General features: G+C 47.9%; 6 protein-coding genes and 1 non-coding gene across 7 annotated transcripts; 4 read left to right on the top strand and 3 right to left on the bottom strand.

The window, feature by feature from the left end:
* The first annotated feature begins 9,116 nt into the window (after positions 1 to 9,116).
* On the top strand, positions 9,117 to 10,594 carry LOC101758451 (transcription factor MYB41). The gene is made up of 2 exons (XM_004976601.2): positions 9,117 to 9,459; positions 9,633 to 10,594. Exons 1-2 carry the CDS (start codon positions 9,188 to 9,190, stop codon positions 10,306 to 10,308), a joined length of 948 nt encoding a protein of 315 aa, XP_004976658.1. The 5' UTR covers positions 9,117 to 9,187; the 3' UTR covers positions 10,309 to 10,594.
* Positions 10,595 to 13,954: 3,360 nt separating this feature from the next.
* Positions 13,955 to 19,803, top strand: LOC101758037 (transducin beta-like protein 3). Its single transcript, XM_004976600.3, has 14 exons — positions 13,955 to 14,412; positions 15,318 to 15,500; positions 15,691 to 15,840; positions 16,230 to 16,435; positions 16,516 to 16,801; positions 16,997 to 17,131; positions 17,276 to 17,394; positions 17,481 to 17,637; positions 17,734 to 17,980; positions 18,063 to 18,139; positions 18,229 to 18,348; positions 18,609 to 18,739; positions 18,815 to 18,989; positions 19,095 to 19,803. Exons 1-14 carry the CDS (start codon positions 14,071 to 14,073, stop codon positions 19,416 to 19,418), a joined length of 2,652 nt encoding a protein of 883 aa, XP_004976657.1. The 5' UTR covers positions 13,955 to 14,070; the 3' UTR covers positions 19,419 to 19,803.
* Positions 19,804 to 23,699: 3,896 nt separating this feature from the next.
* Positions 23,700 to 26,134, top strand: LOC101757377 (uncharacterized membrane protein At4g09580). The gene is made up of 4 exons (XM_004976599.2): positions 23,700 to 23,860; positions 24,844 to 25,114; positions 25,281 to 25,451; positions 25,563 to 26,134. The coding sequence occupies exons 1-4, from the start codon at positions 23,700 to 23,702 to the stop codon at positions 25,722 to 25,724; spliced, it is 765 nt and encodes a 254-aa protein (XP_004976656.1). The 3' UTR covers positions 25,725 to 26,134.
* Positions 26,135 to 27,048: 914 nt separating this feature from the next.
* Positions 27,049 to 33,902, top strand: LOC101756976. Its single transcript, XM_012847560.2, has 12 exons — positions 27,049 to 28,091; positions 28,173 to 28,342; positions 28,738 to 28,786; positions 29,078 to 29,197; positions 29,282 to 29,376; positions 29,522 to 29,727; positions 30,023 to 30,211; positions 30,290 to 30,499; positions 32,426 to 32,579; positions 32,706 to 32,769; positions 32,857 to 32,931; positions 33,032 to 33,902. The coding sequence occupies exons 2-12, from the start codon at positions 28,277 to 28,279 to the stop codon at positions 33,109 to 33,111; spliced, it is 1,308 nt and encodes a 435-aa protein (XP_012703014.1). The 5' UTR covers positions 27,049 to 28,091; positions 28,173 to 28,276; the 3' UTR covers positions 33,112 to 33,902.
* A 286-nt stretch (positions 33,903 to 34,188) lies between these two features.
* Positions 34,189 to 37,322, bottom strand: LOC101756559 (WEB family protein At5g16730, chloroplastic). The gene is made up of 3 exons (XM_004976596.4): positions 37,041 to 37,322; positions 36,662 to 36,884; positions 34,189 to 36,575 (listed from the first exon to the last, which is right to left on the bottom strand). The coding sequence occupies exons 1-3, from the start codon at positions 37,058 to 37,060 to the stop codon at positions 34,506 to 34,508; spliced, it is 2,313 nt and encodes a 770-aa protein (XP_004976653.1). The 5' UTR covers positions 37,061 to 37,322; the 3' UTR covers positions 34,189 to 34,505.
* A 2,086-nt stretch (positions 37,323 to 39,408) lies between these two features.
* Positions 39,409 to 39,495, bottom strand: TRNAM-CAU. The gene is given in 2 exon segments: positions 39,409 to 39,444; positions 39,458 to 39,495. It is a non-coding gene; the product is annotated as a tRNA-Met (tRNA).
* An 11,685-nt stretch (positions 39,496 to 51,180) lies between these two features.
* Positions 51,181 to 51,714, bottom strand: LOC101782238. The gene has a single exon (XM_004978144.1). The coding sequence runs from the start codon at positions 51,712 to 51,714 to the stop codon at positions 51,181 to 51,183; it is 534 nt and encodes a 177-aa protein (XP_004978201.1).
* Between the last annotated feature and the right edge of the window lie 7,848 nt (positions 51,715 to 59,562).

The raw sequence follows: 59,562 nt of genomic DNA, 5'->3' as shown, positions 1-59,562 counted from the left end.
AAGTACAATGAATGGGTTGCGAGCGAAGATTCTCAAGAAGGACCGGCAGTTGACTGCAGGCCTTGTTTAGTTCCCTCGCAAAGTACTAACTTTGGCACTATGCAAAAAGAAGATTCCCCATCACATCAAACTTACGGTACATGCATGGAGTACTAAATGTAGACGAAATTAAAAACTAATTGCATAGTTTTATTGTACTTTGCGAGACGAATTTTTTGAGCCTAATTAGTCAATATTTGAATAATAATTCACAAATACAAACGAAATGCTACGGTTGCATATTTATGGAACTAAACAAGACCTGACTGTTCTTACATCCTGTGAGTTAACGCTTTTCGTTACCATGGATTTGGATCGGCGAGCTCGAGACACTGACTGTTCTTACATCCGCATCCCCCAACCCCCATATGTATGCTACAGTGCTGGTCGTATCAATTTCGGCCACCGATGGGTCACTACTCGTCTTCGGTGAGTTATATAGGGCCTGATTGATTCCCTACAGAGGTGAACCAGGCTCGTGAGATGCAGGGAGTGCTAGGCCTTGTTTACTTCCCTCCCAACTCCTAACTTTGGCACTATGCAAAAAGAAGATTCCCCATCACATCAAACTTGCGGTACATGCATGGAGTACTAAACGTAGATGAAATCAAAAACTAATTGCACAGTTTTGTTGTACTTTGCGAGACGAATCTTTTGAGCCTAATTAGACAATATTTGGACAATAATTCACAAATACAAACGAAACGCTACAGTGTTGCTACAGTAATTTGGGTGCACCCAAGTTGGGCAAGTAAACAAGGTCCTAGTTTGGTTGCCTGGTCCAGCCACTGAGCCAAGCTCTCGGCATGCAAAGATGCTCCCGCAACCATGCTCCAGGAAACGTGAGAATCGGCTGTGAGCTTGGCTCGTGTGGTGCAAGAATGAGCCGTTGGGGGAAGCGTGCAGAGAGAAAAAAAGCTGCTGGAGTGCTAGCTTTGCAGCAGACCGAACAATAACTCGGAGCAACTTGTATCCATACGTGCATGCAACCAATCACGTTGCGTTGTATGCAACCGGCCTGACCAGGGGTGGCCTGGCTCACGGATGTGGGGGCAGGTTGGGGAGGCCCAGCCATCCAATCACGTCCATAGGCTTTGTTTGCCGCATCTAGCTCTCCTCCCGTACTCTCACGCCTTGTCACCCCTATTCGACTAACCCCTTGTCCCGCACCACCTCAGCTCCATGGATCCGGCAGGCAGCCATGCCACGCGCTTGAGCTATTCCGGCAACTGTACGGGGGTCGCTCCAGGTAAATTGTCACCCTCTCGCTCTTCCCTTAATTCCCTGTGAACTCTCGTGATGGAGTTGAATGAGTTTCACTGTAATTTTGGGCGCTGCAATGGTTGTTTTAGATGGTTGTGAAATGTAAAGCTAATCCTATTGTTGTCTGGGTGAATTCCAATCATAGCTCATGATTGTGGAAGAGTAGAGCGGCTGTAGGCTAAAGCAACGGTATGTCAAAAAAAGACAAGAAAAAATGTGTTACTATTATTGTGAAAATTTCACGCCTAAAGCAAACAAGGTGCCTTCTCACCATTTGTTTATATTTATATAGATGCATGCCTGTGCAAGTATGGCAGTATGCAGGGCAATAAGTTGAAGCAACATTCGAGACATAGATAGTAACATAGTGGATAAGAAGTAGAAGGGGCTTTGCTCCAACTTGTTTTGCGTTCAATTCAGTTGGATGCTTTGTTCTTCTGAAAGTTGTCCCAGAGCTTGAGATTTCTTCTCCTTGGTATACTTTGTGATGGCCTCAGCAATAGCAGCTAAACCACTGGTACTGGCAACAGGGGGTTGTTTTCATGCCCATGATGAACTTCATACTCTACGGTTGATCTTACTATGGATGTCTTCTCTTCCTTTCCAATAATCTCGATTCGTATCAAATATTTCTGAAACCCACGATCTGGAAAGCCTCCTCCAATTATTAGTGCCTCCTTGATGTAGTTTTCATTGTCTATCTTAATGAGCTTTTCTTTGAAAGTAGAAGACCCGGGAGTTCCTGGCAAAAGGAATTAGTTGGAGCTGAGATCATAATATCATATCATACCTCACGGGAAGCTCATGTGTTCAGGTTATAACCTGGAGAAAAGGAGACGAACAAGACTGTTCCAACGCCACCATCTCCCTCTACAAGTTCAACCTTCGAATACACTTCAGGAGCTAGTTGGGGAACTAACTGCCCAGCAAGAAGGCCTCCATAGACCTCCCACACATCGGCAGCTGGGAGTTCAGTCTCGTACTCATGGCAAAGGCTCCCTTTCATTGCTTTGGTGAGATCTGTAGCCATGCTAGCACCTGTCACATCAGATGTTTGGATATTAATTAGGAGTATTAAATATAGTCTAATTATAAAACTAATTGCACAGATGGAGTCTAATTCGCGAGACGAATCTATTAAAGCTAATTAATCTATCATTAGCACACCACATTGTCAAATCATGGACTAATTACGCTTAATAGATTCGTCTCGCGAATTAAACTCTATCTGTGCAATTAGTTTTGTAATTAGCTCATATTTAGTCCTCCTAATTAGCATCTAAACATCCGATGTGACCCTACTAAAGTTTAGCATCTCGTATCCAAACATCCCTAAGTTACTCCTAATTTGAGTTATCTATACATATAGACTTTCCTTTTGTGGAAGTTGCAAAAAGAAGCAACATGAGATTTTATGACCGAGATCTTCAGGTGTCAGCATCACCCAAGACGAAGACAAAGAGTGTCCGTACAGAACTCTAATTAAAATAAATATATATACAGTAAATGAAAAGGACTTGTATACTACCATATACTACTGTTCAAAAAGGACTTGGATGTAAGGATCCGACACTTAAGATGTAGTATAGGTAGCATGCATGAGTAGCATATGTGGTATAGGGATACGATGGGAAAGATGTGAGAGGGTAGACAAATTCCCTTTCTTCCTCGTCTCTTCGTCTCGCGTACTGGCGGCGGCGGCGGCGACGCAGATGTCCTCGCGTGTGCCACGACCAGCTGTGGGATGGCAGCAGGCCGAATCAAACTGCACGAGGGGCTTCGATAAGATCAGTTCCACGTACTTGTCATCCATCGGCGGACATGCCAGGCCGCGCATGTTGTCGTCGTCGGTGAATGCACTCGGTGTGCTGCTTCGCTCAGGTGACGGCGCCTAGGCGCACGAAGCAGCGTCGGCGCTTTCCGTCTGAGCAGCGCGTGGCGGCGCGGTCCAGGCCGCCGAAGAACTCAAGAACTCGTCGAGGCTGATCTCCGTTACATCGTCGTCGTTCGGCTGGTCTTGGTACTCCGGCGCTGCAGGCTCGCCGCCTCCCGTCAGGTTTTCTGTGTCGAAGTAGCTTAGCAGCTCCAGCTCGTCCTCCAGCATCTGGGTGAACGACATGGCATCGTCATCCTCCTTGTTCGTCTCATATAGCTGGCGCTGCCACGCTCTGGTCGGATCCTCAGGGTGTTCGACAGAGTCCGCCTTCCTCTTGCGGGCTGGCGACGACGCCAAGGCGCAGCGCGGGAAAATGGCATGCGAAAAAAATCCTCGAATAATATATGTTATGCTAATTACAATTTTACCCATAAAAAATGGTCTATACTCTATACTATCACTTGGTACTATTGTGCATCCTAAAAGAGCTCAATGAAAAATATAGCATTTTACTTTCAGTCCAAGCCATATGTTATCCTCTTTTGAATTCATTGGTTCTAGCCTTCTTTTTGGCAGGACATTCTGTAGCAAATATTTAAGCCAGAAAGGCCCCTTCTTATACTCTCATGGAGAAGTCACCCTTCCATTGCATTTGTCGGCTCCGTGGTCATGCTAAGGAACTCACCACGCAAATCCTCTGTGCTAGACTAACCTTCGTGGAAGTTTTGCAGGCAATAGCAAAATGAGATTTACAGTTAACATTGATATATATGTCATTGTCAGCGTAATACAACAAGAGTGCCAATCAGAAATTCTCAGTTCAAAAGCTATCATTTATATGATATACTCCTATCCTAAGATGCCATTCCGCTTTCACTTGGAGTCTGGACATGTATCTTATCCTATTCTGAACTAATTTGTTCCAAAGTTAAACAGACGGGATTTATTCCTGAGGTTTGGGTCATGTGGCCTAAACTAGTGAAATAAGATTGAGCTAATGAACACCGTTCCTTGGATGAAACGTTGACAACTGACACGAAGTTCAAATTTCTCCAATAATTGATTCTGTGTTACAATTATTTTACATTGCTCAGGAACTGCACCTAGTGCAGTTGGCAAAGGCTCCATGGGAGGAGCCAGCCAGGCAAGGCTCGAAATCCTCCACCGTTGCGGTGGCCCCGGTTTTCCGCGCTACTGTGCTGTCCCCACCCGTCCGATAGGGGAACCTCGCGTCGGCCTGCCCCGCTTCCTCAAGCTACACCGCCGCCGGCGTCGGAGATGAAGGCATCAAGCAGGGAGCGCAGGGGTCATCGTAGGTGGGGGAGGCCGGTGAGGGGAAAGGATGGCCCTCGGCGCACCTCGCCGGCGTCGACTGGCGCGGTACGACGCCCAGCTCGGGCTCGTGGAGTTCCTCTTGCCGGCGCTGCACGTGGCGGGGTGTGCCCTCGCCGTTGGTGGCCTGGCGCTGCTGGTCTCCCAGGTACGCGCATGATCGATTCTTTCCGTCATCAGACACGATGATTCCTCCTCTGTTCCTTTGATGAGGTTAAGGGGTTAGTGCTGCGGTGGTAAGCTACGCGATTCATCAAGGCAAGGTACAACTACGGGACGGAGAGAAGCGTGCGGCAAACATGCTGCTCGCCGCGGTGCTGCTGTGGCTGCTGGGCTCGGTGCTCAACTCGTGCCAGGTGTACGAGCGCGTCGACGGTCGGGCGCAGCTGCTGCAGTCGAGCGTGCAGGTGCCTCTGCTGCACGGGAGTGGACGGCGACCGGCCCCGCAGCAGCTGCTCCGCTGGGGTAGACGGCGGCCGCCGCCGCGATCTTTCGCAGGTAGACGGTGATGGCCGCCTAGCTCGGGCTATATATTCGAGGTCAACTAAATATGCACAGCAAAACTTTTGGTAACAAGCTCTAGCTCGGGCTGGGCACAAAAAAATGTGAAGAATTTTACGGCATGGGAAAATAAAATAGAAGAAAGCAGGCTGTAAACAAGGGGCTCCTATATAGCTTATGGAAACTGGTTAAGCTATGTAACTTTGTTCCCCACGCAGCCACGCTAGCCCAACAAGCTCTAAATAGCAGCATACGGTCCAAAAGAAAAGCAATGGGAAATGTGAGTACCAGATTCGGGAGTAGATTCAACATTTCGAGATATTAGATTCAACATTTACAAATTTCGCGTAGAACTGTAGAAAAGTCCAACATTTCCATACGGTAATGTTGAAGTAGTTTAACTGAAATGTTGAAGCAGTATACCTAAGATGTTGAGTTGGTACTTTCGAAACATTAAGAGGGTGTTTGGGAGAGGGGTGCTAAATTTTAGCGCCCCTATTTTAGTCACTTTTAGTCACCGGTGCTTCCAAATACCTAGGCTAAAATGGAGGGGCTAAATTTTAGCCCCCCATAATCCATTAGCCCTCCAAGAGGTGCTAAAATGGACTAAAGGGGCTAAAAGTGGTCCCCCTTGTCCTAAATTTCACCCCTGCCCCCCTCTCTCCTCCCCGCACTCTCTCTCCACTCTCTCTCTCCCCGCACGCCGTCTCTGCTCAGCCCCGCCGCCTCCGTCCAGCCCCGCCGCCTCCGCCGCGACCCGCCGGCCCCGCCATCGCCTCCGCCTCGCCTCGCTGGTCCCGCCCCCGCCGCCTCCCCTCCGCCGAGCCCCGTCGCCTCCACCGGGCTCCCCTCCGCCGGATCTTGCCACCACCATCGGGATCCCCTCCGTCGGGCCCCGCTGCCTCTGCCGAGCTCCCTTCCGCCGGGTCTCGCCGACACCGCCAGGCTCCGCTCCGCCGGCCTCTTCGTCGCCGTGTCCCGCCGCCTCCGCCTCCGCTAGGCTCCCCTCCGCGCCGGCCGACCCCGCGGCGCACGGGCCACCGGCCGACCCTGCCTTGGACTCGGCCTCCTCCACCATCCTCTGAGTTGCCCGATTGGAGTTGAGCAGGAAGATGAGGAGGGGTAAAGGAGAGGAGGCAAATGAGGGTAAAAGAGTCTTTTAGCAACTAAAGTGCTAAAATTTAGCTGCCCACCCAAACACCTTACAGTGCTAAAGTGTAGCCCCTTCCTCCTGCTCAGCGCCCTGACCACCGACCGTATCCATACTTGCTGAAATCGATAGATTCTACTGCCCCCGCCTTTTTGGAAGGTTGCCCCCGCCTTTTTGGGTAATCCATCAGCAAAACGCCCCAACAGCGGCCCAGGCCTCACCCTCCTCCCCGCCGCAGTCATATGGGCTGCTCCGAACTTTCAGCCCGCAGTCCGCTCTCCTACGTACTAGACCTGAGTAACCAACCGATCCGCGGGTCACAAAGCAAGCAAAGCGACGGCGTCGAGCCGTCGACCCCACTACCAAGCTGGACGCGGCCTCTGCGGGAGCCGGGAGGGATCCATCCAAGAGAGCCCCGCGAAACCGGCGAAGCTGAAAGGCTGAACCGCCGGCAAGCCAACTCGCCGCCAGGGCGGGGCATAGTCAAGCTGAACAGGACCGATGGCCCCGGACCGGACGAGCGCCGTGCGGTGGCCGCGCAAAAACATTGCCTTTTGGAAAGCAAAGGCCGGCCAGCGCGGTGGTTTTCCACGGAGTGACGGAGAGCTGGTGCGCGCAGGGACTCGGCCGGCTCGCACCTCGCAGCCAGCAGCAGTCTCAGGGGCAGCGGAGCGCAGTTGGACTGAACCCGGCCGGTGCCGTGCGCCTGGAGTACGGAGAGCATCGGTCAAGCTAGCTAGCGACTCTCACCATTTTTTTTTTTGGCGAGGAATAAGTGAATAACGACTCCCCCTTTTGACATTGTGACCCTGCAATTCCGGACTCCAATTTTCGATCCATATTCAGTGGATCCTTCACCAGATTCCGGGCCAAATCATTTCATGGAACCTCAAGCCCACCTGCTTACCGGATTAGTTACGAAAAAAACACTGCATTTCTGTGGATGTAGGCATGTAGCAGTGCAGATATATACACGCCACGGCCGTGGCCGCGAATGATTTTCCAATTATATATACTTCTTGTCTCGAGAGGCGAAAGCAGCGACGTAATTTGAATAACATAATCATATAATTGACTTACATCCATGCTTGAATACTCTTTTTTTAATTTGATTTGAACCTCATGCTTGCATACTCAACAGTCGGCATCATGGAATGGACACTCGGAACGGAAGGTTCCTCCCTTCCTCGTATTTGGGGCTGCTAATGCACATCCTAGCTGGTGCCAATCATATGGCCTACGTACTAATCCTGTTTCTTTGTGCATGCATTATCTGAGACTCTTTGTCAGCCTATGAATGAAAACGTGAAGCTAGGCAAATAAACTTGTTCTGTATCCTACTACGCCGCGAGCACGCCGTATATATTCAAACGAGTAGGTTTCCTGAAAGGATTAAAAAAAACTGGTGGTTTGACAAGGAAATTTGGCCGCTGATCAATTATCGTATCAGACCTGTCAGTTAATATACAATTTCAGGATATCTCTAGCTCCGGATTGTGGACCGTCTTGAGCTTTGATCACTTAATCAGGCCTAAATACATGAACTTTAGCTACCAATATTTCAAATAAAAACATAGATAACAAAACTTCATGAAATGCTTGCGATTATCTGAGGCAATGTATAAACGGGTCATGTTTTATTGATTTTCTCCCACTTTCCACAAAAAATGATTGTTATGTGTGTGTGGTCATACATGACATAATACATTGTTTCTTCTTTATTTTAGTCTCCAGAGACAACCACATAGTGTGTGAGGGAGGCTTATAATAAATTAACGTTTCCGTGAAAGGACCTCTAACCTAGTGGTTAGAGCGGTAGCCCGGATTCAACTCCCGTGAGAGCGAATTAAACGGATCTAGAATAAAAAAATATACAAAAATTAATGTTTACATGAAGCATTTGAAACAATCCTAGACAACGGCACTTTGGGAGATTTTTGTTAAAATAGCGCGTGCGTGTAGTTTAGAAAAAAGTCTTTGGGTTCTCAATGTTAGGTTTTCTTCATAATTAATGACAAGACGGGTCGTTAGTGATGATTAACCACCATCTTCAAATCAATGGCAGGATGCTTTGACAAAATTCCAAAATTTGATTCATTTTCTAGCCCATCTTTTTATTTTTTATGGCAAGAGATTTGCTGAATTTTTATTAGAAGAGAGAGCAAAACAAAAAAAAGTTACAAAAGCAACTTACAACTCACGACTTAGGAAAACCAACTCCACAGGAGCGCACAACTAGGAAAGGACAAAAGGAAAAAACCCAAACCGAGGAACCCTGAGATCTCGACTAGCGGAGAAAAAGAGAGGAAAATTAGACTTCATGTTGTAAGTTCTGTCTGATGTATTTGTCACCCACTGGTATTGCTTCACTTCTTCCTTAATTAGATCCTACGAAGATGTGGCATACCATTCTCTATTTTTCGATTTCTTTCTTTCCATACGTTCCACCAGAAATATACGACTAGGCCGTAGTCTCCGGAACAGTACTAGTAATATCTACTAGTAATGAGAAAAGACACTTAGACTAGGAATGCACCCCGTACGTATTGTATACGCGCCAGCCACACGGTATACCCTAGTCAGTTGCATGCCTACCACTCGAGACGTGTACAACCGTACAGCAGGCCAAATGTGAACCACAGCATGCTCGAATATATCGATCTTACGTGGTGAGGATCTGTGGAGCAACTACTCTCTTTGACTTCCTAAGATCCACAGACGAAGCAACAACGACGGGCAAATAAAAACAATTTCTTTCATAACCTCCACAAAAGCTCTCTGCTCCGTGTTGCCAACTTGCCATGCACGAACCATCCACCGCAAGCTAAGCTACTACCCCCTCCCTATAAGTACCGTACCGTGTCTACAGGCCAGGATCGCATATACCTTCTCCGATACTGCATCCGGGCCGGCAATCCAAGCTTGCCAGCACACCGTCGAAGAAGAAGCAGTCTTCGTCTACCTCCAGCTCCTACCTCCTAGTAAGCAGCAGAGCGCGTGTGCATCGATCCACGAGGACGAGATCGATGGGGAGGTCGCCGTGCTGCTGCCACGACGCCGGCGTGAAGAAAGGCCCGTGGACGGAGGAGGAGGATCGGGCGCTGGTGGAGCACATCCAGAGGCACGGCGGGCACGTCGGCAGCTGGCGCAACCTGCCCAAGGCCGCCGGGCTGAACCGCTGCGGCAAGAGCTGCCGCCTCCGCTGGACCAACTACCTCCGCCCCGACATCAAGCGCGGCAACTTCACCGACGACGAGGAGCGCCTCATCATCGCCCTCCACGCCGAGCTCGGCAACAAGTACGGACGATTCATTAGCCACTCACCGTTACCGGTCACCATCACCGTGCATGCATAGCCGCCACCTGCTTTAATCCGAAGCAGTTGGCGTGCATGCAATTAAATCTTCGTTCTACGGGGATATGATATGACGATTAACTAACACGCACTCTATCAATTTGTCTTTGGGTTAGGTGGTCGACGATCGCGACGCACCTGGACGGCCGGACGGACAACGAGATCAAGAACTACTGGAACACGCACATCCGGAAGAAGCTGCTGCGCATGGGCGTCGACCCCGTCACGCACCAGCGGCTGCCCCCTGACGACATCCTCGCCTCCGCCGCCGGCGCCCCCGGCCTCTCCGAGGCGCTCCTCTCGGCGGCGGCTAGCCTCGGAGGCCTCAACAACGTCCTGATGCAGGTGCAGGCGCTGCAGCTCCTGCTGCAGACCATCAACGGAGGCGCCGCTGCAGCTGGTCTCATGGCCAATAATAACTTCGGCTCGGCTGCAGACAACAACGCCATGTTTAACGCAAGGAGCATGGTTCCAAACTTCCAGGACCAGATGAACCTCTTGGCTCACGCGAACTACCGGCCGGTTGACGATTATCTCAACAATATAGCAAGTTTTTCAGAGCACGACGCGGTGCAGCAACTGAACGCCGCTTCATCAGCTCCGGCGCCGACTGCGGCGGCATTGGCGGTGCCTGCGTCTTTTCCGCAGGAAGTGGCAGCTGCAGCTGACCGGCCGGTGCAGGGTTTCGCCGATCTTCTATCGGAGGCCAATGAGATGCCGAACATGTGCTCTCTGGAGGATGATCGTTTCTGGAAAGACATGCTAGCAGAGAGCAGCAGCTTGCCACTATGAAACTATACCATGCATGCCCAGCGTCCAGCCTGGTTTAGTTCAGGTGACGCAGGGGGCTACTCTAGCCTCTGACCCCCGATTTTATAAACTATACCATGCATGCGTGAAACAGTCGCAGCCCGTAGGGGTAGTGGTGGTGCGCGTTGTACAAAAATTTGCAGTTCTCTTCATAAGTTAGTTTCGTTTTGTCATTGGGTCTATCGATCTCTTAGTGATCTATCTGTGTTCAGTGGCATGCTTGTAATAGATTTAGCTTTATCCAATGGACTTAGAGTTTGCGCACTCAATCATTTCAATCCCGTTACAATTGACATTTCGGTGAATGGCTTTGTGCATCCCTTTTTAAGGTAACGACTGGGATAATTTTATCCTTTGTGCATCTCTTGGTGCATCCTTTCGGTGAATCAGCACAAGAATTGTTTGAGTAAAGCCTGATGGTAGCAAGAGATCAAAATATGCTCACAAGACAGAAATATTTTTGGAGGGAGTACTTCTTTTCTCCATTATGAAATGAGAAAACCAACTGTTCCTCTCCATGTTTGTGGCGACCTTCATTTCTTGTAGGGTTCAGTATATTCAACGCACTGTTGCTGAACGAAGGGAACAGCTGTGTTGTTTAGCACTTTGTGTTAAACACATTGGCTAAGTATACATGTGCTTCACACTAGTCACCGAAGGACGTTTTCATTTGGGTTAGTAAAAAAAGCTAGTACGGTAACTTAACTAAATATATTCGTAAAAAAAGGTTTTTTCCCCTAAAAATACTTAGAAGACTAGTATTGTCAGATGGCTATACATCAAAAGGTAAATAGATATACTTAACTACCAAATTTCGCTTAGTCTTTTTACTCATTGCTAACAAAAATATGGGCAAACTATCCTTGGGTGTGTGCTATCTTTTTGGGAAAGAAACTATCCATGAATATCCTAAAAGATGTTTTATCAGAAGTATCAAACAGAGTGATTATCATTACATTTTCAACTCATATTATTGTGCACATGAAAAAGCACACATAATTGCTTACATTCGAATATGACGCTAGTAGAAATTGTTTTATCAGTTGGCACATAAAAAGCATGCAGACTTTTGTTAACTACATGTTAAAAAAATAAAAACTTCTTTTCACAGAAAATCCACTTGCTGTAAAATCTCGTATCACTAGTGATGATGATATATTGCTGCGTTATCCATGGCCTATTTCTCACATATAGATATTTTGATTAGGAAACGTTCACATAAGTATTGGATTAGTTGGAGTAGGAAGTTGCTTTGCGAAGACGAAGAAGCGTCGAGGGCGACGGCCTTCTAGACTTGGATGCCCCGCAGACTGCAAGCACACATGATCTCCGAGCACATAACGGCATCGATTACAACTCGAGACCGGTGTACACAGAGGCCATGACCTCACCCCATGACTTCTTGGCGTCCTGATCCCCACATTAGCAACAAAAAGGGTCATCATTGGTTAGGGGTTAGGTCAGTAAAAGAGTTGCCCGAGGTTTGAAGCCATTGACCGTCCGAAAGTGTGTGGGGGACGATGTGAGTGATCAACTGATCATTGAGTCATTCTGATGGTAGACTTTCTGACCTTTCAGAAAGTCTCGTGCCATTTCACAGGATGACGACGGTGAGCATTTTTTTTATGCAGAAGGTAAAACGAACTCGCTTGACCTTTCGCTTGTGGCTGCAAGCTAGCTAGAGAGCTGTGTTATCCGTGTTAGTCGTTTCTTCTCTTGAGATTCCAGAGAGGAAATGGGCTGCCGGGGTCCAACTGTTAAAGCTGTTGTTTCTGAAGCTCTCTCGTGTGAATGATCGCTCCAAAAGCGAGTCTTATTAAGATATATATCTGCTTCGATCAGTTAATGCCGCCGATCAATGAAATGAATAGATGTATAAGCCAAATTCAGGTGAGCGTGCAAGACGTGTGTTGCAAGAAGTTTATAAGTTGAGTCATGAGTTATTCCGGCCCGTTAATGCAATGAGATGTTTTCATCTGCGCTGTCTACATGAAGAAGAAAACTTGTGCATGCGACTGCGTACGTATGCAGTGTCACGTACTAGTCAGTATACAAACAATACGTCAATTCGTTCGTGGAGTGCACGGTTTCACCAGTGATTGCACGACGGCGACGCTTCTCGACGAGACAAAATCACTGAGCTCACCGGTGAAAAAAAAAAATTTCAACCCCTGCCGCTTGCTGACGGGGTTAAATGGTTAATTACTCACCGCGAAGACCATGAACAGATAAATGCTTGTGAACACACGAGCGGTGGGCGAAGATCCTTCCACGAGAAGCAGCTGCTAACCAACAAACAGTAACCGATCGATACGTTCGTGCTTATATATTGAAGGGAACACGAACTCCCTGATTTGACTGCCGTTGTTGGGTCGTTAAAGCAAAGGCAAGGCAAGGGACGACGGCCGTCGCCGCGCTGACGCCGGGCGCAGCAGCTGAAAAACGCCGGTACCGTGACGCACGGCTCGCCGGCGAGCAGAGACGATACATGTCAAGCCGCGTTTACCTAAGCCGATCGCTCGACGCCGACGTGCAAACCAAACCCACTACCGCGAGCTGCCGGTGACGACGACGACGATGTTAGTTTCGGCTGCCCCGGCCGGGGAAGAATGTTCATTAACAAGTGCAGGCGTCCCTGTTGAGCGAGACGGGCGCCGGAATGCGTCGCGCGCGCTGCGACCTCGTTTTCACGGCGCATGATGCCCTTTTTGATTTCGAACCTGCGGAATCTGACAGCCGCTAACTGCCGAAGGGAAAGGCGTCGTCCGGTCCGGAGGTTTTTCAAGGTAAGTAGGGCACGCGAGACCGACGACGACGGTGATAGTCGGAGAGACGCCGGACCCGGGCGCCGGACGTGATTTTCGTCGAAACAGGTGGGTCGTCCGACGAAGCCTGGCGTGGCGGTTAGTTAAGTGCGGGACAGGGACGGCGGCGTCGCTCTGCCTGTCGTCGCGCGTCACGGCCTGGAATTTGGAGGCAGGGTGTCAGACTGGCGCGTCGGTTTCAGGATGATGGATCGCGGTGAAGATTGAGGTTCTGAGTTAACTTTTGAGTTGATAGATCGATCGACCATTTGTGGTAAAGTAATATGGAGGTTAGATCTACCACGTAAAAAGTCGGAGCCTTGGTCGTCTGAGAGGAAACTGAACGGCATGTTGAGTACTCATCAGAGCTGTGAGGTCAGGTGTTTGGCGTTTCCTGTGCTGAACTGCTGATGCCTCTCCGTCAGAACTGATGAAGAGCCTTTTTAAGCCTCCACCTTTTCATATTTCAACAATTTTTTTTTTTTGCCTCGGTCTCACTCCACCAGAGCCCACCACAGTCGCCGTGCCGGGCGGGCTGGGCCCAATACATCTTCAAGGCCGTCAGAATGTAGCCCAGTCAATTGATAGGAGCAGAAGGCCCGTCAAAACAAGGAAAGAAAACTGGCGGCCCAGTCCCCACAGAGCGAAACAACGGGCTAACCCATCATACCAGCCGAGCGGCCCATCACGCTATGCAGCCCACTGTCGTCCTCCCGTTCATCGCGGTCCGCAGCGTACGGGCCAAGATGTTCCACTGCCGACGGGACCCACGCGTCGGCGAATGCCCTTGTGTCTTCTCTTTCCCCACGCCCGCCACCGCCACTTGACCCGCGAGTCCTAAAACCCTCTCCTCCTTCCACCTCTTGCGCCGCCGCCGCCGCCGCCGCAAAACCCTAGCTCCGACGACCCACCGCCGTTGCCGCGGCCGCCGAAATTAGCTATGGCGTCGACGCAGGCGCTTAAGAAGAACTACCGCTGCGACCGCTCGCTGCAGCAGTTCTACACGGGCGGGCCGTTCGCGGTCGGGCGCCCCCCCGCCGGCGAGGGCGAGGGCGAAGGCGGCGCCGAGGCCGATCCGTTCCTCGCGTGCGCATGCGGCGGGGAGGTGCGCGTGGTGTCGGCCGCGGACGCCTCCGCGATAGGGGAGCCCGTCGACGGCGACTCGGAGGCCATCACCGCGCTGACGCTGTCCCCCGACTCCCGCCTCCTCTTTGCTGCGGGGCACAGCAGGCTTATCAGGGTCTGGGACCTCGCCACCCGCACTTGCATACGCAGCTGGAAGGTGAGTTTTGGTTTTTCGTGCGTCCCGTGGTGCTTCGATGTATTCGAAATGTTAGTCCATTGATCAGTGACTTCGACCATAGGAAAGCAATTTTAAGTGAATAGTCGTTGGACCCTGTTCCGGTATCTAGCTAGAGAGTAATCGAGTTTATTCACGACATAGTAAATGTCTATAGTTCTGTGAGTGGTCTACTAGTTTGAAAGCCCTGCACAAATGCAGTTGTGCAGTTGCAACAAGCTTGGAAGCTTGTATTCCTGTGTGAATGTCAGAATGTGTCAACTGAGTCGTCGTGGGCTATTCAGCTCGTCATCCTGGTCCATTATTCTGTTGATAGTTAGCTTATGGAGTATTGTTAAGGACAGATGACTTTATAAACTAGTAACTCTGGGAAAATAGGCAGATTAAAATTTCTGATGATTTGAAAGGGGTTACACTAGATCCATGAGACTCTAGTTTCCTTTCACACTTAATTTATTTTATTGCACACTTTCAGAATACAAGACCTCATGCTCAGCTTTCAGAATCAGCTATTGCGGATGCAAGCTAAATTAAATGTGGATATTGAATTGTAACATTTTCCTTCTTATCCTTTCTTGGTAAATGTGCAAAAAGGAAGGATGCAATTGTTATTTCCTCTGACCAACTTAATATCACACACTCAGACGTACTAATTTCTCGCAACGCACACCAGTGCTTTTCCAATTTTGATTCATTGGATCTTTATCCTGTTATATTAACTTTTGTATTAATACTTAGTTAACTCAGTGACTGAATGGGATTTTACAACTACATGCTAACATCTTTTACAACCTTTTCGTTTCATTATGTTAATACTATGATAGTATACTGTAATTCCTCGTTGCAGCATGTCAAGTAAACTCATGTATTTTCCTAATGTTGTTCAGGGACATGATGGTCCTATTATGGCCATGGCGTGCCATGCTTCTGGTGGGTTGCTTGCAACTGCCGGAGCAGACAAGAAGGTGTGCATATGGGATGTGGATGGTGGATTTTGCACACATTTCTTAAGAGGTCATACAGGCATTGTGACGACCATTATGTTCCACAAAGATCCAAAGCGCCTTCTGGTGAGGATAATTTGCAGACAATCCTGCTTTTTATTTGAATTGGAGCACTCAAAATGTCTTCTGAGCTTGTTAGTTTAAATCACTGTATTATTTTTACCAAGCTGTACTGGTATTATCCCCATCCATGTTGCCAGTGTATTCCTTTTGATGAGCACAGCTGCACATGATAACCTCTGTGTTGGATCTCCAGTTGTTTTCAGGAAGCGAAGATGGCACTGTGCGAGTATGGAACCTTGAAACCAAAAAATGTGTTGCTGTGCTGAAAGAGCATTTTTCAACGGTCACTTCATTGACATTGTCTGATGATGGACAAACATTGCTCAGTGCTGGGAGGGATAAGGTATGATTGTAATGGTCCCATGTCTCATTATGTATTCTAGAGAAGGTCATGCTGTTATCAATACATATGGTTTCAAGTCAAGTTCATTTGTACCAGCATATATCCATATATTCTCAGGGCTCCATTGCTCCTTTCTATAATTTAGAATTAGATAGCTAAAAGTTGAAATTGATTGGAATTATCATAGAGAAGCTTTTCCTCCAATTTTATGTGCACCTTTGTGAAAAAAAGAAGTACTTAGTGTTTATTATTTGTCTGGATTACCCTTTTTTGGTTAAATTCAATATTTCTGATGTAGGAATTTACAATGCAATGCATTTTCTGTCTGGAACTGCTGGCATTGTTTTAGCAAGATACTTGCTATTTTTTAATGTATGGAACATCTGCAGGTTGTTACTGTGTGGGATGTTCGTAAGTACAGCTCGAAGAAGACAATACCAACGTATGAAATGATAGAAGCTGTTTCCTTCATTGGATCAGGAAGTGAGCTACTAGCTTGTTTGGGCATAGAACTGGTAAACATGAAGGGGGGATCGGATGGTTATTTTCTTACAGTAGGTGAACGTGGGGTTGTGCGCATCTGGTGCTTGGAGAGGTACATTAGTTTGCATTTATAATCTCTTTAGTTGCATATTTCTGCGGTACATGCAATCATGATTTTCTGGTCCTTTACAGTGGTCGTTGCGTGTTCGAGCAGCAATCATCTGATGTAACTGTTAACTCAGAGAATGAGGAAACCAGAAGGGGGTTTACTTCTGCTGTTATGTTGCCAAATGATCAAGGATTGCTATGTGTTACTGCTGATCAGCAGTTTTTGTTCTATTGTCCCAAAAAAACTGATGAAGGGACCTTCCAACTGTCCCTATATAGACGTCTAGTAGGTTATAATGATGAGATTCTTGACTTGAAGTTTGTCGGGGATGAGGAACAATATCTTGCTGTAGCTACTAACTTGGAGCAGGTGAGTTATTCATAAATAATCTCTGCAGAGATCTTGTTGCTTAATGCATTTGAAGTTTCTTAAGCTGATACCTCCATATGCAGCTCCTTGTTTATGATGCGTTTGAAATTTCTTAAGCTGATACCTCCATGTACATCTCCTTGTTTATGATGCGTTTGAAATTTCTTAGCTTAAAACTGTTACCTCCATATGCAGGTCCGTGTTTATGATGTTGCATCGATGTCATGTTCTTATGTACTGGCTGGCCACACAGAAATTATTGTTTGCATCGACACCTGTGTCTCTTCTTCTGGGAAGACGCTTGTTGTAACTGGGAGCAAGGACAATACTGTAAGTTGTTTTGTCATGTCCTGAAAATGTTTTTAGTTGCCATAAATTTTCGGCATTTGTTTTATTGTGATAATCCTCAGTACCGGCAAGTGCTTTCTCTTGCTGCTTCTCATGTTTTTTAGTGTGATCTTTTGTATTTCACAGGTGAGGTTATGGGATGCTGAAAGGAGAAGATGTATTGGTACTGGTAAAGGCCATCTGGGAGCTGTTGGTTCTGTTGCATTCTCAAAGAAATCGAAGAACTTTTTTGTTAGTGGCAGCAGGTTTGTTGTTCAGTTTCTCTGTGATATTTGTTTGCCTAAAGATGCCAAAATTGTTATTCTAAAAATGACACTATCTTTTTCATTAGTGATCGAACCATCAAGATTTGGACCTGGGATGATACGCTTGATGATGCTGATGATGAAGTTCCTCTCAGAGCTAAGGCTGTTGTAGCTGCACATGATAAAGATATTAATTCTCTGTCTGTTTCACCTAATGATGGCCTTGTTTGCAGTGGTTCTGAGGTATCATTGTAGCATGCTAGTTTTTTAGAGGTTAAATACCCTTTTATTTGCCTTACATCATTGAATCATTATATTTTATCATCTTTATTTTTGTAGGACCGAACTGCTTGCATATGGAAACTCCCTAACCTGGTGTCCTCTGTTGTCCTTAAGGGGCACAAGAGAGGAATCTGGTCGGTTGAGTTTTCTCTTGTTGAGCAATGTGTCATGACATCCTCTGGTGATAGAACAATCAAAATATGGTCCGTTGCAGATGGCACGTGCTTGAAGACATTTGAGGGTCATACATCAAGTGTCCTGCGAGCTTCTTTCCTTTCACGTGGAACTCAAGTTATTTCTTGCGGTAATAAGATATAAGCCAGTCATCCAAGTTATCACCTTTTTTGGGAGCTGTGTTGACATTCTTGTGTTGTTCCTTAATTTAGGAAGTGATGGTCTAGTGAAGCTATGGACAATCAAAACAAATGAGTGCATTGCTACTTATGATAAGCATGATGGAAAGGTATGATATTATTAACATGCATCATGGAGGTGTCTTTTCTGTATGAATTAGGGAGGGGACTTACAAACTAACTATTATTTGCCCCTCAGGTTTGGGCATTGGCTGTTGGCAGAAAAACTGAAATGCTTGCTACTGGTGGAACTGATTCTATTCTAAACCTGTGGCATGATTGCACCATGGAAGATAAGCAAGAAGATTTCCGTAAAAAGGCAAGTGAAACCTTACATTATAGTATTTTCAGTGTTGCAAGCAAGATGCTTGCTTTTTGTTCTGGAAGAAAAACTGTGAAATACCTGATACTTGGTCCTTGCATAGAGATGTGACCTTGAGTAACATTGCAATGTGATATATCTACGAGTTTACCATATTCTTGATGTATTTGTCTCTACCTCTGCTTGATGGCTCTTTGGGATCTATATAGGCATATGTCAGGCATTTACAACCTCATTAAAATTCACCTTTGTTGCAGGAGGAAGAAGTCTTAAGAGGCCAGGAATTGGAAAATGCAGTGTCAGATGCTGACTATACAAAAGCAATACAACTTGCATTTGAGCTTAGGAGACCACACAGGCTTCTAGAGTTATTCTCACAGCTTGCCAGGTACTAATTCTTGATTGGAATTCTGTCAGCAGCTTGGAATTTTTAATAAGCTTTTATATATCCTTGGGTGTGCAGGAGGGCTGATTCGGAGGATCCAATAGAAAAGGCTCTTCTTGGACTTCCAAAGGATGGCCTCCGTGTGCTTCTTGAGTACATCCGTGAATGGAATACAAAGCCCAAGTTCTGTCATGTTGCACAGTTTGTGCTTTTTCGGGTATTGAGGACTTTGCCTCCCACCGATATCTTGGAGGTAATAATTTTCCCCCACTTCCTAAGAGATGTTTAAGAGTGCTCCTTAGTCCTGACAAACTGTTTTGCTTCTTCTCATGAGATGATTTGTTTTTCACCTCTGCAGATAAAGGGTATCAGTGAGCTCCTTGAGGGCCTAATTCCGTATTCGCAGAGGCATTTCAACAGAGTCGATAGACTAGTGCGAAGTACATTTCTGTTGGACTATACATTGATGCGAATGGCCGTGGTAGATCCAGATGTTGATGCGGGCACAACCAAAGATGACATGAACGGTTCATCAGTGGAGAACAATGAAACCGCAGAGGCTCAGCCTGCTTCGCCCATAACAGAGAAGTCGAGCAAGAAGAGAAAACAGGGCAAATCAAGCAAAAAGGGCAAAGAGAAGAAAGTGAAGCTTGCTTCGAAGGATGTTTCAGTTGAGGCCTGAATACCTAGCTAAGAAAATTGCTTACGCTCACCACCAATTTTGTAGCTGCTGTTGTGAGTTATAACTGACATTGCCCAACGACACAAATCCTTTCTGATGTACTCCCTCCGTTCCAAATTATAGGTCGTTATAGTTTTTCTAGATGCATAAATATTATTATGCATCTGTCTAAGTGCATAACAAAATCTATGAATCTAAAAAAGTCAAAACAATCTATAATTTGGGACCGAGGGAGTAAATGCATTCTTTGCTGAGTTCAGAAGATCCCCGGTGCTTAAGGCACGCGCGGGTATCTGATCCAAATTTCCTGATGAACCTATTACAGTGAAACCCCAGATGAGTTCTCAAAAGTTTCAGTCCTTATTGTTGCAGCTATCGTGCGTTCCGGGTTGGTTTGATGGTTTCCCTTGTGATTGTTTCCCATGTGTGGGGTGTGATACGGAAGCAGTACCGCTCCCAGCAATAACTCCACTTGTGATTGTTGGATCTGCGATCTGGATGTCGGCGAACTTTTCTATAGTTGGGCCTAATGTTGCAGCTTTTGAGGTGGATCACCTATGTTTCTCGTTGCGCTAACATACTGATTTCTCATCAAGGACTCCGCTATGATGTTAGTTTAATTAATGCCACCGGTTTTCTTTTTTCCCCTTTTGCACATCGGATTCTTTTGCTGCTGTATGGGTGCGGTACTGTGGTTGCGCACTAGAAATTGCGGGCCTGTTTGGTTATGGATGCTTATAAGTTGCTTATTTACTTATTTGTAGTTGCTTATTTATAAGTCTAGGTGTTTGGTTTGGGTTGCTTATCTGATTGCATATGACATATTTGCCCCTGCCATCCTATTTCCCACTACCCCCAACCATTACCATTACCAGCTCAGTACAGAGGTGGCGGCGGCGGGGCGCGAGCGGCTGCGGGCGGGAGCGGCGGGGCACCGAGCGGCAGGCGCGCGGCACGGAGGCGGGCGGGCGGCGAGCGAGCGCAGCGGCGGCGGGCGGCGGGCGCGGCGGCGGCGGCCGGCGCGGAGGCGGCCGGTGCAACGGCGGCGGGCGGCGGGCGCAGCGGGCGGCGCGGAGGCGGCGAGCGGAACCGGCGGTGGCCTGAGTGGTGACAGGATAGAGGAGAGAGAAAGGGGAGAGAGGAGAGAGAATGAGAGTAGGAGGTGTAAAGTGCTCTATAAGCAACCATAAGCAACTCAAAACTTGCTTATTTGCTTATGCATAAGCAACTTATAAGCAACTCTATAAGCAAGAGTGTTTGGGTTATAAGCAACTTATTTGCTTATTTATAAGTTGCTTATAAATAAGCAATGCTAACCAAACAGGTCCCGCGTTGCTGTGATGCTTGGCATAGTACAAACTGTTCATCTGCATCGGTTACAAGCCAGTAACTTCGTTGCTTCAGCCTCCAGGGGCTCGGATTTCTGTCGTTCGAATACACGTGGCATTACAAGAAAAAGATGCCTGTGAGCGATCAACATCAGCCCGGGAGGAGAATATGATGTGTTGAGATGCCGTGCACCAAATCCACGGTCCCCTGCTTTATGAACTGAAATCTCACCAACCTCGCAACCGGATACTTTTCCCCAAAAGCAATCAAACCCAAGCATATCCCATTCGATAAAACCTCAACAGAAAATCCTGGATCCACGTAAACACGCACCCAGGACGCAACCTACACTACGCATGATATCTGATAACTTCCTACACATGTAAAATCAATGAAGAACGCAAAACGCGAGTCTTTTCAGAAAACCACCTGCTCCCAAACTCTGAAGTCTGAACCATAAGAGCAGCACCTCGACTCGTCGTAAACAGGCATACGGCAGCGCCGGAGCCTTTACCTCGGCAGACGGCAGTGGCCAGTGGGTGAATTTCAGCGGCCAAGTTTGGTCTGGTCCACCATGTGACTAATGTGAGGGCGACATCAGGCCGGGCGGTAAAAAAAGTTGGCCGCTCACTGTTGAGATCCGTGGCTGGTCCACTCCACCGTCCACGACAACGCAGAGAGGAGGCATCAGGCCGGCGCCGGCGGCCGGCCTGACACGCCCTACAAAATTCCCTCTTGGTCCGGTAGTCCCTGTCCAACGGCCGGTAAAACGTGTCGCCCGTGCGACCTGTCGCACTCTCTGGCACAGTACGACACGTCCTCGTTTACTGATGAACAGTGGGCTGTTCTAGATGAAACAGGCTATCTCGATGTCGATTTACGATGGCCTTTACTTTGAAAAAAGATTTATGATGGTCTCGCACGCAAAAGCTGTCGGTAGAAAATATTTGATGCGCCTTCGCTGATGCCACCCGAGTAAAAACGAGTGTGACTGACAGCTTTGCTTTGACAGCCTCCCCGCCCCTGTCCCCGATGGTTAAGCTCGTCCGGTGCATGCTTATCTTATTGGCGCGACTCATCACGCGGCTTGATCTGTCACATTAGCCGGGTGGGATTAGTTTGACCACGGTGATTCTGATCAGTAATTTGGCCTCTCGAGTCTCGAGGCATATGCATGTGCAACAGCCGGACCGAAATTACCCGCTAATATTCTACTTATTACCCAGCAAAGCAGCACGACAAAAACATATCCATTCATTCATTCGTTCTGGATCACCACCAAACACAGTGATAGGCAACGGCAAACCGATCTGCCAACTGCCAAGTCGTTTCCAACGCTACGGCGCGCCTACCGCATTGAGGTTTTGTGAAGGCTGAAACTTTTGTGTTGCTGGCCCAGACAGGTCGGTAGGTCCAATGCGTCGTGTCTCTCTCGCTTGTAATCTCGTTCCGAGTCACTGCTGACCCTGCAAACCCTAGATGGCTAGATCTGCTACGGCGAGATCTGTTAGACTGTTACCGTTGCACAAGGATTTGCAATTTCAACCACCTCTCTTAATACAAGTTGGATCCTAGGCAGGCGCAGTGACAGACACACCAAAAACATGAATCTGTCTGAAATCTGCAAGTGCTCCACGCCGGGGCACGCGCCATCTCCGATCTACGGGCGACCGCGCGGCACATGCGCGCAAGGGGTAAGGGGATCTCGTAGTTTTCTACGACTGAACATGGCAGTGGCAGTTAGCGGTTAGCGTGGTGCGCCATGAGTGGGGGGAGGCCGGTGGTGGTGCGTGCCCTGGTGTGGTGGGTACCTGTAAAACGAACACATGGGAAGGGAAGGCCCGGGCGGCGGGTCAAACGGTGAGATAAACAAAAAAACAGGGCCTCGTTTATTCGCAGTCGTAGTAGCTCCATGTGGTGTAGTCGCGTCTCTCCGGCGATCCATCATTTGCCCAAAACGATTCATCCGTTCATTGATCGACAGAATTCGCGAGATACTCTCAAATAAAATTGTTTTTTTTTTGAGGTTCTTGTACTAAATCGTTGCAACTGTAGGAAACAGTACGCGTCCTCTCCGCTGCCGTCGTCGTCGATGACAGAGACCGAGGAGGGAGCCAGCCACATGGCCGTTGCTTCCACATCACGACGTGTGAGCTCCAGCCAAACGCCCAAAGGGCTCAGGGCCAATTCCCAAACCAAAGAGACGAACGACTGAGAAGCGAGAGCATTTTAAAAACGGGAGCACAACTCAATGTCAAAAACTGGAGGAGGCCACATTACTGGCAGCTGTCCATTTCAGCGTTTCTATTCGATTCAGCCGATTTAAAACGTGGAGCGAAACTGACGTGCTCACTGTTTTCATTCAACCAGGCAATGTCACACATCAGCAACATTTCAATCATGTTTACACAAAAACAAAAAAACACCTTCTGAAAACGAACACGATATATAAGCTTTTTTTTTTGATGCACTACTGGCTGGTGTTTGCTAAAAATAAGCAAGCAAGATAAGCCTGAGCAAACAACCATATCAAATTGGCCGAAACCCGGAGCCCCAAATGCTGCAGACCCAACAAAACCTGGCCAAAAGCATGTTTATCTTTACACCAACGCCAAGCAAGCAGCACGAGATGGGCAGCAGAAATTTTGTTCAGGCAGCCAGGAAAAGGCTAAAATAAAACAGGGGAGAGAATATTCTATTCCAGCTCTCCCCTCTCTCTCTCCCCCCTCCCTCCCTCCTTTCACGTACAGTATTAAAACTCCGCCAAGAAAAGCAACCTGAGGAGGAAGGAGAAAGAAAGGGGAGTGGGGAAGGGAAGGGGAGACAGGAGGGGGAGCCAAAGAAAGCTCTCTTCTTCCTCCTCTCGGATTTCATCTCTCTCTCGTTCTCTCTCTCTCTTCTCCTCGCCTGGTCCCCGGATTTTTGAAGGGGGAAGAGCAGGAGGAGGAGGGGATGGGGAGGGAGGAGAGGTTCCCGGTGTGGGAGGCCGCGCTCGGCGCCGGGGTCGCCGCCGCCTTCGCCGCCGGGCTCGTCGGAGTCTACCTTTCCATGCCGGACTCCGACTACAGCTTCCTCAAGTTGCCGCGCAACCTCGAGGAACTCCAAATCCTCACGTACGTTTCTCGTGCCCCTTCATTTCTTGTTCCGGTTGGTGTCTTGTCAGTTTTGTTCACGAAAGCTTCCGACTTTTTCTGCGGGAATTCCATTCAGGGTCTCATATGGTCATTAGCTGATCTGTGCTCGCAAATTGTCCCTATTCTATTAGTTTGTAAGGCGCAGTTCTATTTTTTTTTGAAAGATCGGCACAATTCTATTTCCATTTTTAAATGGCATGCTTTTCGTGGATTGGCGTTTGCGGGAATGGAGCATTTGATTGGTGGTAGTTTGTAAGGAATTAGGTAGTGATTTTCTCATTATTTGGAATGGATCTCAGCGTTAGTTTGGTGCGAATTTTTAGTTCCAATGTAAAAAGTATAGCATGGATCTGGCGACGTTGCGACTCGCGCTGCTGATTTCGTTAATTCAGACTTGCAAACGGATGGTTTGTTTGTGTTCTAGATCAATGTAAACTTTCCTTCAAATTAGAAAGATTAGGTTTCTTAATAATAAGGTGCGCCGTCTTCAAATACCGCTTAGTGTTTGTGCTGTTGGTCGAACCATTTTAGATCTGACGAGTGACCACCGATTGATTTGAATTACAACCTGTTTATGCAATTCAAATCCAGCATTGCTCTGATTCCCTGGATCAACTTTCTGGAAAGGTGACGTAATTATGCCACTTTAATTACCATGTCACTTTCGTTCCAGCTACAATTGCCATATGCTTTGGACTTGGTCTTAGCGTGTTCCATGTGCCTTGAGCTAGGTATTGGATAATGGCACAGGATATGATCTGTCCACACACGTCAGCTATTTGTTTCCCCATATTAATGATATCCACATTGCCTTCTGGTTCCTTGCAACTACTGAAATGGAAATGCCCTTTGTTTTTTAATTGCTGAATTGAAAGTTCAGATGTGTGCGTAGTGGATAGTAAATGCTTCTACTGAAATGGAAATGCCCTTTGTTTTCTAACCATCAGTTGGTTTCTTTGCAGTGGCCATCTTGAGAACTATACTAGTGACTACACCCTACAGGTGTTGGTAGGTTATTGCGCTGTGTACATCTTCATGCAGACCTTCATGATCCCGGGGACAATATTCATGTCACTGCTTGCCGGAGCTCTATTTGGGCAACTACGGGGCGTGGCTCTGGTGGTCTTTGCTGCCACTGCTGGTGCTTCTTCATGCTATTTCCTCTCGAAGATGATTGGGAAGCCACTGGTGTTCTCGCTGTGGCCAGATAAGCTCAGCTTCTTCCAGAAGCAGGTAATCTCAGAGTCAACATTTCTTGTTGTAGGGTTCACCCTACACTATTGTTCTGCTATACTTAAATGTTTATTCTGAATAGCTTTGTGCTTCATTTAAGCTATTTTATTTATGATCCATAGACTCTGTAGTTCATTACTGAGAAGTAAATTTTCTTTCATTTCAGGTTGCTAAAAGGCGAGAGAAGCTGTTGAATTACATGCTTTTCCTCAGGGTCACCCCAACATTGCCAAATACCTTCATCAACTTAGCTTCACCAATAGTAGATGTCCCCTACCATACATTCTTACTGGCAACTCTCATTGGTCTCATCCCAGCTGCTTACGTGACTGTGAGGGTAAGTTTTTACCTTCAGATACGATGCCTGTCTGCCTGTTGCCTGCATTGCTGTTTTTTTTTTGGCGCTAATACAATTCTTCTTTTTTTTCCCCAACTGTTGTGCATTCAGGCTGGAATTGCTCTTGGAGAGTTAACTTCACTGAGTGACCTGTATGACACCCAGTCAATAGCGCTGCTATTCCTGATCGGTGTTGTTTCAGTCACTCCAGCACTGTTGGGAAAGGACGAGGCGCAAGAAAAACCATCGGAAATGGTGGTAGGCGCTTCATGATCGCCAAAGCATCACGCGGCGTCCACCTCACCTGTATATATCAGCATCCAGAATGTAGTGGCTTCATTAGTTCGGATCGACAGGCCCTTGTGGCCGGATGACAGATGGTTCGCATGGCTGCGCAGCTTGGCGGGACCTCAGCCCGAAGCCCGGCCATCGCCCACCTACAGAGGAACCTGTGTTGCCATCATCAGAAACATTATCTGGTGGCCACTCATCACATCATGGATGAATGAACCTGGAAAGCAGGGTGCCCATTAGACGAGCTGCTCTGATGTAAACGAGCAGTGCTGTTCAGATGGGAAAATCATTGTAGTTCAATCCTTGTATATATACACACTGACCAGATTCATTCAATCCATATTCGGTGGTTCAAAGATAATGCCTTGTCGAGCTGTTGTGTTCCTGAATCTCTTGCTCCATTTCGAGTTTACCTTCCGTGCCTGATTGCCTGTGGCCTACTGTTGCATGAAGTGGGTTGCATTGGCAAGTGATGCCTACCCTGTCGGTTTAGAAACAACCGACAACCGAGCTTGGTGCTATGCTATGGCAAGTGATGCAGACGGGTAAATTTGTTATGACAAATCTGTTTCTGATAACCAGACGGGTAATATGTTTGGTGAGCTTGAACAGAAACACCAGGCAATGTGCCGTTAGTTTTCAAACAAACTGCTTCTGATGATCTTGCTACAATGCCGCTTTTAGTTTGTGATGTGCCTGTCATCTCCATCATCCTTCCGTCATCTTCCCGCTTGATGGCGAACAGCTCCACTGCTCCAGCACGTCGCCGGCAGGCCAATAACGTCGATCGTCGGACGGTGAATGAAGCCCACCGTGCGTGGTGGGCGTTACTGTGGGCGTAAGAGCTTCATCTATAAGCCCATTAAGGTCCATCGGTTCCTATCTACTGTAATTCTTCTTCCCAGTCGCCTCCGCCGCGACTTCTTCTCCGCACGCCGCGCCCGACGTCTTCCACCACCGCTCCCTCTGTCGCTGCCCCGGCCGGCGGCTGCCGCGCCGCTCGCCCACCAACCGCCACGCCGCCTGCCCACCATCCGCCGCTGCCGCAGCTTCTTCTTCCTCGCACCTAACGGCTTCTCCTACCCCGCCGCCTCCTCCACCGCCCCGGCCGGCGGCGCCTGGAGCCCCGCCGCGCCGCCCGCCTACCATCCGCCGCCACCCTTCCGAATTCGGCGTTCCTCGTTGCCCCCGCCGCCGGCACCGCCCACCGGGCGCCCGCGGCGCTCCCGCGCCACCTCGCCCTCCGCTGCCGGTCGTACCGCCACCGCCGCCCCCCGACCTTCTCCTCTAAGGCCGGTGGCCATTGGAGCCCCACCCCCCGGAAACCCGAAACCCTAAATCGCCGCCGCCTCGACCACCACCCACGGACGGCGGCAAGGTCGCCACCGAGCTGCTCCCACCCACCTCTCACCCCTCCGTTCCCAAGGCGAGCCGCGCGGGGGCGACAGGGGTGAAGCGCGGCATCGGGCATGGAGGCAGGCGGCGGAGGAAGACGAAGCGGATCGGATAGCCAAAAGTGTGTGCACGAATCTTAAAGCATTTGCGATTAACTAGTCTTCCCACCTTCCAGAAGATGGATAGGATTTCCGGTGCGTGGTGGGTTGCACCGGGGGCTACTATCTATCTTGTGGAAAATAGATAGGCCTCTCATCTTCCAGCCCACCTCGGCCCATCAAACGCTTTCTCTTCCTTTCTTCTTCCCCGCCAGTTCCCTACCCCGCCGCCTCCTCCACCACCCCGGGCGGCGGCTGCCGCCCCGCCCGCCCACCGTCCACCGCCGCCCTTCCTAACCCGATTCCCCTCGCGACCCCGCCACCGACCGCGGCCCACCGGCTGTCTGGCCCTGCCCGGCCGGCGGCGCTCCCGCGCCGCCTCGCCTCCGCCGCCGGGCCTGCAGCCGCCCTCAACCTCCTCCCTCCTCTAGGTCCGCAGGACATTGAAGCCCCAGAAACTCGAAACCCTAACCTCCGCCCGGCTGACCCACACCTCCACCGGCCTTGGCCAATCGCTCCCACCCGCTCCCGATCCCGCCGCCCAGCTTCCTCCCCCGACCTTGGACACCGCAGCGGCAGCGTGCGACGATGAGAGAGAGAGAGAGAGGCGGGGAGGCGACATAAAGAAGGGGAAAGAAGATCGTGCGGTTGAGAGCAGCCGCACGAATCTTAAAGATTGGAAGGTTAAGAGCCTATCCACCTTCCGGAAGATGGATAGGATTTCCGAGTTGCACCTGGTGCTTGAATCGAGCCCAACTCGCATTGCGGCGACCCACCGAATTCACGGGCTCCTTATGGGCCTCGAACAGTCTAATCACATTCCATGGCTCATTTGGGCCTGACCACAAGAGTAGTAAGTTGATTCCTGTTAAACATTGAGCCCACTTTTCCAGAAAAAACAATCGAGCCCACTCGTCAGCCTCCACTTCCACAGCCGCTCCTCGTTCGTCGGCTCGTCGCCCCCAGTCTCCACCGCTGCGGAGAGCAGCCGGCGACGCCACACGCCGGCAGGCCGGGAAGGGGAAGCAGAGCACGCGCATGCTGGGATTTCTCCGCCGCGCCGTCCGCGCGGCAGTGTCCTCTCCGGCGGCGAGCATCCGACAGGTGGGCCTGATTTTCCATTCCTCTGAGCGTGTGCCGCTTTGTTGCGATTCACTCCGTCCATTCCGCGGCCGCGCTAATTTGGTTGGTTTAGGAAGTGATTTGGGCGTACAGAAACCTTGGAATGCTGATGCGTAGAGCTCTAATGTTGAACTGACGATTAAAGAGGTAGGTGTTGTTCAGTAGACTATTCAAATAGATGGGTTGTAGTTTAGCATGCTGCAGTCCCGGGTGGCGTGCTGTTGGGTGATCTAAGAGCTGGTTACGAGTATCGGTTTATGGTGAAATTTGTTGAGGGTTCCGTGTAGACGCTGCACTTAGTTGTGATTGTGGTAAATAGCAGTGCTCTATGTGAACTTGTGAAGCCTGACTGAACGTTTGATTTCTGAATTTTGCAGTTTCAGTGTGCATACCATAGAAGCAACGAGAGGTTACCACCTGCCCGAGGTAAGTGTCGTCAATGGCCATACTCTCCCCTTCCTAGTTGCTAGAGAACTCTTGATCTAATATCTGTGTTAAGCCTATGAACTTCTCATATCTAGTTATGAGTGTCTCTCATATCTAGTTATGAGTGTCTCAAAAGACAGGCTATGGTGTGCAACACCAAACTCTGATTTGGGCAATTGTCTATGCGACTTACTGCTTATTATGTCAAGCTCGATACTATGTTTTGTTTCATTTGGCCAGTCACTACAAATGTCTGCAAATTCGTCCTCTATTCTTTGTTGCACAGAGAAGACCAAGATGTTTCATATGGTCTTAATTGGGCTATTGCTGGAAGAGGTGTCATTGTGAAAGATAAGGTGTTCCATAACTTGGAGACATCCGAGCTTCAGAAAGGCGGTGCTACTTACCCAGGCATGTGCAAAACAATCCTGTTTTGATGTGTACATAAAATCGATACTAATTGTGCAACTCTGTGCCTGCATCTGGAGCATGCAGACTGTTTGTCTGGCATTCCGCTTCACGTTAGAGGAGATGTCATTGGCGGGGTCCCTGATGTTTCGAAAGCTCTATTTGCAAAGCTTCTGAAACTGGTGCGTTCTAAGCTTTGGCTTCAGCCCTCAATGTGATTCTCATGAATAGAGCTGAAATAATGTTAACCTTTATAAAGGATCCAAAATTTTGAGCCAACTCTTCTGAACATCTCCCAGTGTTTTGATGGACTTATTGCTTATATAGGTCACGTTTCACCTTTCATCCATCTCATGTCTATATGTTCAAGATGGTGCCATTGGTTCCTCAGCAGAATGTGATGCAAAGGTCCGAATCATTAGTGATAACCCCTCTGCTGTTATGTTACTGTCAAATATCCTTTGGAAAATACCAGATCGTGCGATTTCCCATGACACAAACCCTTTGACTATATATGCTACCAGTTCCATAAGGTATATTTTCTTTTCATTCTTTCACAAATGATTTTCTTTTAACTTGTTCCTTCATTCAACTAATATCTTTAGTAACAAGAACAAAAACATGTACTCCCTCCATCCCAAATTATAAGTCGCTTTGACTTTTTTGGTACATCCACTTTGCTATGCATCTAGACATATTGTTATATCTATATACATAGCAAAGTGAATGTATCAAAAAAGTCAAAGCGACTTATAATTTGGGATGGAGGGAGTAGTTGGCTATAAAGGAAGGCTAATTAATATCTTTCTTTATGAATGTTTGAAACAGTAATAACATCAAGTCTCTTCTTGGTTCTGGGACACAATACGCTAATGGATTTGCAGCAGCCGACATTGAACGCTCATCTCTAATTCTGTGCCGTAAAGCATTCGCTGATTCAGCTATTGTGAAAGATGCACTTACTGCTATGTCAGCCCCGATATTATCTGCAAGAGGCGGCCTCCCTGTTCCAGGCTGGTAAAGTTTGCTTATTATTCTTTCTTCTTACTTTTTCTGAAATGTTTTCTTATTTTTCTTCTATGTTGTGTGTTTCAGGCTTCTGAGCTTTGGTGGTCGTGTTGTATTATTGTTTGCTCCAGTGGAGATCATCAGGTCCTGCTCTGAAATTCAGAATGTTCTATTGTCAATTGACTGTGGTGCAGCCATATCTTCTAAATGGTCTACTGTGCTTTTCCCAACAAAGTCAAGAAGGGAACCAAAGTTGTTTGCCAAACCATCTACTGTAATTATTGTATCAGCTGATAGGTAATGAACAGCCTCTGCTTTGATAACATGATTTCTCTTTGTTTAAAAAACGCGATCTATGAAATGCTGTAACATCTCTTTTGCTAAACAGCAACATTAGCATATAACTAGTCCATCAACCCATACTCCCGCATGGGCTAATATTTTTAAAAGCTATTGTATTTGAAAATTATTTAGAAATTAAAATCCTAGATAATAATCAAAATTGTTTACCTACTACTCTCTCATTCTTAAATACTTCAATATAATACTCATATAGATGTGTACTTATCTTTATCCAGTTTTGATTGATTTTTAATTAGTAATTACTCTATACACCTTTTCATTCACATTCACACTTTTTTTTATTTTGTATCTCACCTCCATACATTGCGTTTAGCATAAAAATCAATATTTTTCATCACTTCCTCCTATGCATGTATAAATGGTCTATATGGTGACACTCATGATGTGTATATACCTTAGCTTAGTATTTCTATATTAACAATGACATAAATGGGTAATTTAGAATAATATATTACTTAACTTTTGAACATTTATATATGATGCACATGAAGATAATTAGATTAAGATCTAGGTGTTTACTTTAGATTATTTTTAATAACGACATACGTGGGTAACTTAGATACAAATTTATTAGATTGACATTTTAAATTATGCTTTATAATGATATGCATGAGTAAATTGGATGAAGATTACGGGGTTATTTTAGATTATTTTTATAACGACAAAGCTCGGTAATTTAGATATAGGTTTAGAGTTTATTGTAAAATATTTTCAAAATTACCCTAAAAAGAATATTTTCAAAATGATAGTGGTGGAAAACTTTTTAGAAAATATAATAGACCAATGACTATGATTATTAGAGTTTGCAGGATTGATGTTTGGTGTTTCTGATTTTCGTGAAATTTTTTAGAATTTGTCTTTTTTTCTACCGTGTCTTGTGAGAACTAATGTGGAGTCTAAAAAAAATGAGGCCACATTGCCACAAAACTATTACCTTGAGCTACCTCTCATTTGTAAAATATTCAAACACAATATTTCTATAGATATATACTTATTATCTTCATCCGATTGTGATAGATTTTAGTTAGTAATTAGTCTATAATGTTTTCATCCACATTTATTATCTTTAACTTTCAGTTTGCATCACAGGTATGCGTTTGAATTTATTTAATGGACCCTAAGTTTGAGCTATGATTTGACACAGAAATTTATATCCTCTATTTCTTTGTAAATGGTGACGCACATCATGCGTATATACCTTAATTATTATACCATATATCAATAGTGTAGGAAATAGATGATTTAGAATCATATATTGGTGTATATTTTAAGTAAGGTGATTTGCATTCAAATGTATGGTTACCTCATGTTATTTTGAATAATGGCATATATATGTGGTTAATATATATGCAAATTTAAGGGGTTAGTTTAAGTTATTTTTTAAGTATTAGTGGTGGGCAATTTAATTGCAAATTTAGGGGGTTATTTTAAATATTGTTTATAATGGCATAAGTGGGTAATTTTGATGAAGTTTAGGGGTTTACTTTACTTTATTTTATATAATGGTAGAGGTGGGTAATTTAGATACAGATTTAGGGGGTTACTTTGAACTATTTTCATAATGGCTAGGTGGGTAATTTTTTAGAAAACACAATAGATCCAATGGCTATGATGATTTGAGTCTACAGATTGATGGCCAGATGTTTTGCTTTTTTGCGAGAATTTCTAGGATTTCTCTATTTTTCTAGAGTGTCCACCTAGGATCCTATGTGGCTTCACTGGAGGCTTCAAAAGGAGTCTCCAATTAGTAATAGTAAGATTGTCTGACAGTTAAAATGAAATAAACTAGTAGCTGCGAGGATAAGAAGGAATGGGACTCCGAGTTTGCTAACAATGTGATGCTGTCTTTTGTACTTTCAGCACTGGTGCCGTACCATCTGTGTCACAGCTCTCTCCTGGCCAGGCTGCTTACCATTTCTTGTCTGGATATCACGATGGTAAATTTGTCCCAGCTTACAGCAGGGCCCCCTCTCCTGCTGACCCACTTGCACTTGCAGGTTCCTTATTCTCACATGTAGGTGGCTCAATTTTTTTGCTTGTTTTTCTCTGGTTATTTAGTAACTAGTGTTAGCTCTCTACCTTCTGCCTATTACTATTTTTCTGGTATTGGCAACTGAAGATTGATGTGCTACTTTTGCAGTTGAAAGAAGATGATGCACCAGCATATCTGATCAATGCTAAGCACTCTGGAAAGTACATTGATGGTATTATAACATGAGCTTTTTCCTTTCATGTATTATTCAGCTTTCCTTTCTGGAAGGGACACTAAGATGACAAACATTGTCAAACAGGCAAGGGGCTTATGAAACTATTAGAGTTAGCACTATCTCACAACCTGCCTGACATCAAAACTGAAGACTTTAGAGGTAAATAGTTCTTTGATACGTACAATCAATATCATGGTAAGCGGTATCCCTAAAGTGTAGTCCTGCTTTAACAGAAAAAAACCACATCTTTTGATTGCAGTTGGCGAACTTAAGGGGAAGTACAGGAGCTTTCTATCCAGCAAGTTTGGCAATCGTTTGCCTGAGGATTTTTCTTTCTAGGATATGTACTCTGATGCTGTAGTGTACATTTAGCTTGTATTGACATAGATTTACATATTAACTTGATAGATCTCCTATTCTGTCTCAACTACAAAATACTACATTATTAGCTTATGTAGTTACGTTTCCTCCCTCTTGGCGCTTGGATTGGATACTGTAATGGACCATGAGTTGACTTGTGCATAGTCATTTCAGTCAAAGTTTTGTTAAGCATCAGACTGTAGAAAAGTTTCAGTACACCAGACTGCACTATTCTGTGGAATCGATTCGGGTCAGCTTTGCAGTTGGGAAAGGTATATTGTTGCACTAAATGTTTAGTCATTCATGCTGCACTGTTACCGTTTCAACTTTACAGGACACTGTCCCTTCGGCTCCATTACTTCTGCTGGAGCATCAGAGTGCACTATGCAGTGAAACGTTGGAGGACACGATAAAAGGCGTCAACCGTCGACATTGAAATTGAAGCCTACCGTTCAGTTCATGCGGGGAGCCGTCAGAGCTTCACATGGTTTCACTGAGAAAAACCGGTGCGATGGTCCCCCTAACCCCTGTACCATGCATGCATCTCCATGTGTAGCTGATCTGCATCCACAAGACACAGGAGAACAGGCAGTGCAGGTACGGACTTGCATCACTGTTACCAATATCGAATCCCATCCGAATCTCGCATATTTGGCATGAAAGTTTCAACCGATTTGGCGGTGGACATGGTAATGACTACTGTAATGAGCACCTGATCTTTTGGTGCTGCGGATAGGCTCATTTATTTCAGGCACGTCACTTTGAAAGTTTGCATAATCGCCTAGCTGCTTCTCCTATGCATCCTTGTGAGTCAACTGAATAATCTGGAAGTGCTCACAATTGCATAATTTGGAAATAACATGTACCCGTATAATGTAGCCCCTTATATTGACTTTATAATTAGAGAAGTGGGGCAAATGCCAAAAAAATGTTGCTGGAGCAAACCCATTATTGAGGAGCAACAGCCTCATCAAGAACCCAACTGGCTATCACATGCTTAACATGCCTTTTCCATTCAATAATGCATCATGACCCATTACTATCATCACTCTGTAATGTCAGCTCAGGAACATGGTTGTCATCATTTCCTTAAAACATTCTGCTAGCAGTATAACTGATTGGAAAATCTTTGCTTCAAGCAACATAAATAGAGCATATATGACAATTACAAGAGCTAGAATATGAATGATCATCAATCATACAAAATGTAAGACATGAACTCAATGGTTGTAAATACATCGGACATTTTGTATCCTTTGAAGCATCCATCATTTGCTTTGCCATAACATGGAGGGAGGCTCAGGAACTAGATGGCTAGTCAAAGAAATATGTCACATAGCATAGAACAAAGAATATCATCAGATGGTTTTATGCTAATTTTCGCTTTTCTTCTTCAGCAAACCACCAAATCTCTTCAGCAAAGGTTTCTTCTTTTGCTGCTGTTGCTGCTTGGTTGGTGATGTGCTGCCACTGTTTTCCTTTGTCGAGTGCAACCCATTGCTGTCAAGAGCTGCATCTCCCTTGTTTGATTCCAAATCAACTTGTGAGTCGCCGTCATTCTCCTTCTCCTTAGATGAATCATAGTCAGTGTACTTGCTGTTCTCCCACATTTTCGCAACTACCACAACAGGTTCATCGTCCTCTTCACTGCCCCCCTTCTCATTATCTTCTTGCTTGGTGCTACCATTTATCATGCCATCTTTTGCATTAGCAAGCTGGGAAGAGAGCTCCTTAATCTTCTCAGATGAAGCTGATTCTTTAGCCTGCAAATCATCGTTCTCCTGTTTTATGTTCTGCAGCTCATTCTCTTTGTCTAATAGCTTCTCCTTCCATTGGATAGTTTCAGCCTTAGCTTCCTCTTTGATCTTGTTAGCTTCCATAAGCTGAGCTTCAAGGTGCTGCATCTTCTCCTGCAACTCAGCATTTTCATTTTCCTTGTCCTTAACCATCTCCAAGGTCCTGTCCATCTGAACTCTGATAGCGACTATTTCTTCTTCTGAATTCTTAATAGAATTGACAAAACTTAGCTCCTTGGACTGCCATTCCTCATGCGCGTTCTTAGCTTCTGCTTCTAGTCTTTCAACTGTCTTTGTAAGGCAAACCTTCTCATAGTTTGCTTCATCAAGCATTACCTCATAGTTCTCCTTAGTATTCTTCAGACTCATGTTAAGCTCCTCTACTTGTGCTTGAGCCTGCTCAATCTCATCTTGTTTGAGAAGGTACTTCTCCTGCGCTTCCCTAGATTCAGCTGACATTTCCTGTAAGGCCGAGGCCAGACCTTCCATTGCCTTCTTAACTTTCTCAACTTCATCTCTGCTAGCTTCAAGCTCCTCAGCCAGCTGGTGGTTCTGTTCAGTCAATGTCTCTATTTCTGAACTAGCATTTTTATCACTGTTCAGAGCATCCATTTTCTCTTCTTCCGCTGCACGGAGCTTCAACCTAAGCCCTTCGACCTCCGCCCATAAATCAGTTGCCTCTTTCTCTGCAGCAGCTAGCCGTTCGCCGGACACATCAATATCCCCCTTCTGTCTAGCAACCTCATCCTCCAAGAACCTGACCTTGTCCTCAAGAGCAGCAACTTTGGATTCTTTGTCGCGGAGCAAACTACTTGTTGCATCCAGTTCTTCCATCGCGGAATTCAAAGACTCACCCTTCAAAATATTAGACTGGTCGGCTTCTTCCAATCTGACCTCCAGCAGCTGTGCCTTCTTCTGCCATTCATCAGCTAATTCGCCTGACTCTGAGCATACCTTCTTAGCATCAGCAATATCAACCTTAAGTTCTTGAACCATGCACTCCAATCCAACTGCTTTCTCTTCAGCAGCCTTTGCTTTCTCAAGCTCGAGCTTTAATGCAGAGTTCTCTGTTTCAAGCTTCTGAATCCTCTCGGTGGTCTTCCTCGCCTTGCCATCCACCTTGGAATCAACCAGCTCTTTGAGGCGCTTAACCTCTGCAGTGAGGAGCTCAACTTCCTCAGCCTTCGCCTCAGAAGCCCTAATGGCACCATCTACCTGGCTGAGCGCTTCGTTCTTGGCATCGATTGCATCAGCCAGCTCATACCTTGCCTTCTCAAGCTGCTCCACAGTCGACCGCAACACGGCAGCGTCAACCTCCTGCTGGCTCTGCATGCTCTCCAGCTTCCTCTGCACAGACTCGATGCTTGCCTGCTCCGAATCACCAGCAGGGAATTTCTCAGCCTCCGACGCCTCTGCGGCCCTCCTCTGCACATCCAGCGCCTCCTGCAGCTTGGTATTGGCCTCATCAGCCACCTTCTTGGCAATCCCCAGCTCCTCGAGGACTTTCCCCTTCTCCTTCTCTTTCTCCACCAACTGCTCTTTGGCCTTCACGAGCTCCTCCTGAACCGCGGCAAGCTGCGCCTGCAGCTCCTGAGGCGGCTTCACGGCCTGCTGCTCCTGCGCCGGCTTCGTAGCCTTCCCTTGCTTCTGAAACCAAGAATAACAACTCAGAATTCCGCGAAAAGCACAAAGATTTTGGTGTCCACAGCGGCGGTAGTCGCGAACAGCCATACCTCTGGAGGCGTTGCGAGCTTGGAGGCGGCCTTGGGCGTGGGCGCCTTGCGGTCGGCCGACCCAGGGGACTTGTCGGCCGCGCGCGGCGTGCCATGGGCGGCGCTAGCCTTGGGCACGGCCGGCTTGCGAGGCTTGCTGTCCTTGGGGGTCGGCGGCGTGCCGGCGCCGCCCTTCTTCTCCTTCTCCGGCTTGCCGTTGCTCTTCGCCTCCGCCAAGCCAGATCTGCGCTCCAAGAAACCAAACCCACCGTCAAGCAACGAAACCACCACCTCCACCCGCCCACGGCCCGCGGAGATCCAGCCACCTCACCGGGACCTCGCGGCGATCAGTAACCGGAACCGCAGCGCAGATAGAGAAGGGACTGGTGGGGGTACTCACTTGGTCTTGGAGCCCTGCATTGCTGCGCCGCTGCCGCTGCCTCCGCTGGTGGTGCTGCTTCGTCTCCTCCTCCCGCCTGCGCTTGGTGCGTCACTCTCCAACGGACGGGGAGAGAGAGAGAGAGAGGCGCTAATGAATGCGAGAAATTGGGGGGAAGGAGCGGTGGGTGAGCGGTTGCGGCCGCTCTGCCACTAGTTGAAGAAGATGGACGGAGTGGGGGGGCTCGCGGGGGCGCGGGGCTACAAGACACCGGCGCCGATCAGTATCCCTGTGGGTTGCTGTTGCGCTGGGGTCTTCACATTTTCCTCGCAGGTTTTTATTTGGTGGGGAGAGAGAGGGAGAGGCGAAGCGGCCGGATCACCGGACAGGCACGGCCATGCATGCTGGGCGGCCAGCGAGACCGGCGGATGAGTTGGAACACTGGGCCTGCTGCGGCTGCGGTATCACGGCACTCTCGCGGCGTTTTGTATCCTCCTATCAAAGCAGACGAAAATCCTTTCCATTCCATGTGTTTTGTTTTTCTTTCGTTGTCTTGTTAGCCCTTGCATAATGAAGCACGCAGCATGGTCCCTGCAGACTCCCTATTGCTTTCAAAAAGAAAAAGGAAAGAAAATGATTTCTCGTATGTTTATTTGACTAGTGGTACTAGAGTCTTCGATACGTCTCGACCCGATTTGCTGGTGGCTGTGTATGGAACCGTTCGGCGCCTCGCATCGGATTCCGGATATGATCGCTGAGGATTTCCAGGTCGGCGTGTCGTCTTGCTCGTCAGCCCTTCCTGGAGACTCGTGGCCGGCGCACGGAACGAGCCCGACATGCATGATTAGCAGGAGTAATTTACCCGCGAGTAGTCACCGCTCACGGCGTAGTCCGATGATTCCTGAATCCAACAGCATGATTCTAGTACTACGAGCAAATTAACCTAGGAATCTGGCCTCGGTACGGTGGGGACTGCGCGCCGCAGAAGAGCGGCGGCTACCGTAGCGGTCAAAAAAAGAGGACGTGTCAGGCTACCACCTCGGTTCTCTTAAAACAAAACATCTACTCCATATGAGTAAACAACACACTGTTATGAGATCTATTCGTGGCCGACCAAACATACAAAATTGTAAAATAAATGTATCTAAGTGCATCTAGTTTTACGTCCATTGCACTAAATACAATTCTATGATTATTCCAATAGTATTTCTGCCTTATTATTTTACGTTCATGTATATTTGACTATTTGTTACAGTTATCATTCACATTTCTTTTCCAGTGCATCCTTAGCAACATTTTACAAAGTCCACAAGTCCCAAAAGGATATTTTTATTCCTCTTATTACAGGGTTGATGTGAAATTCCAAGGAACCCGTAGTGTTTTATTCTGTGATCAATCATGGTCCCTAGAGGATGTAGCGAGTTGGGAGGACACTCAGATTGATCAGCTAGAGGATGAGACGTCGATGCTGTCCTTTCCAAGGACGAAAGAGGCCGGAGAACATCAGGAAAGAGGAAGAAAACCATTCTCGATCTAGTGTCGGTCCTCGACAAAACTCTCACCGCCGGCAGGACCTCTGTATCGGAAGGATCCTCGCGTGTACACTGCCAGATCAGACGCGCGTACAGTAGGATGTGAACAGCTAATGAAGCTGGCCATCAAAACATTTGCAAGTCGTGACTAATAATCATGGAGCCCCAACCGAAACATCTCCATAAACCCGGCGCTTCCTCCAGCTCAGATCAGAACGGCGATCCGCCGCCGGCAGCGGTATCACAGATGCAGCTGAGCTGGTTGTGCTCCGCAGATTTCGTCCGTCGCCCAAGCCCCAACCGCTGGCAGGTAGTGGAGCCGTGGTCCGTGGAGGTAGAGACAGGAGGGCGAGGCGAGACCTGCACTGCACACACCTGACGCCGCACCATGCCCCGCGTTGCTGTTGGATGGATGATCTCCGTCGGCCACCATGTGGGCACGCGTTTGATGAGCCTGTTGGCCTGGGAGGACTGGAGGAGAGGAGATGACGCCGGCCGGCGCGTCCCGTGAGCAGATAGGGTTACCGGTATAGAATTTGACGGCAGTGGTTGGATAAGGGAATGTCTGTGAAGTTGAGGCTAAAAAAATTTGGCGACTCGGATCTCGGCATGTGCAAAAGCATCTCGGAGACTCGGACCATGTGCAGATGTGCTTCGAGTCGTTCCATCGTATACAAAAAAAATAAGGAAAAAAAAGGATGGCTCATATGGCCGTTGCTGGGCTGCGTGCAGGGCCACGAATTCCTTCAACGAAGGGAGGAGTGTGCACGCCTCGTACGACATGCCCATGGTAGGAATGAGATTGGTTTTGGGCCTTTCGGCAAGAGAGAAAAAAAAGATGTGGGACAAAAATACAATGGGGTGAGAGAGGCTCGAACTCTCGACCTCAGGATCACTCGCTTTAGCTATGAGACCTACGCGCTAGCCAACTGCGCCACCACCCCTATGGTGTCTAATGGAAAATTAAAAAATAACTTAATTTAAACTTCCTATCTGTATTCTGTATGAATTCGAGTGTTGGACAAATGCAAATGCAAATATATAGTTAGAGAAGCTACAATGCATTACTGTAGTATTTAAACGAATCTGTGTTCGTCTGGTTGGTTCAAACCAATACTAAGCATGCCCTTCCCTTTCGAGAAAATTCCCTTTATGACACCACTAAAATAAGACCTTCCTTATTTGACTCTAAAATTATCGTGTGAAGCACCGTCACAGCACGTATGTGCGACCTTCCGGGCGCCGTCACAGCACGTATGCTACCTTCCGGGCGCGGCAGTGCCGGGCCCACGCTGCACAGTAATGCACGTTCCAAAACTTCACGCTGACGACGAGCTTGTGTTCTGGTTCCCATTTGCGCCTATTATTTCGGAGATCTTACCAAACCACACGATTTCGTATAGGTATAACAAGCTTTCCGCGAAAAACGAGAATAAAAAATCGAGCGATGCTGGGTCCTGCCTTCACGTGACGGATAAGCTGGTATATCTCCACGATCTACAAAGAAGCCACGTGATTGGATCATGGAGAAGGCGGCGGTGGCGGCGGCGGGGGAAGATGGGATCGCTGACGAGAGAGACAAAGCGGCGCCGAGTAGCAGCGCTGTCGCTCCATCCCCAAAGAAGTGCAAGACGGCGGCCGTCGATGCTGGAGCGTCAGGCGCAGCAAGCAGCGTTCCCGACGATGTCGTCCGCAACATCCTCGCCCGCCTGCCGGCCCGCACCGCGGTCGCGTGCACGGCGCTCTCGAAGCACCCCGGCGGCCTGATCCGCAGCCCGTAGTTCAGGAGCCTCCACCGCCGCCTCGGCGCGCCGCTGCCGCAACCGCACATCGCGTACGTCGCCGACGGCGCTCGTGAGGAGGAGACCCGAGCAGAAGAATCCCGCCAGCCGGTTCTACGGCTTCCATGTCGCCGGCGCCGGGCGGCTCAGCTGCGACGGCCCGATGCGCACGGTCGCCGGTTGGAAGTACCTCGGGACGAGATATGTCAACACATGCAACGGCGTCGTGCTCCTTGCAAGCAATGGGTTCTCTGACCTATGCAGGTGCACACTCTGGAACCCGGCCGTCGCTGATGTTGCCAGGGAGGTGACAGTCGCCCAACAATCGCCAGAAAGCAAGTGTCTCGTCCTCGGGTTTGGTTACGGCCGGAGGAGCAAAACCTACAAGATGCTTCTGTGCCGCAAGGATACACACCAGATCAACCGGTTCATTGCTAGTGGTTCATTGCTAGTGCTCGAGGTAAAAACAGAATCCGCATCACCGGCGGGCCAACGCATCGCAGCAAGTATTCGCTAGTAATCCAGTTACTCGGCGACGGCGCCGAGAAGCAAATACCACTGCCAATTGTGTCATCTGTGGAAGTGGACGAAAAAATGAAGCAGAAGTCACTCTACTTGGACGGCACAATATATCTCCACTTGGAGAAATCAGTGATCCTCGCTTTTGAAGTAGATGATGAGACGGTGAGTAAAATAGACGTACCGGGCGAGCGTCAAAATGCTCGACTCTTGCATGGAATGTTCGAGCTCATTGAGATGTCAGGTCGTCCGTGCATGGTGAGGATTGCTGGCTGTTGCATAGCATTGTGGCTGCTCACAGCGGATCACCACAGGGAGCAAATGTGTGTCATCTCGGATAAGGACGACATCTATTGCCTTTCAATTGTCGGCGTTTGGCACTGCGGTGGGATGCTAGTTCTGCACTTTGAGTGCTCGATCGACGACATTTGGTTGTACGATGTTGCAACAAAGAAGATATATAAGGCAGACATGCCAGGCGATTTGATGGTACAAAGGTCCGACTATGAGCTAGCTTGGGGATACAAGCCAACGCTTGTGTCACCGGGAAGCATTGTCGGTGAAATCAGTCAAGACCTGGAGCGGCGTCGGAATCGCTCGGCGCACATCATGGAAGTCACAAATCCCCTCTCTCTACAAGATATGAGGAAAGGGCAAGAGGCGACGCTGAACACCGTGTGCCTCATGGAGTTCTTGGTTCGCATCGTGCAGAACGAAACTACCTGATGACATGCAAGACCTGCTGGAAATGCCAAAGATGGATTCAGAAGACCCAGACTACCTTTTTGAGAGCGTGTTGTATTTTGATTAATTATTTCACATTTTGTTTTGCTATTTGTTAGCACCTTAAATAGCCTAGGAGTAAAGGTTGTTTTATTTTTCTATTTTTGTTCATTTTTAGTCGATTATAAGGTTCCTAGTTGACGATGAATTAATTAAACCACTACTAGCCGACTTTGATCGCTTTAGGTATCCCAATTTTCATACCCGGAACTTCTTTGAAACTTATGCTTCAATGTTACAGCTTGCAGATTGAAACGTAATCTTTCAGATACAATAGTAATCAAAATTTGGTTTTATACATTCACAGTCTATGAATTTGAAACTAACTCTTTGGAGCTCAAAGTATTTGCTATATCATTATTTAGCGTCATCCACATTATTATTTATTTTGTGCTAAAACATGAAAATGTTCTCGTCATGTGATTACTAATTAGCTGGCTAGCACGTGGTGGTGCACTAAGCGTTGTGTAATTTACTTGTTGTTTCTTTCTTAATACAAAGATGCAGCTCTCTTGCACAATTGAGAAAAAAATGCCATTCAAACAAAGAGAAAAAAAAATATGCAAATGTTATTGTTCGTAAACGTGAGCCGACCGGCACTCTAAAAAAAACATATTAGAGCAACTCCAAAATATGGCTAATCTTACCCCTAATAGTTTTTTAGAAAAAATGAAAAAAAAATCCAACAGTTCCCCAAACCTCCCCCAATCTTTTCACGATGTAAAAAACAGCCGCCCACCGTGTATATTTTCGCGTTCCGCCTCCTTCCCCAATCGTTGTTCCGGCGCGCGCGAGCACCCTTCCCACGCAGACTGTTCCCACGGTAGGCGGCGGCGGGCTGGGGCTAGCGCCAGGCGATTCCCGCGCAGCCTCTTCCCGTGCCAGCACCCTTCCCGCGGCAGGCGGTGGCTGGGCGAGGGGCGCCTGGCGGCGGCGGGCCGGTGCGAGCGCCAGCGGCGGCGGTCCGGGTCGAGCGCCAGCGGTGGTGGCGAGGCAAGATGCGCCAGGGGCTTGCCGCCGGCGGGGCGAGCGGCGGGGCTAAAGGTGGCGGCGGTGGGGCAAGGATGCTCCAGGGGCTGCCGCACGCGGTCACAACCCTAATGGCTTGGCGGTGACCAATTTTTTCTTAGTGTCATGGGTGAAGACCATGGCCTGACCAGTGGTGGTGACTGGTGAGGTGGATTTGAAGGCGTAGTACCACCCCGTCCATGAGCAAGATATGAAGAAGGGGCAGAGATTGAGATTAGGCACTGTGTGCTTCATGGAGTTCCTGGTTCCATGGTTGGCATCATGTGGAAGCTGCTGGACAATATGCAAGATGTAATGGATGATACTGTTGTACTCAGGGAACCTGATCCCCTTTTTGATCTTTCATCATATTTAGATTAAGATTAGTATCCGTACTAGTTGATGACGACTAGCCTACTTGCATCTATTTGGATCTTAAGGTATCGTATTGGGAACTTGGAATTTGTAATTTTGCATTTTGACCAGATTTAGAACATGAAGTTGGAATTTTCAAATTTCCTATTGAAAAAAAAAATCAGAAGTCACAGCGAGAATCTCAAGTTGCTGAATCTTTCGTTGGAACTTCGAGTTTCATCTTGCAGAATTATTGTCATTATCAGGTGAATCCTTGCTCCTATGCTCAAACAAGTTATCACTGGTTAAGTTAATTCCAACTTCCAAGGAATACAAGTACATGGCTAGGTTCATCTGAAGTTTAAGCATGTAAATATACTATATACCACTTATTTTTATGAAAACAGGAGAGATCGCCCGTTACTGTTTATATCTTAAGAAATAAAAAGTTTACAAGAAAAAAAGAAAAAAAAAGGAAAGCCTTCTTTGGCTCATTCAGTCCCCCGGATAGTGTTGAAACCGAATTGACTTTTCCTCCTGTAAAACTGATGGTGATGTTTCTTGCATAAACATGCTCGAGTCCCCCCAAAAAAAATTCTAAGTTTTTAAAGAAAATTTTCTAACTTACAAATTCGAACCCTGATAAAAAAGGGAATTAATTTTCTTATTGCTCCCTCTGCATATTGGCATGCAGTTCCATATCCTATATTGTCCCTCCTCTCTCAGCCTCAATAGTCTATTCCCTTTTTTTGTTTTGGAAAGGAACGGCAAAAGCTTTGCCGTAAATTTTATTAGAAGAGAAAAAAAGGAAAAAAGAACAAGTCTGTACAACAGGCAGTATCTCATCTACTGCCGTCCAAACCCAACAAAATAAAAACTCCCAAGCAAACTAGACAACTAAATACCCTGAAAATTGAAGAACGAAAGCAAGAAACAGTGCTACAATTCCGGCGCTTCTTTCACCAGCTTTATATTTAGTTTGACGAGGGTGATCGAACCAGCGAGATGCTCGACTACTGATTTGTTAGTCCTTGTGTAGCGAAGCTGAATTGCTGGGCGTCTTCTTTGATTAGGTACGCTACCTCTCAGTTGATTTGGATTCATGATTAAAAACTCTCCTATTTCTTTCATACTATATGTTTCGCCAGAAAAACGCCCGTTGAAGTTTCCACCGGCGTTTCCAGCGTCCACATCAGTGCTCGCCTCCTGCTCGGGCTCGGCTACACCCAACCGCTCTACTTCTGACTGCATCTCGGGCCTCGGGCTGGGCTGCCTAGAGGCCCGCCCAGCCATGTCCCCATCCACGTCGGCGAACGTCCTCGGCCCGAAGCCCAGCTATAAGCCTATAAATCCACCGTCGTCCGCCACCATCCGTCTCCACTCCACTTCATCAGCCAACCTCAGCACTTCTCTCCGCCGCACCCAGCTCCCGCTGCACAGCGCAGCTTGCTCAGCCCGCAGCAGGCCATTTCCGAAGCCAAGATCGCCCGACGACAATGGGTCCCCTCGACGTGGAGGCCGGCGGCAACACCATCAGCGCCGACGCGGCCACCGCAGCCGACATGGCGGAGGCGATCCTGGACGTGGCGAAGCTGCGGCGGGTCCTGGTGGGCGGCGGCGTCGGCCAAGCCGCGGCGGCGCTGTACATGATGCTGTTCAGGCCGCCGGCGGGCCTGTTCCTCCTGTCCGGGTCGCTGCTCCGCGCCTACTACGGCGTCCTGGCCGCGACTGTCCTCTTCGGGGTGGCGGAGGCGTGGACGGGGCTCTGGCTCTCCCACGACGACCCTGCGGCCCCGCCGCGCCGGCGCGCGGTCGGCGTGGCGGTGCTCTGGGCGTCCGTCCTGCCGCTGCTCCTCCTGGCCGGCGTCGGAGGGTTCGCGGTCTTGAAGTGACGGTGCGATGTCCACTGGGTTGCGCTAGCTTGTTGCCGCTCGCGTCTCTCGTGCTGGAGCTTTGTGGGTGTCCCCGTTTGCAGGATATAAGTTGTGTGTGTTTTCATGTCTGTTTGAACTTGGGTGTCAAATACCATTATGTGCTGTGTATCTTGTTTTGTTACAAATTTACAGTGAATAATATGCATTTGCCGCACCATGTGAACTTCCTGTATTTTGCGATGATATATATAGTAAGTTCACAGACATGTTGATTCTATTTCAAATTTCTGGAGTGGTACTGGCATGTTTCCGTAATCTTTGTACATGAGGCGAAAAGTCTGTTCTGAAATTCGAGAGCGAACGATCGAGCTGGTGGGGGACAGCGGACAGGGGGGCAATTGAATAACTGATCAGTGAGCAAGCGATTGCAGAGCGGGCGGGTGGCCCGGGCGGCCAAGAGAGTTTTCCACTAGACTATCAGAGATTCAGAGAGTGTCAATGAGCCCAGCAGGTGCAGCCGTGGCATGAGCTTCCATTTGTTTTTCACCCAAGGGTGAAAGCCACACCAGATATGCGCAACAAATAAATACGGAAGTGTAAATTGCTGTAACATTTTTCCTTATGTATTAATACAAGCTGGGGGGAAGAATCTTGCCGGCCGTTTAAAAGAAAAAAAAATGCGGTGGCAATTTTTCCCTCGGCATACTGCATATCTTTTCTTTTCCAGATCATGTGAGCGTGTACAGTAAAAAGTAAAAAAAAAACACATGGGACCTCCCAGTCAGTTTTTTTTCACACACAGGGCCTGTTTGGCTCACTAGTGTTAAAGTTTAACACCCGTCACATCGGATGTTTGAATGCTAATTAGGAGTATTAAACATAGGCTAATTACAAAACTAATTGCACAGATGGAGTGTAATTCGCGAGACGAATCTATTAAGCCTAATTAGTACATGATTTGACAATGTAGTGCTACAGTAACCATTTGCTAATGATGGTTTAATTAGGCTTAATAGATTCATCTCGCGAATTAGCATAGGGTTCTGCAATTAGTTTTATAATTAGCTCATATTTAGTTCTCCTAATTAGCATCCGAACATTTGATGTGACACTGTTAAAGTTTAACATCTCATATCAAACACCCCGACGTTATACTAATCAGTTGATGACCAAAGGAAAACGTCAGCCAAGGCGCACCGATGAACCATGCAAAAGTCGATGAACCATGCAAAAGTAGATAATAGAATTATCTAAGGCAAGTAGGCCGACGTTATACTAATCAGTTGATGACCAAAGGAAAACGTCAGCCAAGGCGCACCGATGAACCATGCAAAGGTAGAATTATCTAAGGTAGGTAGGCCGTCGCTGTCCATGAACTTGTTCGGCTGGACTAATAAGCCGGCTGAAAAGTTAAAACGGCTGATTTGTTGCGAGAGAAAAATACTATTCGGTGGCTGATAAACCGGCTGATAAGCTGAAGCGAACATGATCCCATCCTGCCCTGCTGCAACGAGAAGGATTACTTCCCTTGTTAACTGTTGACATAGTTTTCTTCAACGACACCCACCTCCGGAAAATAAATTTCTGTAGCACCGGTGCGAGATCGCCTTTCTTATCACCAGGGGGCTCGGGCTCGGGCTCGTCCGAACCAGTTCGGGCCACTCGCTGTCACATCAGACCCGATCGAGCTTTCTTTTTTCTACTGCGCACCCTTCTGCGGCCCGAATCAGAAAGTCCTACTCTGCCACACGCTCGGGCCATCGGGCTACGCCTACCCGCTTTGTACAACCATTCAAGTATTCAACTCCCAGCACATCCCTATATCTCCAACCTGTTAAAGTTTAACACCCATCACATCGGATGTTTGAATGTTAATTAAAAATATTAAATATAGACTAATTACAAAACTAATTGCACAGTTGGAGTGTAATTTGGGAGACGAATTTGTTAAGCCTAATTAATCCATGATTTGACAATACTACAGTAACCATTTGCTAATGGTGGATTAATTAGGCTTAATAGATCCATCTCGTGAATTAGCACAGGATTCTGCAATTAATTTTATAATTAGCTCATATTTAATTCTCCTAATTAGCATCCGAACATCCGATATGACACTGTTAAAGTTTAGCGCTCGTACTTCACATGCTTTTCCAAAGCGCCACCGATCAAATCAGCTCGAGAGCCACCTGTGACTGCGAGCGATCGGAGGCTCCGGCAGCCGTCATCACTAGCCAGGGACACGACGGTCGATGGATTCGTTCTGCATCCAGATGCCCACCGCGGCGCCGGAGGAGATGGCGGACGCGGCGCACGACGGCAAGAAGCTCGTGCGGATCCTGGTCGGCGGCGGCGCCGGTAAGGCCGCCGCCGCGCTTGTCCTCGCGCTGCACCGGTCGCCCGGCGGCGTGTTCCTCCGCGGCAGGGCGCTGGTCTACGCCTACTACGGGGTACTCGTCGCCGTTGCGCTCCTTGGCGCCGTGGAGGTGGCCGTGGGGTTCTGGGTTGCCGGCGACCCCGACCGCAGGCGCCGGTGGGGGAGGCTGGCTGTGTGGGTGTCCGTCATTCCGCTGGTCGTCGTCGCCGGACTAGGTGGTTTCGCCGTGCTGAAGTAGCCGCTGTGCGGTTTATTTCCATTGTTGCTAAGGAGACCAGTGGTGCAGTTTGCTTAGCAGATGGCGAAGGGGTTCTGTTAATTCAGCGTTAGACATATGCAAATGAGGCCCCGTTTTGGATCCACATCGATTATATAATCCGGCTAAAAATCACTAATAAAATCCAAACGGGTTGCTAAGTATGAATTATAAGAATCCAACCATGTAGAATTTAATAATCCTACTATTTCCTCCAACCTAGCTATTTGGAGATTCTAGATTGAGAAATGAGGATTGTACCCCTATCCTAAACATTATTCCCCATCCAAACTAAGAGTATTGTAGTCATTTGAGCTTTTCAGGTAACACACTATGCGGATCATGACCTTAGAATCCAAACATGCTACATTATTACTATCCAGATCCGTAGTAAAATGTACGGTCGGTCCTTAATTAGTAGCGAGCGTCATCTAGGCCCCCAAACTTCCAAATGCACATCTATATCTCTAAATTTGCTAATCACGTAAGATCACCGGCGTTCATCTTAAAATACCTGCGTAGCATGCTGATTGTGTAACGATGTGGACCTAACATGTCGAGCGCACGTGTCAGTTCCACCACTCCTATTTGCCTCTCTCTTCCTCACCCCTCTCTCTGTCCCATCGAATCTCAAGCGGCGTGGCTCACCTCTGAGCCACGGGTGAGGCGGCCCCCAACAGCGTGGGGAGTGCCGGGGACTGCTCCGAGCGGCGGGAATGAGGCAGCCCAGTTGCGCGACTCAACTCCGAGCGGTGGGCACGAGACGGCCCCGAGCGCCGCTAGCCCAACAACTGGTCGTGTGTTGCTTGCTCCTCGAGTCGAGCGCTGCCCCCACCCTCTCCCACTGCCATCGTGGAGCTTGACTCCTCCCCTCGACCACTAGCCTCGAGCTCGGCTCCCGGCGGCGGCGAACGGGGAGGCACTCAAGCTCGGCTCAGAAGGGGTGGATGGGGAGGCTCTCGAGGTCGACTCCCGATGGTAGCGGACGGGGGCGCTCGAGCTCAGGCACCTGGCAGCGGACAAGAGCTTGCCCCAGTGGTCCGCCTTGTCGTCGACACCCGTACCGCCTCGCCGCTCTGCCCCTTCGCCTGCCCATCCGCTGCTCGAGCCTATGCGAGGTAAGGAGATCCTTAGAGGTCTCCATGGCGTTGGCGGCCGGCGGCGGCGGGGAGGGATCTCCAACCAGGCGGTAAGGGCGAGGGAGAGAGGGGGTAGGTAGAGATAGAATATAGAGAAGACATGCGGACCCCACATGTTGGGTCCACGTTAATGCACAGTTAGCATGCCACACAGACAATTTAATATCGGTAATATAGATTTAGATCTCATGTGAACCGATTAACAAGTTTGGGTACCTCAATGTGTGTATTTTAGGGCCTGTTTGGATACACACTCCTAAAGATTAGGACTTCACTTTTAGGACACTTTTAGGACTTGTGCATCCAAACATGGATCCTAAAAGTGCACTCATAAACTTTAGGAGGGCTATTTTCATTAGGAGGGCCAAGGCATCCTAATGGGTTCTTTTTCTCCTAAGTGGTCCCCAAAGCTCCCTTTACCCCTGTTGCCCTCCCGAAGCATTTAATGACGTGAACAGTGCAGGAACATTTAGAATGAGTAATTGGGGGTAAAAAAGTCATTTTCCCTCTAACATCCTAAAGATTAGGATTCCATCCAAACAACCCTCTCCTAAATTTTAGGACTACAAATTTCTGGATACTAAACTTTAGGAGAATCCTAAACTTTAGGAGTTTGTATCCAAACAGGTCCTTAGAAGTTCGGGAACATAGTACAACGTGCGAAGTTCGTGGACCGACCGTGCATTTTACTCTAGAACCTTGATTCTCATAATCACTACTCCCTTTGTCCTAAATTTCTGTTCGTTTTAGCTTTTCTAAATACATAGATTTTGTTATGCATCTAGATGCGTGTTATATCTAAGTACGTAACAAAAGTAATTAGAAAAATTAAAATGAATAATAATTTGGGATGGAGTATCCTCGTAATCCTAACTGCAGCGCGATAGATCCAAAGGCGGCGGACGTCGAACACTAGACCTCCGATCCGTTCCCTGCACGCATCCGCACCTCTTCGTGCACGGAGCGCCGCCGCGAGTCCGCGCAGGGCATGTCCGAGTTCCTTAACGTCGTCCGTCCGCACAAAGGTAAACACTTCCTTTCACGAAATTCGTTTCTGCTGTATAAGGATGCTTTTTTGTCTGCGTTCGAGAAATAGAAAATCCATTGCTATACGAGTTGTTTAGAAAGTCCTTGTTGTGCGAGTTCTTACTGATCCATTATATTGGCCTGCAAGGTGTGAGGGCGGATTAGTATAAAATATCAACGTGGCCGCCATTTAGTGATAGAGAAATCGAAGTTGCGACAGATGAAAAGGTAAATTGTGTTTGCTTCAAGAACTACTACCAGCCCAATATAGCGGTTATTTGAATGGTGAATTTGATAAAGAATAGCATTTAAATTCACATTTTTCGTCAAGAAAGTATGTGTTTAATCAAATCAAATTTCCAAATTGTTCATTTCATTTTGTGTAACCGACATGTAGAGTTCCTTTTGCCCTAATAGAATCAAACGCCTCATTGGTTTTCTTCTTGTATGAACAATTTTATCTCTACTAGACTACTACATAATAGTACATATTGAGCCAAACATTTATGCAAGTAACCTTTTCCTGTTCTAAGTAACCTTGCTATTATGCTAAGAATATTTTTTTTGTGGAATCATGAAAGAACTATGAATAAGAACGTAATGAATGTGCAAATATAATTTGTAACTCAAATCATGCATTCTTGAACAAACTTGGTATTTTTTTTACACCCCTCCCCCCTCCAATTTAGCCCAAGCTCCGCCACTGTCGTCATGGCTGTTGCTGTTGAGGGGAAGGGAAAGTCGTTAGAGTGTGAGCAACGGGCCAACAAATGTACTGGCTGGCAAATCAACACAAAATAGCCCGATAGGCGACAGAACAACCTGCCCGCATGAATCTTTGAGTAATCGCAGCCAAAAATCTAGATAAAAAGAGTGAAATGCATCAAGGTCGATGGACCTCTTCTCTTATCCCTCCCTCCTTTGGTCTCAACAACGACAGTCTTATTGTAAGGAATGAAACTTGTTCTATTTTTCTTTTGCAATTTAATCCTAGGATATTTGTGTTCTTTCCTGCTTTAAAGTGTGGTTGCGATTTTATCTTTATTTCTTAACTTTGTGATTTTTCCTCGATTATTCACAAGTTAATGCAATTAGGAGCGTCAACTAAAAGTTTGCCGTTCATGATCCAAACAAGGAGGTTAAAGGTGGGCTTAAAATGGCCAACCTAGCTAATGCAAAAATTTTATCCGAGCTAATTTAGCTAGCTAGGGATCCTCTCCCATTCCGTTGACCCGTCAAAACAAAAACCGAATTTTGATGCGAGCAGAGAAATGCATGCACAAATAGAAGCCACTAACGTACGTACCATGTACGTTTGCTATGATCATAATTCGCAACTTTGCACCCGAAACAACTGAAAGGCCTTTATCAGCAAATTAGCGAGGCGCCAGAGGGCACGCACGATCAAGGAAATTAACAAAGAACAAGATATAACTGATTAGCCACCACCTAATCCAGGGACGAACAACGTAACAAGCTCACCCGAACTAATCGCGCACCCGGCGATCGGTTTCATCTCACGTTGTCCCGCCAGTCGCCGCCGGCGCGCGACTTCCGGTTCCGCAGCGCCTTGATCTTCCCGGGGATGAGCCTACCCCACCCTCCGGCCTTCTGCGCTCCCTTGACCTCCGCTGCCGCCGGCGCCGGCGCCATCGACACCGACCTCGACCTCGCCAATGCCACCGCGTCGTCGTACTCCTGCTCCACGTCCTTGCACCTCGCTGCGGCGTTCGGCGGCGGCGGCTTCCGGAACGACACCCAGCCCCAGACCCCGGACTTGGGCCGCCCCCGATCGGCGCCGACGGGAGCGTGCACGGCGACGGAGCGCGAGCGCGCGACCCGGCGCTCCCGCTCGATGAGGCTGTGGACCCGGCCGACGGCGCTGGCGCCGGAGGACGAGGACGACGGGGAGGACGCGCAGGAGCAGGCGCAGGGCAGCGGGCACGCGCAGTCGGGGCAGAGGCGGAGGAGGCGGTCGCGGAGGCAGTGCGGGCACACGCCGCCGCCCGGCATGGGCGGGTGCCGCCGGCAGCGCCACTCGTCCATCGCGCTCGATCCGCTCCGTGCGGGGCGTTCTGGGAGAGGGAGGCAGTGCGTGTGCGTGCGCTCGCGATCGGGATCGAGGGAGCCGGAGAGAGGGACGCGGGGAAGGCAGAGGAGCCCGACTCCGGCGCTCTCTTAATACGAGCGTAACGGCGTTTCGGCAGGACGGTTCGTGAAGGGCGGCACGGGGTTCGTGGCTATGTACGAGAGGGCCATCCGCCCATCCCAGCCGGAAGAGAGAGCTGCCGCCGCGCGTATCATGTCAGCACGGCGTGTCCCACTGTCGGGGAGTAACGGCACAGCTTTGGTTACACGTAGGGATTCACTGTATTCATGTGCTCTGCCAAGTTCCTTTCAAATCCGATTCTACAGTTCCTACCATTTGGAGTTTCCGAGCTCGACCCAAATCGTTGCACTGTATTGTCCAGACAGGACCAGATATCACACGCTCTAGAAAGACCTGAGATGATCGAACGGATAGAACCCATCTTTGACACGACACGGCCGGCAAGCAGGATGTATGCATCAACAGCGGGTGGGCGCAGGAACAGTTCACGGACCCTTGGTAGGTGCATGCCGGCACATGGCGACGGCCCTGTATTCAAATGTTCAGGACGCGTCGTCCAAGCCGTCGGCGCCGGCGTCAGGCGCCGTATCGGCGGAAGATATTCAGCACGAACCTAATCCGGAACCCCTTCGTATCTTCGTGCGTAACGACAGGGACGAAGATCTGGCCACGTTGCTCGGCGAGGTCCGTGTGTTGGAGCCTCGGAGGCAGCCCGCCGCCATGCTTAGTTTAGTTGGGATTTGATGCATGTTAGGTGGTTATAGGTTATTCCCTCTTCAGCATTTCATTGAAGCAGAGTAGCTGTGAGATAAACGGGCGTGGGGCTTTTCCGTAGCCCACAAGGCCCGCCCAGCAGAAACAATTCCAATAGGCTTAACCGGCAAATCTTAAGTTCAATTGTAACCATCATGTACGTAACATGTGGCCAGATCTTAAGTTCAATTGTAACCCGCAAGGTGTCCATGCTCTTTTTTCCATCTAATTTTCCCCATTTTTAGCAACAAGTGCACATGGATGTGGTTGTGGGAGAAATTCTCGAGGCTAGAGTCCGAGTTAAGTCTAGGTCCTTTCCCTAATTTTCAACTACTCGACCTTATTGTACCATCCAAAACTAAGCATGAGCTGCTACCGTTAGTTAAATGACATAGCCCATGTAAGAATGTGTATCATGTACTAAGGGCTTAAGAACATTTTCGTAGCTTTTGTGACAATCAAGGGCTAAAAGGGCTATTTTACACCTCTTCCTCCCATATATAAATGACCCAAGGGGCCACAAAGAAGGGACTCTACCCCCAATCACTTGCTCACTCCTCACTTCATCTCTTTATTCTCCTGGTCGGAGAGTGGAGAGTAAAGTTGATCGAATGAGATTTTTATAGCTTTCTAAAGGGTTAACTCGTGCCAGATATCTTAGATAGCCAGGAGCCAAAATGAATTAGGTATCTTACCACAACTGTAACTGAATCATTCTACCCCTTAGAACACGTAGTAACACTATTAGTCCTTGTTGATACACCTACTCGTTTCATTGCAAATGTCCAATAATAAATTAGGATGGGGCATATCTAAAAAATTATGTACCTAGATCTTAGTGAGGAAGTAAACTAATGATTTCCAACTAATGTAGATCATTTCCTTAAATGGATGTGACTATAAAGATAGTAGCTTCTTTTAGTTGTCTTTTTAAAATTAGTTTTGCTTGAAAACACGTTGACGTAGCTTTCTTTCATACTCTAATCTATAAAATTTGTCTAATTATATTGTTTATACTATGGATCAATATAATATTATATTTAGCTCTCAGTGATCCTTTAAATTTTTGTCTAATCATAGGTTTAATACCTATAAGGAAAGCAAGGAAATCGTTGTAGCTTATGTAACTTGGTCATTTAGTTAGATTGAAATTTAGGCAAACTTAGATTCACATAAGAAGATGCTCAACAAACCCTCAAAGAATCACCCGAATACATCAGCTTATTAGACTTGTTTAATGAATATTTTGATTACAAATGATGTACCACTTTAGTGTCCCAAACTTACGGTGAGATGGATGCCCTCCAGTTGTGGGGGTGACTCTCACGATCTAGGTTACTGACCAAGAGGTTCCAATAGCCTGGAAACCGTTGAACCAACCCCTTGAGATGTTATCAGCCTAACCAAAACCAAGTTGACCCGCTTTCAAAAAAAAAAAACCAAGTTGACCTGACCACTCGGGTCTATTCCTGCAAGAAATGGAAGTAAAAACAGCAAGAATAAGGTGCAAGCAATCTGAAATTGCAAGTATGTAGTGAAAGATTATGATGGGGCTTTGAGTAGAAGTTGATCTGTTGGTCTAACCGACACAAGAGACAACACAACTAAAACAAAACCAACTCTTACATGTGGAGGTACCCCTCCTTTTATAGCCAAAAGGGATGCTGCTACAGTGCATGCTACTGCAATGTAGTGGCAGCAGCTAAGTCTATTACTACCGTTAAAATGGAGGTTGTTCCATGAATCTGGACAGCTAACAAACAAATAGTTTAGCCTACTATACTCTAGCTGGTTGCAAGTGGTGACTGCCTGTGGACAGACATAAAAATAGCACAAAATATCAGCTCAAATATCTTTATCTTCAACACCAAGGTTCCTGATTAGGAGCACATTGCGATCTCTTTCTTGTGTAAAATTTGTGAATTGTTGGCCTAGCTTCAGGTGGTGGAATGGATGGTACTATAGCTGTAAGTGGCGTGGTTGTATTTGTAGAAGTGATGTCCTCGTCAACAATGATCCAGCTGAATCTATGCAGTTTGTACATCTAACTTTGACCTTGATATCTTCATGAGTGTAGGTACAAACTTTGCTTTAGAGTTCAATTGGATTGTGTTTTGGTAAAGATCCTAAATCACATTTTCATTTTGACTCTTCCCAATTTCTTATCGATGCAATGATATAGTTATGTGTTTGAGGATAAAGTTGTGGACCTTTTCATCACATTTGTGTACTCCCTATGTAAAACAAAAATAGGTTGACATAAAAGGAAATACTCACAGCTATTTCTTTTTTATTTACTTTTTACATCCCTTTGATCAAAATGTGCATGTCTTAAATGATTATATCATATTTAACCCTTAAATAGGTATTATCTCTTTTTTATATAAGTAAAGAGAAATATGCTGGGATAATGGCTTGCAGGATTTTCCGTCAGACTAATGTCGCTAATCCATTAAGCTCGAGGGTGCGATGAAACTAATCTTAGTTGAAATATACTCTAGCAATTTAATTATGCACTAATATAATTTCAATGGTACATCATGTGTTTTTATTAATTTTGTCGCGGACTATCGAATTTAGTAGCCCGGCAGTCCATCAGGAGGTTACCCAAGTGGTAGATTTGTAGGCAGGGAGGATTGCGAGATCAAGAACTCGAAGGTAATCACGAGAACACGAGGGTTTAGACAGGTTCGGACCTCCGGAAAGTAACACCCTACGTCCTGTGTTTTGCAGTTATGGTATGCGGAGAGTTGAGATGCCCTCGGGAGGCGTCCCTAGCCGCCGCCTTATATAGGCTCACGACATAAGGTTAAAATCGGATAGAATCTAATCCTAGTAAGTTGTTACATGTAAAGCAATCTGAGTTGGATTACAACAAGTATCCCGTAATATCCGAGCTGATTTTAATCGTCCGGTCTCCTTAACTTACGCTCCAAGTATCTTACGTACTTGGCCCACACGTTCTGATCGGGCGGGCCCACTTGCCAGGACCGGCCAGTATTCTGGCCATATTCTCACGGACTAAAAAGGATTTATTCGGTATTAATTATGTTGTTTCAAAGCAACCACATGGTGAGTTCAATGTGACTCGTGGTGCAGCCTCCACCCTTGGCACGCCGGTGGTCATCAAGGAGTGGAAAAACTTGTTTATGAGAATTAGCTTCCTCCTGAATTATGTGCATAAAGTCATTACTTCTATGTTTTGGTCAAGAGGGGTTATGAATGACATGAGGTGTTGGTCATATTTGCGAGTAATATACTAGGTCTTTGGGAAATGATACGAAATGAACAGTTGAGCAGGACCAATTGATTATTTCCACAACATTTTGGGGAAGCAAAGTTGCTGAAGGTGCCGATCTAGTTGCATTTGTGAGACTCAGTCGTGACCTGCGAGAGCGAAGTAAATACTGTGCTAACGCTGTTCTTTTTTTCCCTTGGAAAGTGAGAGTTGTGGTAATGCTGCTAGACGGGCTATGTTCACTCCTGATATGCAAGCAGCCCAGCCCATCATCGAAGATTCTGTTTGGGCATAGTAAAGCTTAAAAAGGCCTCTAATTTGAGCCGTGTCAAATATGAATGAAGTTCGGCCCGCCAATATTCCTTAGATCACATACTCACATCATTCTTGGGCCGAATTGATTTAATACTATCGACGAGAACGAGATTATTCTACTCTCTCCATACAGCAGCTCTCACCTCTTCTTACCAGCTCCGCACAAGTTCCCAATCCTTAGATTACAGCTAGTACTAGCATCCGACAAAGATGCCACTCTATTCCACCCAGCGTTCCATCAAACATCACGACCATTTCATTTCCACTTCACCTCACCTCAGAGTCTCACACGGTGATGGAACGCGAGTACAAAAACCCGGACGGACAACCCTCCTCCAACCCGCCGACCTGACCTGGAACAACAGACGAACTGTTGCCCCCGCGAGGAAAGAACCAAACAAACATCAACGCCTATCGCCTGGCAACTGGCCGTGCTACGCAAGCGGACGAGCAGAACCGCACCTCGCTTCCCCCGCACTCCTCCCGCCGGGGTGCCTGTGCCGCCGCTGTTGCAGGGGGCGAGTGGCAACAAAACGGCGGTGCAGGATCCCGAAAGGGCTTCCCCTACCAACGAGGCAGGCGTCGCTTTCCCAACCGGTCGCCTATAAAACCAACCCCCAACCACAGGCTCGCACTGTCCAGATGGCCCGCGGCCCAGAAGCCCGCCCAGGAGCCCTTTTTGGGCCCGGTCTATGCCCGGCCCGACATGACGGACTTCGTGCCCATGCTAGCCCGGTAGCTCGTGCTGGGCGTGGGCCGCCACCCCAGCACGACGGGTGGCCCGACCCAGCACGGTTTTAGGTGGCGGGTTCGAAAAGGCCCGTTAACTTCTCCATCAGACCAGCGTACAATTCTCCACTTCTCCTATCCTCATCTCCTCATCCCTCCTCCTCCAGGCTGGAGCCGCTCCCCATCCTCCCTCCGACCTCCACAGCTCCACCTCCCTCCATCCTCCCTCATCCATCCCGGTGGCCTCCCCATCCTCCTCCCCTCTAGCAACTCCTCCAAGAGCGGTGACGCGCGAGCTCAGCTCGTCGAGCTGGTAGGCGGCGGCGGCGGCGCCATCCTGGGGCAGCGACTAGGCAGGCAGCGGAGGTCGGCGCGTCCGCTGCGCTGCCCCGCGGCGGAGGCCGGCGCGGTCGCCGGCCCTACCCCGCGGCGGCAACTTCTCCACCGTGCCTGGGCTGGCAAGCGACGGCGACTTCTCCTCCGTGCTTGGACTGGCATGGGTCTCGCCGGGCTGGCACGGTATGAAATGGACCCGTGGACCTGTGCTTGGTCCGTTGGTGCAGCCCATGGACGGGCACGGCCCGGCGGGTGGTGGCGTAGTGCCGGGCCTAACCCAGCACGAAGTTGGTCGGGCCGGACCACTCGTTTGGACATCTATGCTCGCACCCACAGCCGCGGCGGCCCCCTCGACGCTGCATCATTATGGTCGCCGAACTGCACTGCACACCGGCAGCAGATGCGACGGAGGCCACATGCTCGCTCGCTCTCTCGCTTCGTGTCCTTCGCGGTGCTCGGGGAGAGGAGGAAGAGCGCGCGGCACCATGCGTTCGTTCGGTCACCGCATCTGCCGTCCCAGGCACTGAGCCACCGGCCGCTCGTTCGGCCGTTCCGTTCCCCACGACAGCCTTTTGCCGCGTCACTTGCGGCACGCACGCGTGTTTCGGCGTGGACTAGGAACAGGACAGGAGGTGGGGCCGGCGGGAACTACGTGTGCTCTGTTCACCAAGCGCACAGTGGCGGGAACTGGTGATCCATGTAAATCATCGAATTTCCCTTGCTTTTTCCTGGAATCGTTGTAATCCGCACAAGTCAGAACCGATTCTTTCTCCGAGATGTCGTCCGTAAATCAAAAGGAAAACGGAGCACATTTTGGCAATCCTTAAAGTCACGCTAAAGTGCAGTAGTGTACCGTTACAGTTAAACCTAAGCTGCGTGTACCTGATGCTTCTAAGGGAGCTAGCTTCACAGCACTGATGATGATAACTACTTGCGGCTTGTGCCGCACGCAGTCTAGTCTACCCTAGGACAGCTTGACCATACAAAAACCTTCGGATCTTTTTAAAGAAAAGTTTATTTATGATACACACGGTCGCTGTTCAGGCAAGCCGTGAGGACCACGGTAGCCGTGGCAAAGGGGTTGGGAGTCCCAAGGCGGGGACGACGGGTGGATGTGTTTTTATTGTTCCCCCGGGCCCGTAGACGCGAAGCACGCCAGAAAGTTCAACCAATAAACGTGGCGGAACCGGGCGGGCGGCGCTCGAGCGCGCCTGGCCGCCTGTGTGCCCCGCCGCGGTGGGCGAGCCCGAGCCGCGCCGGCCCGATTCCCTTGCCATGTGCGGGAGCGACACGTGAGTCCGCGCACGAACACCCAGGCCCCCTCGCGTGGCGGCTCCTCGGCCGTCAGTCACCTCAGACAACAGGGGGCCCCTCCCATCACGGTTTCGTTTGCTGTTCTGGGAACAGTGGCTCGCCCCGTCGCCGGGTCAAACTCGGATGCACGCCATGCTGGTACTGGTACTAGTACAGCTTAGTATAGTGATCTTCCGAGCAAACTTATCAGAAGCGGAATACTAGTTGTTTGAACTTTGAACAGTTGACTTACAGATGCTCGCATTCTGGCCTCTGGTCAACAGAGGTTCGTACCGATGGTGCGGAAGAACAGGTCCCCGCTTGGACTTTGCAACACACGAGACCTGACCGAAGCAGCCGCGCAGTTTATGTAGTATCAGTGTCACAGTGTCAGGTCAATCAACACTCCAACAAAAACAATTGAGGAGGAATCAACACTCCAACAAAAACAACAAAAATAATTGAGGAGGTGTTTGGTTACCTCCTAAGATTCCTGTCACATTGAATATTTGATACTGATGAGTATTAAATATAGACTAATTATAAAACCAATTGCGTATATGGAGGTATAGGAAAGCGTGCCACTAGTGTGGGTTAGCTCTTTCCTAATCGGGGTAGCCGTACGGCTGGCCTAACTTGCGGCCGGCCGTACGTTAGCCAAGTCCTAAAGTTAATGTAGTTTAATAGGAGAACACTAAACTGAGCTATAATCTGGAAGAACAAAGTATAGATAAGTACAGGTTATAAAACCATGGGAGGACGCTGCACAGGAATCCAAATGTATCGTGAATAATCAAGCAGGCAATCCAAGCATGCACATGCCTGGATTGTTGGGTGGCCACCCTAGCTAGTTAATTAGTGAATCTCAGTAGATACCAGAGATATATATGGGTCACAGAATATAGTCCTTGTTTAAGGTTTTAACCTCACTACAACCCAGCTTAAAATTAATTTTTGCTCTGGCTGGAACAAATATTCTGCTCATGGTATATTTCGTTGTCCTTGAAAGTGGTGTGCAAGCTGCATAGCGAAGCACCTGGTTTCTCTTGAAACAAAAGCCAATTCCATGTGCTATCCAGGTCCGTACATTAGGCAGCGCAACTGGAGCGATCGAGTAGCT

Source organism: Setaria italica, chromosome VII (assembly GCF_000263155.2).
Source record: "Setaria italica strain Yugu1 chromosome VII, Setaria_italica_v2.0, whole genome shotgun sequence".
Lineage (NCBI taxonomy): Eukaryota > Viridiplantae > Streptophyta > Magnoliopsida > Poales > Poaceae > Setaria > Setaria italica.
The sequence above is the reverse complement of the archived record's forward strand: the minus strand, read 5'-3'. Positions and strand labels throughout refer to the sequence as shown.

Excerpts from the sequence above, each read along its gene's own strand:
- LOC101758451 (XM_004976601.2), top strand. The coding sequence starts at position 9,188 with ATGGGGAGGTCGCCGTGCTGCTGCCACGACGCCGGCGTGAAGAAAGGC. Across the intron at positions 9,460-9,632 it reads CACGCCGAGCTCGGCAACAA|GTGGTCGACGATCGCGACGC; the intron begins GTACGGACGATT and ends TCTTTGGGTTAG.
- LOC101758037 (XM_004976600.3), top strand. The coding sequence starts at position 14,071 with ATGGCGTCGACGCAGGCGCTTAAGAAGAACTACCGCTGCGACCGCTCG. Across the intron at positions 14,413-15,317 it reads CTTGCATACGCAGCTGGAAG|GGACATGATGGTCCTATTAT; the intron begins GTGAGTTTTGGT and ends AATGTTGTTCAG. Across the intron at positions 18,349-18,608 it reads AAGAAGATTTCCGTAAAAAG|GAGGAAGAAGTCTTAAGAGG; the intron begins GCAAGTGAAACC and ends CCTTTGTTGCAG.
- LOC101757377 (XM_004976599.2), top strand. The coding sequence starts at position 23,700 with ATGGGGAGGGAGGAGAGGTTCCCGGTGTGGGAGGCCGCGCTCGGCGCC. Across the intron at positions 23,861-24,843 it reads GAGGAACTCCAAATCCTCAC|TGGCCATCTTGAGAACTATA; the intron begins GTACGTTTCTCG and ends GTTTCTTTGCAG. Across the intron at positions 25,115-25,280 it reads TCAGCTTCTTCCAGAAGCAG|GTTGCTAAAAGGCGAGAGAA; the intron begins GTAATCTCAGAG and ends CTTTCATTTCAG.
- LOC101756976 (XM_012847560.2), top strand. The coding sequence starts at position 28,277 with ATGCTGGGATTTCTCCGCCGCGCCGTCCGCGCGGCAGTGTCCTCTCCG. Across the intron at positions 29,377-29,521 it reads TTGCAAAGCTTCTGAAACTG|GTCACGTTTCACCTTTCATC; the intron begins GTGCGTTCTAAG and ends TTGCTTATATAG. Across the intron at positions 32,580-32,705 it reads CAGGTTCCTTATTCTCACAT|TTGAAAGAAGATGATGCACC; the intron begins GTAGGTGGCTCA and ends CTACTTTTGCAG.
- LOC101756559 (XM_004976596.4), bottom strand. The coding sequence starts at position 37,060 with ATGCAGGGCTCCAAGACCAA. Across the intron at positions 36,885-37,040 it reads ATGCAGGGCTCCAAGACCAA|ATCTGGCTTGGCGGAGGCGA; the intron begins GTGAGTACCCCC and ends CTTGGAGCGCAG. Across the intron at positions 36,576-36,661 it reads AGCTCGCAACGCCTCCAGAG|AAGCAAGGGAAGGCTACGAA; the intron begins GTATGGCTGTTC and ends TCTTGGTTTCAG.
- LOC101782238 (XM_004978144.1), bottom strand. The coding sequence starts at position 51,714 with ATGGACGAGTGGCGCTGCCGGCGGCACCCGCCCATGCCGGGCGGCGGC.